Raw genomic sequence first — 72,089 nt, 5'->3', positions numbered from 1 at the left:
AGCCCTGGAAGATGGGTCCGAGACCGAAAGTTTGCCCCACTCGGGTCGACTTTGGTACAAGCCTTTGAAAGACTAACCAATCAAGGAAAGTTGAGACCTATAGGCCCCACCCGTGACCCTCCTGTCAAGGGAAAATATTGGGTCGAAGGTACTTACTGCAAATTCCATCAAGGAAATGGGCATGACACTGAAAACTGCTGGAATCTAAAACATACGATCCAGGACATGATAGAGGATGAAGTGATACCTCTCCCTAACGTTGGCAAACCCAACAACAACAAAAGCCCACTCGGCTCTTGTCACGTCTCTCTCGACCAACCAGAAAATGAGAACTTCGACCCTACGGTGTACATTACGCCTCAAGGTGCACCACTCGCTGTGGTCCCTATTGATCGAATCGAGAGAAAAGTGTGCGGTGTGTGGGATGATGATGCTGAAGATATTTACCTATCTCAAGTGTCGGGCCAGGACCTCTTTACTGAAACTTGGCCCGGGTATGCTCTCACTGACACCACCCCTCAAGAGCCCGAGGTCGACAACCTCACCCGATCTGGAAGGATATACCAACCGGATATTTTCCCACCTCCTATGGACGATATCCCAGTTAGGCAAACTCCCGAGAACGGACGGCGCACCACCGTCGCGGAAGTCATTGAAAATCCTCTCTTGAAACAACTAAAAAGAACCAAAGCCGAAATTACCATCTGGGATCTCATGTGTACTTCAAAGGAACATCGCGAAAAGCTTATTCGCTCACTTGATCTCATCTCGGTGCCTACAGATATCACACCTGACTCATTGGTTAACCACGTCACGAGAGATGCCGGAGAAAAAGCCATAGTTTTCACTGACAAAGACTTGCCCAAAGAGGGGGGTGCTCACAATAAAGCCCTCTATCTAGTAGTTGGATGCAAAGGACAAAACATCCCCCTAGCGCTCGTAGATAATGGTTCGGCGGTTAATGTCTGCCCATTGCGAACCGCCCATTGCATTGGGGCTAGGAAACGATGACTTCCAAACCTCCACGCAAGGGGTACGAGCTTATGATAACTCCCGAAGGCCTGTATTGGGAAAAATCAACCTTACCATACAAACCGGGCTTGTGGCACGCACCACGGAGTTTCAAATAATCGACATCAAGCCCACTTTCAACCTCCTCTTGGGGCGACCTTGGCTCCATGACTTAGGAGGTGTGGCTTCTACGTTGCACCAAATGGTTAAACTTAACCATAACGGGGTAATACTAGAAATCCGCGCCCCTCCTCTCGACGTCAGTTGTACCATGGTTGGAACGGCCGAAACTGCAGACGACCTTTACGGGTTTCAAATGGAAGAAACAATCCAGTTCATCGAAGATTATGATCCAGCATTCCTAGACCCGCACGCATCCCAAGTCATCCCTAGAATGCTGTTAGCTCAAGGTTATTTCCCTGGAACCCCATTGGGCATAAGGAAGAAGGAATGCACATTCCATCCTTTACCCTATAAATCTACTCCCTTTGGCTTAGGCTATGAACCAACGGAGGAAGATATTGCTGACCGCCTGTCTGGGCTACGCCTTAACAAGGCCAAACAAACCACCCTCCTTTCCCCGTATCAAAGAACCCTTAACGGGATGTTCGTTCGGGAAGGAGAAGGACACCCATGCTGTGATTTCCCTGAACCCTTCGTTCAGGATGGCTTGCTAAAACCAGGATTTGAAATCTTCCATGACTGCCACACCTTGGATGAGGCACCCCACCTCACCAAGACTAAAACAGCTGAAATATTGGACAACCAGGCTTTATGGACATTGTTTAACGAATCGAGGCCTATGGAGGACGAGACTGTGATGACTACCCTAGCTTTACAAGATGAAGGTTTCGATCCAACCCGGTTAATCGCTCCTGCATCAACACTAGAAGAGATCGAGAACGGATGGGTGAAGACATATCAGTGGGTCAATGCAAAAGGAATAGAATTCAAGATGTGTACCGGTGAAGGACCAAAGTTTTACGAGACTAAACCCAAGGCTTGAGCCACATAGAGCACCTTAACAAAAAGCTCCTAGTAGTTCTTTAGATTGGTAAAAAAAAAAAAAAAGACTTTAGATGGTCCTAAGTCCCCTTAGAATATAGGTCAATTTTATTTCAGTATGTTTTCCTTACTTTCCAAATTAATAAAGGCGTAATATTTCTCCTAAAATTTTTATTCTAACACTAAAGTAAAGCACCAAATGTACTTGCGAAATACGAAAATAAAGAGGCGGCCCACTCTAGGCCCAACAAACGAGGCCCACTCGGTCTTGAAATAGTGCCATGGGAACCAATTCTCGAAACCCACAAAATAAACCGCACCATCCCCTTCATATCCCCAAAACATAAAGGTCAACCAGTGTCATCAAAAAAGTCAATCCATGCAACCCAAAGAAATCGAAGGAAATCAAAATCCAAAACAAAAGCAAATGTTGCTTAAAAGGGAATTAATAAAATGTAACCCCGCCATATCCTTCAAAAACGACACGCACCTCCACCCACCTCAAAAGTCTACACAAAGATCTTCATATCTTCCACACCCTAACTCTTTTTTCAAAGCCGTTTCGAGTCACGGATAGAAAAACATAATCCGGACAAACATGCATCTCACGCTAACAGTCAAAAAAGCCTCCGAAATAGCCTCAAAATTGATTTTAAATACGAGAAAAAATCAAAGCACTAAAACGAAAAAAAAGAGAGAAAAAAAAATGCAAGAACACGTGAAGCAAAGCGTCAAAAACTACCGCCCAAATCATTTTTAGCGCCCAGGGCTGGGCGCCGAAATCCTTGACGCCCCAGCCTGGGCGTTGAAACTCTCTGCCTGCCTAATTTTTTAGAAGTGCTCGTCATTTTATCCGCACATAACGGAAAAATAACGAACACTTGGGGGGTACAACACGTATCCAAACAGGCTTACCAAAAAATATAGCCATACAAAAATAGTCGAATTTCATTTTTACATAATACTTACGGCAAAAACGGTAGACGAGGCAAAAATAATGATAATATTTCACTCATTTGACCGATTAAGTAATATGCTACCACCTCAGGGCATATCTATTAAAATCCTGCATCCTAGAACTTATTCTAGCTAGAACTACGCGCGACCTGATTCTGACAAGATACGTAGGCAATGCTTACCAAGGATTCGGTCCAATCAAAAAAACATATATAAATTGTGCAAAAAGTGTTAGACATATAAAAATGTAAAAGAAAAAGAGGAGAAACAAAAAATGAAAATGAAAAAAATAAAATACGCCTTTATTAAAAAAAATAAGAAGGAAAACAAAGTGCTAAGGAATGAAAAACAAACACAACTGAAATAAATAAAGGGCACCTACACCCTAGCAAGAACTACACTACTCTAGTTCTTCCGGATCATCAAATAAAGTCTTGTAGAGGGCAATGTTCGCAGGATCCACCCCCACAGTCTTCTGCGCTGCCCCTATATCAATCTCCACAAGAACCGGCTCCTGGACACTAACTTCCAAAGATGCCAAGGCTTCAGAAACATTCTCAGCTATAGCCCGCTCAGCCTCAAGGGCACAGACAATGGTGGGAGAAGGATTATTATCATCAACTAGAATAATCACTGTTTCTACAGGCGGCTGAGCCTTCCTAACCCATACATTGTTCCGGCGATGACCTCCGCGAGAGCTTGCATTTCTTTTAACAACAGCAGGCCCCTTCATGTTAGGCATCTTTTTAGGCCTGAAACTGGAACGGGGAGGAACTTCCTTTCGCTTTCGATTAGGACGAGCTTTCACAGTCTTAATACCATGGGTACGAGGTTTGGCAGAATCAGGACCCTCATACTTAACACGAATACGAGGTATCAAAAGCTCAGCCGGCTCCCCATTTCGAGCCTCGGTCCTCACAACTTTATCATCGGAGCTCATCCACAACTTGTAGTTTTTAGAAAGTCCCACAAAGCCATTTGTAGCTACGGCCCAACGCGGGAGACCATCATAATACTTAGCCCACGCTAGAACCCGTGCTTGTGAAAAGGCCGCTACTTTAGGTGGTACCGTATCAGAAAAGGGGATAGTCTGCCTTAAACCGTATTGACGCATGACTCGGTAAGGGAAAATATAAGTGGGCCGAGATAGCCCCAACAAAGAAACATAAACCGATACATCAGAACCCCCCGTCATAGTAGTCAAACCCCACCATGGTACCACCCACTTAATAGAATAGATGCCATGAGTAAAAAAGGAGGCCCATTCGGCCTCGTCCTGGCCTCGGTGCAAATATTTTCGGTTATCCAAGGCTATAGGGCGATAATGTTTAGGATCGACAGGAGCTTCCAAGAGCCTAAGCCGTTCCACGAGCCAAATCTCCAAAAAATGGGTACGAAAAAAAAAATAAAAAAATAATAATAAAAAGAAAACGGTTCCTGGGGCGCAGTTTCAACGCCCAGGACCAGGTGCCGAAAGTTCTAGCGCCCAGCCCTAGGCGTTGAAACTCAGCCCCAAGGCAGGACGAATAAAAATATATATGCAAAAAACGTATGCGTGCGCAAAGAAAAAAATCGATTACCTGCAGTAATAGGGGGCTTCCCTTAAAATATTCAGATTTGGCGTCCTTCTTCTGCTCATCCGCACTCAGTAAAGTCTCGGCAACAACCAACGGCATAATAGAATAGCAACTTTCCATCTGGCTAATCAAGGGGATCAACCTTATATCACCGAACTCACCATTGTTATTCGACAGCAAATAATGATTCAACAAGCAAAATACAAGGGCTCGAATATTCAATTTCTGTTCGGTCATATTCTTACTAGGCCTAAAGTGGTGTTTTACAAGTTTTGCCAAATTAACCTCATCACCTACAATAACTTCAGCAAGCATGTTAGCATCTAGTCCTAGGAAAGCCCCTATGGTTGTTTTACTCTCTTCAATAGTGCCAGGAGTGGCAAGGGTAGCATTAGTAGGATAACCAAGGATCGCAGCAAATTCATCTGGCAAAGGACATATTTCGTTGCCCCGAAAGACAAAAAGATGATGATCGGAATCCCAAAAGCTTAGGGCTGCGTGCAGAAAATTATAGTCAATGTTAATTTGTTGTAAGCCTAAAAGTGCCTCTAAGTGGTATTCTTTCAACAAAGCCTTTTTTGTAGGATTAAGGGCCCGTAGCCAACGCCTGACAGCCCGTTGGAGTGAGAAAGTAGGAATCGACATGACGAAAGCAAGGAGTAACTAAAACACAACAAAGAAAGAAGGAAATTGAGAGTGATGGAAAATAGGGACGTATCTAGCCCCTATATATAGCTGAACGCATCAAGTGACATCCTGATCCCATTCGGAAACGCGTTAAGAAATTCGAAAGTCGAAATTCGCCAGGAAAGGACTTTCAGCGCCCGAAGCTGGGCGCCGAAATAATTAACGCCCAGCCTTGGGCACCGAAAATGCAGCCCAAGGCCCAGATTTCACAAAACGCGGAACAGGAAAAGACTTAAAACCGTGTTGCTAGACACGAGGCCCTATGTACAATTAAGATCAAGCCCAAAAGCACCTTTAAGCTCCCAAATAGCAAAAATGGTAAAACTTGGTCGAAACTTAGACCTGTCTCAAGGAACATATATGTACACTTTTCAAAACAAATATGAAATATCAAGGTCATTCTTCGAAACACCAAAAAATGTTGTTAAGTCGTTGGTTTCTCAAATAAAAAATGTTAGTCTGTCAAAAGATTAATCCGGGCCAAGATAAACCGGATGATATTAAACCTTGTCGCCCAAAGACCGAAGTTGCACCCCACGACTTCGCCAAAATAGCACACCACTATGAAAGGTCGCTCGCACATACGAGCACGACCCCAAACATGATTAAAAGACGTTATGAAGTATGCGAAAAATGACTAACAAAGCCCAAGTGCTTGGGGGCTCGCGGAAAGTATACTCCAACAAAAAGCGCGCAATCGAAATCACATTCCCTGACTGCGCTATACGCCGTCCCATGTTTGGATGATCTCAAAAGAACAGGTTTGACCGCAGAAAAGGGTCGTCACGGACACTTGTACATGGTCCTCTGATCAAAGACCAAGTGGTGGCAAAAATCGAGCCGTAAAGACTAGCTCAAAACAACGAAAGCAGACGGTCGCAAGACAAAGGTCCGTCTAAACCCGTTGTCAACCCATGTTCAGGTTACAACTAAATCCGAGCATCCCTCGGAAGAATTCGCTCCTACGAAGAATGGATAAAAAGGAAATCTCAAAAGAAATCACGATGAACGAAAAATAGAGACTTGCCAACCTCAATCAGGCAAGATAGCGCCGCGAACCACGCAAGTTCCAAATCAAGAAAAAAACGAATTCAGGGATGTCCACCCTTAGCGGACAGGGCTCGCCCACCCTCAGCGGGCGGGGTCTGCGTCACTAGCCGCGCAGGTCCTCAGTTTTCGAAAAATAGAATCTTAAAAAAAACAAAAATTAAACAGGCTCGCCATCTTCAGCGGGCGGGGTCTACTGCGCAAACCACGTAGGTCCTTATTTTCAAAAAATGAACACAAAAAATTTCAAAATAGATTCGTCCACTTCTATCGGGCGGGGTGTCCACCCTTAGCGGACAGGTTCGCCATCTTTAGCCGGCGGGGTCTACGTCACAAGCCGCGTTGGTCCTTATTTTCAAATTTCAAAAATAGATTTGTCCACTTCTATCGGACGGGGTTTCCACCCTTAGCAGACAGGCTCGCCATCTTTAGTCGGCGGGGTCTGCGTCACTAACTGCGCAGGTCCTTAGTCGCTGCAGCGATAACTTTTTCTGGTTTTCCGTTTTTCCAAAAACGAACGATGTGAGTAGCTTTCCCTTTTCCCAAAGATTGGTTTTCCGTTTTTTCCAAAAAAGAACGATGTGTTGGATTTTCCTTCGTTTTACGTCCCATAAAAACAAGGGGGTTTTCTCGTTTAGCTAACCCTGAAAATAAAAATCTTAAAAAACATTTTTTACCTCGTGATTGGGCTTGGCCAGGCCCAATTACACTTTATAGCTTTGATTTCGAAAACATTTGTAGCTACTCCCAATGACAAAGTGAGGGAGTTTCTACGCACCTTTAGATCCTTCCAATGACAAAGTGAGGAAGTTTCTATACTATCCGTTGACAAATCCCAATGACACGCGAGGGGTATGTCGACACTTCAAGTGATGACCCTTAAGTCAAATGTTATCACTCGGGGGCTCGTGAGACCCTCGCCAAAACAAGTCACCACGGCTTGTGCGACGCACTCCGTCTAATACTTTGACCATCGTCTTACTCCAAGACTCAGTCAAAGTGGGGGCTAACTGTAGACACCTACTTTTGTCCCCATTCCCGAAAGGGAAGGTTCAATGATGAAAACATAAATCTCCACTTGACAACGCATCTCCTATAAAATAACGAATCTCAATTTCTGTTTTCATTTCACCCGAAACCTGCTATTTATAGAAACCTGCTATTTATAGAAACCTGCTATTTATGGAAACCTGCTAAAAATAGTAACTGCCATTATGAGTAGTTGTTAAAAGTGGCAAGTCCTAAAAGATAGAAACCTGTCAGAATTAGGTGTTGCACTCCAACATAAATCCTAAATGAGATAGAGATTATGAGAGAATCCTATTCCTAATATGATTCAAAAATAAGAGTCACGTATTAATTAAAATCTTAACGAGCCTAGAGTTCGTAACGGGCCCAGACGCATCCCGTCACAAGGTTAATACGCACTAAAAGACTCAATTAAATCTCAAATACTCCGGATTCTAGGAATCCGAATCTGACTAAGAAAAATAGCCCATATCCTATTTTCAACGCCTGGCTCTGGGCGCCGAAATCTTCGGCGCCCAGGCTTGGGCGCTGAAAATACCTGGTACGTGCTCTTTCCTAATTCTTCGTGGATTAGAGTTCTACAATTCTATCATTCCACGAACTCTTTTCTATAAATAAGGCCTTAAGTTCGACGTGAAACACAACACAACACACAATTATTAGTCTGAGTATTGACTCTGAACCCCTAAGCCTAAGCCTCACGCTGCAAAACTGATCACGCGTTCTGTCGCAATCGATCCATAAATCGAACAGAACGTATCCTGTCCCATAATTTGAGATTCGTTAAATAAAAGGAGAAATAGCAAAGTCAAAGTGGTTAGTTTTCTGAGAATCGTGACGCACCTCTCAAGGGTGCGTCGTAATGTGTCCCTTTTCTATGATTTAATTGCTTTCCTCGCCCTTTTATGAACTGTTAAACTAACTAAATCTGATTGTTCGATCACGCCTAATAAATACGATATTTTTGGGAAATTGGATTATCATGCTAGGTCCCTTAAAACAATCTAAATCAGATAATCGCGCTCGATCTAGTACTATATGTTGCATATTGTTAAAATCAACTCAGATTAGTTTAATAGTTAACGCATGTCCCTTCAATTATTTATGCTGAGCTAGTAAGGATATCCTGCCTCTGGAGTTATCGAAGAGCGAGTACTCCTCTCGGTAGTTACAGTCCCCCGAACCCTCAATCTCTACCCTGCGGGTGTACGTTTAGCGATCCCCACCACCAGGGATCACAAGGGAACCTACGGCCGTCGTGGTCAAACATAATTGCACTCCCTTTATGTCACGATAACCGGGTTTTGTCAGTTTTTCTCATTGTCGTTAAAAACTGGATGACGACTCCTATATTACTAGTCAATTGGGTGTAAACTCACAGGAAATCCAATTACACTTGATTTGACAAAAAGAAGCGTCACACCCACGAGGGACGAGGTCACGCATTAGCCTCGTGCTTTTTCGACCCCCTCACAGATTGCCGTAAAATTAATTGGAATTTTTCGTTCAGGGCAATACATAAGACAAGTTTCAAATAGACTTGCGATGTTTCTCTTTTGGGTGTGAGGAACTACACCTCTCCATACAATGTTAAACAGTAATTTTTGGAGTGGGGAAAAGGAGTTTTGTTTGTGGAGGTGGAAATTGTACTATCTACTCCGATTGAATCTACAATGTCATCTTCATTCACATTTTCAATTGTTACCTTAATCTGACCCTTTAACCACATAATGTATCCCCTATTGGGAGTGCCAAACATTTGTTCCAAATACGCAGCATCAAATTCAATTCGAGTTCCATTCACCATACTCGAACACACATTATCAACACATGTAAAATTTTTGCAAAATTCTTTCATGGCATCAGGGATTAGGGGTTATTTAGCATAAGTACTTAACAAGCTTACCCATTTTTGATGCTCAAGAATTTCCATTAAATTGTTGAATTTCGGGGCCCCAAACCAAGTCGAATTGATTGCAAACCCTTCTACTAGATTGTTCTCTTTTGCTGAGAGTTTCTTCGAACTCTTTCCTTCCCCCTGAGACCGTGGACTCACCATTGCCTCATCCGTTTCCTCGATCTGGTCGCCAGAACCTTCCACACAATGTTTCTTAGTTTTTCGTGATGAGGATCGAGGTTTAGGGGTAGGGGTTGTCATTTCGACATTGGGATCGATCGGTTCCCCTTGAGTGAGACCGAGAACAAGGGTGTGCATTTGGAGTGGCATTGGGGATTGCATGGGTGAGGTATCCAAGGGAACAGGTGATGATGGATTTCTTTTTCGTTTTAGATTGGAGAGATCGGTGTTATTGCTTGTGAGGACCATGGTTGAAGGTGATTTATAGGTGGGAGAGTGTTGTGGTGTCAGTGGAGGAGGCGTGTGAGGGTGGTGAAAAGTCTGGTGAAAGGGGGGTGAATGAGGGATATGGAGAGTTTATTTTATTTAATGCCAAATGGAACCGAAAAGATAAACTTTGAATTGGGTAACCTTTTTTGAATTTTGAAAATTAGTTTTAGTTTCTTAAATAAGTTTTAAAAATACTGAAGTAAAATAAAACAAATAATAAAGATTTGCTTAATTTTTGTATCGTACATTAACTAATTTTAGGAAAGCCGCTTACCGGGCATATTTGTTGAGTAAGTCGATCCTTTACGATGGTAAACTTCAACTATGTTTGCACACGTAAAATTATGTTTGTAATATCCTATATGTACCATAATTTTTCTCTTTAGCTTGGAGGAACTTCAATAGCACTTATCTTAGCTTGATCATCCCGAGTTCCATCCTCATTTTCTCATGTTTCTCCCTGTTTAAAGGCTTAGTCAAAATGTCAGAAATTTGGTTGTTAGTTTGACAAAAAATCTAATTTAATTAAGCCTTTCTCAACATTATCTTTAAGGAAATGATGCCTAATATGGATATGCTTGACCCGAGAATGATGAACCGGGTCCTTTGAAATGCAAATGGCACTTGTGTTATCACAATAGATAGGAACACAATCATAGATAATACCAAAATCCCTTAACTGTTGTTTTATCCATAGTATCTGTGAGCAACAGCCTGCAGCAGCTATGCACTCACCTTCAGCTGTGGATAGAGAAACAGTGTTCTGTTTCTTGGAACCCCGAGAAACCATGCATGGACCTAGAAATTGAACCATACCTAATGTGCTTTTTTTGATTTACTAAGTCACATGCATAATCTGCATCAACATATCCTTTCAATTCGAATGATCCACTCCTTGGATAAAACAAACATAGGTCGTCTGTTCGTTTGAGATATCTAAGTATCCTTTTGACAGCAGTCATGTGAGACTCCTTCGGATTGGACTTAAATCTTGCACATAGACCTACACTGAAATATATGTCAGGCCTACTGGCAATTAAATACAATAGTGATCCAATCATTCCTCTGTACTTCGTTTGATTCACACTTTTGCCATTTGGATCAACATCTAGTCTGGTGGCAGTTCCCATGGGAGTGTGATTTACTTTGGCAAATTCCAGCTCATATTTCTTTAGGAGTTCCTTCACATACTTTTGTTGGTGGAACATTTTTGTTTGATTTGCAAACCAAGAAAGAAGTTGAGTTCCCCCATCATACTCATTTCAAATTCACTGCTCATCAAGTTAGCAAATTCCTTGCACAAGATTTTGTTAGTTTCCCCAAAAAATATATCATCAATATAAATTTGAACAACTAATAAGTCAGTTCCTTTAGATTTTAGAAATAAGGTTTTATCTATTCTGCCTCGTTTAAAATCATTTTGTAAAAGGAACTTTGATAATCTTTCATACCATGATCTAGGAGCTTGCTTAATCCCATAGAGAGCTTTATCAAGCGTATAGATATGAGAAAAGAAATTAAGATTCTAATGACTTCTAGTCTATAAACAAGAGAAAAGTTTCTTCGAAGTAAATACCTTCCTATTGATTGTAGCCTTTGACGACTAACCTAGCCTTGTTCCTGATAATCGTTACATGTTCATCTTTCTTGTTTCGGAACACCCATTTTAGTCCTATCACATTCTGATGCTTTGGCTTGGGTTCCACTTCCACACTTTGTTCCTTTTGAATTCATTTAACTCTTCTTGCATAACAGTTATCCAATCAGCATCTTCCAAGGCCTCACTATGGTTCCTTGGCTCAATTATGGAGAGGAACACATGGAAGGCACATAAGTTCCTCAGTTGGGATCTTGTCCGAGTTCCTTTTTCACTGACAATGAGTTCCATTGGATGGGAACTTTGATGTTTCCATGGCCTAGGTTGAAACTGGGCCCAAGAGGTTTCCATTGTCTCCTCAGTTTCTTCTGTTTCTTGAGTTGAATTCCTGTTGAATTGTACGTTGTTCCACAGGTTCAGGAGTCTCCTCTAGTTCCTCTGGTTCCTCTAGTTCCTCTGGATCAGGAGTTCTGGGATCCGGTGTGAGTTCATCTAGGACATGAACTTCCTGATTCTCTTTCTGTTCCTCTTGAGCAGGAAATTCTTGATTTTCGGCTGGTTTTCTTACTTGAAGGAACTCTTCATCATTATCTGTAGCACGAGTCAAACCAATTTCGAAATCCTCTTGTTCCTGAACTTCATTAATTTTGTTAGTCTCATCAAAAATAATATGTACACTCTCCTCTACGCACATTGACCTTTTATTATAAACTCTGTAGGCTTTGCTATTTAAGGCATATCCTAGGAATAGAGCCTCATCACTTCTTTCATCAAATTTACCCAAGTTCCTTTTGCCATTATTGTGGACAAAACATTTGCACCCAAAAGCGCTAAAATATGAGATGTTGGGTTTAATTCCTTTTAACAATTCATAGGGTGTTTTATTTAATATGGCACGAATCATGACTCTATTTATAATATAACTGTAGACACCTACTTTTGTCCCCAATCCCGCAAGGGAAAGGTTCGATGATGAAAGCATAAAAACTCCACTTGACAACGCATCTCCTATAAAATAAACGAATCTCGATTCCCCATTTCATTTCACCCGAAACCTGCTATTTATGGAAACCTGCTAAAAATAGTGACTGCCGTAAAAGGTAGCTTCTAAAAGTGGCAAATCATAAAAGATAGAAACCTGTCAGAATTAGGTGTTGCATTCCAACATAAATCCTAAATGAGATAGAAAACTGCGAGAATCCTATTCCTAATATGATTCAAAAATAAGAGTTACGTATTAATTAAAATCCTAACGAGCCTAGAGTTCGTAACGGGCCCAGACGCATTCCGTCATAAAATTGATACGCGCTAAAAGACTCGATTAAATCTCAAACTCTACGGATTTCAGGAATCCGAATCTGACCAAAGAATTCTGCCAGACCCTATTTTCAACGCCCAGCCCTGGGCGCCGAAAATTCCAGCGCCCAGAGCTGGGCGCCGAAAATACCTGGGACGGATTCTTTTCCTAATCCGTTTCGTATTCAAATTCCTGAAAAACTATCTTTCTACGCCACTTTTTCCTATAAATAGACCCCTAAGTTCGACGTGAAAAGAACACACACACACACAACAACACACAATTATATTCTGAGTATTGACTCCAACCCTTAGCCTAAGCCTCTCGCTGCGAAACTGTTCACGCGTTCTAGCGCAGTCGATCCATAAATCGAACAGAACGTATCCCGTCCCATAATTGAGATTCGTTAAATAAAAAGGAGAAATAGCAAAGTCAAAGTGGTTAGTTTTCTGAGAACCGTGACGCACCTCTCAAGGGTGCGTCGTGATGTGTCCCTTTTCGATGATTTAATTGCTTTCCTCGCCCTTTTTATGAACTGTTAAACTAACCTAATATGATTGTTCTATCACGCCTAACAAATATAATATTTTTGGGAAATCAGATTATCATGCTAGGTCCCTTAATGCTATTTAAATCAGATAATCACGATCGAATTATTATTATATGTTGCATATTGCTAAAATCAATTCAGATTAGTTTAATAGTTAACGTATGTCCCTTCAATTATTTATGCTGAGCTAGTAAGGATATCCTGCCTCTGGAGTTATCGACGAGCAAAGTACTCTTCTCGGTAGTTACAGTCCCCCGAACCCTCAATCTCTACCTTGCGGGTGTATATTGAGAGATCCCCACAACAAGGATCACAAGGGAACCTACGGCCGTCGTGGTCAAACATAATTGCACTCCCTTTATGTCATGATAACCGGGTTTTGTCAGTTTTTCTCATTGTCGTTAAAAACTGAATGGCGACTCCTATATTACTAGTCAATTGGGTGTATACTCACAGGAAATCCAATTACACTTGATTGAATAAAAAGAATCACTAGTAGAAAGATATTAATTTGCTGCCATGACTTAGCGGCGTTAATTACAAAACGTCTCTGACCAAATGACAAAATGGAGAAATTACGTGAAATAATATTCTTTGACGGCGTTAATGGGAAGCTAACGCCTCAAAACTCTAAATTTTGCGGCGTCTCAGGATTAACGCCGCAAAGATGCTAGCCGTCTCACAGAAACATAAAACAAAAAAAACCCCGCACACCAGACTTCTTTCTTTTTCTTTTTCCTTGTCTTCGTTTCACAGAACAACTTCTTCTTCCTTCAAACGATTGGGACTGACTCTGACCTCCATAGTTTCTTCACCATCAAATTTCGCCGGGAAAGTGAAGCCCCACCGCTACCGCCGCCGTCACTGTCTGTCCGTGGAACTCATCTCCACCGCCGCCGTTCTTATTTAAGGTAAATTATGCTCCCTTCCACCGACTCCTCCTCATCCTTGCCGTATTTTCGTTCAATTACTTTATTCTCCTAGTTTTAGTCTCTCAAATTACTTTAATTGGGTTTGAATTATCGAATTATTTCTCTCTTGCTCTCTCCTCTTCTCTGTTCTCTCCCACTGTGCTGTAAACCCTAATTAAAATGCCTCAGAATTTGAGCTGGCATAATTTCGAATGTTCTTTACATAATTTCGAATGTTTTATGCATAATTTCGAATGCATAATTTCGGCTATTTTATGCATAATTTTATGCAAAATTGAACTGTAAACTCTAGTTTTATGCATAAATTCGGATGTATGCATAATTTCGAATTTGAGCTGCCATAATTTCGAATTTGAGCTGCCATAATTTCGAATGTCTAATTTATGTTGCAAATTTGATGTTTAGGTGAGGTGCTTCGAAGAAAGAAGAGCAAAAATTCGAGAGTTTTATTCCAGTAAGACCTATTTTTTCTTGCTGAAATTTTACTAAATTGTCTGAGTTTTATTTTAGGTTTTGAATTTTTATTTATATTTTGTGGGTTTGGTTTGAAAAGAGTGCAGAAATGAGTAGTAGTAAATAAACGGAAGGGGGGTGCGTATGTGGTGGAGTTAGGTGGTGATTTACTTGTAGTGTGCCGTTACAGACCTGGGATAGGATTATAGGAATGTAATGTTCCTTGAATGGCCTGGAGATGAATGATGATAGGCAAGCCTTTGTGACAGATTTACCACATGAAGTTTTTAAGTTTAGGTTGGATGCACATATATATACACAAGAACCTTTCAGTATATGGCATATATATTCAAAACTGGACTAGTGACAGCTGTGATATCCTGGACAGTCGTTGCAGCATAACAACTGTTAACTATCAACACCATCATTAACAGATACGTATTATTTCTTGGTTGCATTTCTCTTTTTAAAGTCATTAATAACGATTCCTATGACTTTTCTTTTATTGCTCATGTTTCCTTGTTTATCTCCCCTCTTCTTATTCTATACATCTCCTTCATTCCAAATCGCCTAATTTAAACCCTTGGATCATGTTATTTTACAACATAGAAATCTTGGAATGACCGCGATTTCGATGTGGTGTTCGAATTCAGGATATTGTTTGGCTATCAAATGCTAATTGATATGTTAAACATTTGAGTCTTGCGTTCCTAGAAATGCACGGAGTATAAATAAGGTATGGGTTTGACTTTAGACTTTAGAATGACTAAAACTCTTAACTTGTATTTGTTTTAGGAAATTAAAAAATTTAAACCCAAAAGATATATGGTTTATTTAAAATGGGATATGATCAGACAAACCAAAGCCTTATTCCCAAAATATAGTATCTGGAATATATCTGTTTTTTAAATGACATGATTAATTATCTTTAGCTAATGTGTTGGGACTTCTGTTGATGAATAATGATGTCGAATGGCTCAGATAACCAGCTGCAGGTTTCTTACTTGCCTGTGTTTTGTGACTTTTGTCAAAGGTTTGCATCTTTAAGTCTACCTGCAACTTCTTATGAATATGATATTGAAAAAATCTAACTTAAACTTATAGAGATGATTTTTTAAGATTCATATCCTTAAAACATTTGTAAATGAAACTTGGAACTTATTGAAACAATGAAACATTTTACATGTGCCTTTGAAGTGTTATTTTTTCTCTATACAATAGATTGCCTTCGGGTTTCTGCAATTTGATTTCTTTGGCTTGGTGATCCTGCTTGGCTCATTATCTTTTTGATGTTGGATATCCAGGAATGCATTTTGAGTTTTTTTTGTAATAGAGATTGTTGGTTTTCAGTAGAATCTGACGGCAAGATGTGTTTTTTTTCTAACTAAAGAAAGAGTAGAGAAATATATAGTAGGGTTCTGTCGTTTCAAGTCGTTTTACTATGACCAATACACTGTTTTCCAGCAGTATTTACACTGGTGGCAGTTTTGGTTGGAAATTATCATTTCCTGTAGGTCTAGTTCAAAGGTTGCATGTAATGTGAAGGCATTTTTCTAAGTTATGGTCAACCCAAATTGAAAACACTATTCCCTTTTCAGAGTGAATCTGTGAGGGGGAATTATAGCCGCCCCACTTTACTTTCTGTTTCTTCGTGCGTAGTGCCGTAAAAGCTTGAGAGACTCTACGAAGAAGTATTTTGTGTGTTATTAAATCTATGTGTTAGACTGTTAGTTGACTGATTATGAACACTATAGTTACAGGAGAAGTGGTGTTGGGCATTTTGCTGATGGATGTTGCAATGGTAAATTTCCTGAGGACTACCAGTGGCAACTCAAACAAAAAGGTATGCAAGGAAGATTGGATGGAAAGAATTGTATGGTTAGTGGAGCAAATACCGGCATTGGATTTTCAACTGCTCAGGACCTCGCTTCAAGGTATGCGACCTGTCATCTGTTAGTGACATCAAGTCGTTAAGTGCAAAATTTTCTTCCAAGGGTGCCCCTCTTCATCTTTTGGTAAACTTGATTTTCATGTGAACTATCATCTCTTGTACTGTAGAAGAATTTAAGACCCTTATATCATTATAACCCTTTCTTATGTAGTTCATATGACTTAACTGAATGTTACCTGTCTGATTTTCTTAAATGCTTTAGGTCAATAATGCTGCCATTCTTGAGGCTAACAGCGTCACAACTTCTGAAGGGTAAACTTATGTTTCTTCTGTATAGCAGAAATGTTTACATTGATATTTTATCCGTACAGAACCCCTCCACACCCCCACCCCCACCCCCACCCCCATTGTTCATTCATGTTGATGTACTTGTTCAAGTGTGTTGCTGTGCACAGATGCATGCATTCTTGGATGCATTACTAATAAATATGTCTTTTTCACTTGTTTCGTTCCAGTTTCGAGCATGCCTTGAGTTTAGGAAGCCCAAAGAAAAGGTCAGAGGTAATTTGTTTGAGTTCAGGTGGGGAATCATCGACCAGGAAGTCAGTAAGGGATCATTGTCGTTTGCGTCAGAGTGAATTAGGTTCCTCGTTAGTTGTTGGTGAAATTTCTCCGGAAGTGAAGTGAGAGAGAGTGTCACACAAACCGATAATGACTCTGAAACTAGGGCAGTACAACTCCAAGTAGATGAGATGTTGGCTCGTGAGTTGCGGGAGCAGTTATATAATGAAATATCTGAACCTTCTAGTCACGAGGTCTGTCTTCTTTTCTCCTCAATGCTCTCTCTTAACATTTTTTTATGTAGCCGTTGAGCTCTGGTGTTGTTTATTTTTATCTTATTTTTATCTTATGTTGGATATGAACTCCGAGTTATTTTTCTACTGATACTTTCATCACTAGGCTGGGTACAGCATCAGGAAGACATTGTGCAGCCTGCTTCTTCACGAGGAAGCCATCGCACACATGCTTTTGTAAGTAATATGAAGCATCATTGATATTAATTACTTGATGCTTCTTGGTTTAATGCCATGTATATTTTTCTCTTGATAATTCATGTTATAAGATAACCTCCCTTCACATGTCTCACCAGTGCCACACTGTCACCACCCTCCAAAACTTGTAACTAAACCATGCCTGAAGTCGGGTTTTCCAGTTTCCTACATCTATTTTGAGATCCACTCTTCTATTTGTTTCCTGGAAAATGTCAAGGATTAAGGTTCTTTTTTCCTTTATTTGAAAAATAAAAGCTTGTGAACAGCGTATCATTAGCATGTGGGTTCCATCACTGGTGATGCATGATTGTTGCCGCTTTTTGGTGCGTGCCCTTTCTTCTGCTATTAAACATTGCACTGTATTATTATTAAAAGATTTTCTTGGATTTTCTGTAGGGGGCTGCTCCACCATTAACTCAGCAAGCTTCTCAGTCTTTGCGCAATTGTTTGTTCTGTCGAGGAGCTCAAGCGCGGGTCCCCAGATCAAATGTACCAAGGCTAAGGGGTCATGTTCATCGCTATCCTAGGGGGAGGGGCAGATTATTCCCTTCAGATATGGATGTTGACATGGTATGACCAATTAAAATGCGTCTTAGTTGTCTGCTATTTGTTTTGGTTTTTCTTCTAAACTTTAATGAACAACGAGTCTTTGCTCTTGTTCTCTTTTCTTTGGAAGGGATTTGGTGAAAGAACATATTAGGCTGTGCAACTATTTAATTCTAAACCTTAGTCTATTAACCAATCGATTGACTCAAAGATACATCCTCAATTATTGGTCTTATTTTTGCTGTGCAACTTTCCATTACAATTCATAGTCTGTTGTGTTACTTTGTGTTTCATCATTTTTGTCATGGTTTGTGTCAAGCATGCTTGGGTAATTATTAAATATCGACTAACTTTTGTCTATCTGAAGATAGTGTGCATGTGTTTGGTGTCTTAGCATATTCTGTAGTTGCTTGTCTTCTACCATTCATTTGTATGATAAAAGTCTTTCAATGTTACGCAGAGAATGGATTAACCAAGTTAGAGGAGAATGAGTCTTATCATCCGAATATTAAGTATATTAAACATTTAAAGGGTTTAGAATACAAATTTAAGTTCACGGGTTAGAGTTGGGAGCAAAAACGACTATAATAGTCAAAATATAACCTATAACGATCAATAAAGCCTTAAAACGCGCATAACTTGACTAAATTAGATGAGAATGAGTCTTATCATCCTACTATTAAGTATATTAAACATTTAAAGGGTTTAGAATACCAATTTAAGTTCACGGGTTAGAGTTGGGAGCAAAAACGACTATAATAGTCAAAATATGACCTATAACGATCAATATAGCCTTAAATGTGCATAACTTGACCAAATTAGATGATAATGAGTCTTATCATCCTAATATTAAGTATATTAAACATTTAAAGGGTTTAGAATACCAATTTAAGTTCACGGGTTAGAGTTGGGAGCAAAAACGACTATAATAGTCAAAATTTGACCTATAACGATCAATAAAGCCTTAAACGCGCATAACTTGACCAAATTAGATGATAATGAGTCTTATAATCCTAATATTAAGTATATTAAACATTTAAAGGGTTTAGAATACAAATTTAAGTTCACGGGTTAGAGTTGGGAGCAAAAATGACTATAATAGTCAAAATATGACCTATAATGATCAATAAAGCCTTAAACGCGCATAACTTGACTAAAGTAGATGATAATGAGTCTAAGTAACCTAATATTAAGTATATTAAACATTTAAAGGGTTTAGAATACCAATTTAAGTTCACGGGTTAGAGTTGGGAGCAAAAACAACTATAATAGTCAAAATATGACCTATAACGATCAATAAAGCCTTAAATGTGCATAACTTGACCAAATTAGATGAGAATGAGTCGTATTACCCTAATATTGAGTACATTAAACATTTAAAGGGTTTAGAATACCAATTTAAGTTCATGGGTTAGAGTTGGGAGCAAAAACGACTATAATAGTCAAAATATGACCTATAACGATCAATAAAGCCTTAAATGTGCATAACTTGACCAAATTAGATGATAATGAGTCTTATAATCCTAATATTAAGTATATTAAACATTTAAAGGGTTTAGAATACAAATTTAAGTTCACGGGTTAGAGTTGGGAGCAAAAATGACTATAATAGTCAAAATATGACCTATAATGATCAATAAAGCCTTAAACGCGCATGACTTGACTAAAGTGGATGATAATGAGTCTAAGTAACCTAATATTAAGTATATTGAACATTTAAAGGGTTTAGAATACCAATTTAAGTTCACGGGTTAGAGTTGGGAGCAAAAACAACTATAATAGTCAAATATGACCTATAACGATCAATAAAGCCTTAAATGTGCATAACTTGACCAAATTACATGAGAATGAGTCTTATCACCCTAATATTAAGTATATTAAACGTTTAAAGGGTTTAGAATACCAATTTAAGTTCACGGGTTAGAGTTGGGAGCAAAAAGGACTATAATAATCAAAATATGACCTATAATGATCAATAAAGCCTTAAACGTGCATAACTTGACCAAAGTAGATGGGAGTGAGTCTAAGTAACCTAATACTAAGTATATTAAACATTTAAAGGGTTTAGAAAAGCAATTTAAGTTCATGGGTTAGAGTTGGGAGCAAAAACGACTATAATAGTCAAAATATGACCTATAATGATCAATAAAGTCAGCAGCTTCTTTATACACTAACTGCCATTCAATTTGTTCAGTAAAGCCTTTTGTTTCCTCAATGAAACCTATTGTTTCAGTGGACTAAGTTTTATTGATGGAAAGACAGTACGATTTTTTGTTCATTTATTGTCATGAATAATGTTGTTGTCATGTTGTCAAGGTTCTTGATTCTATGGGCTTTGCCCTTCCATGCTTATCTAGCCGAAGATAACTAATTTTATGATATATATATTTATATGATTTTGTTAGGTTTGCACATCTCTGAGTGGAGATCCTTTCACGGATGAGAAAATTGATGAAATACGAGAGAAATGGGGATCATACTTCACCGAACATTGTGTGTAAATAATTAACGCTTCATCGATCTCTTTTTGTGGATGTTTCCTGCTATTAAAATCATATATAATTGCCTTATTATATTTTTGGTGCAATTTTGTAACGTATGAAGTGTATAAGATATAGTTATTATAGACTTGAAACTATTTAGGTGGTTTATTTTTGTAAACATATGATGGTTAACTTATATGTAAAAATCAAAGTTTATTGGAAGTTATTGGTGGTTGATGATACTTTTGGACATTGTATAAATGTGGCTTGAGTACAGGTTCAATATTTTTGGGATTGTTGAGTATACAAAAAATATATTATTTATTAAAAAATAATTACACATTATTCGCGGCGTTTAACTCCGCAATTTTACCATAGTTTGAGGCGTTTAGGTAGAAACGCCGCAATATGATACTATTCATTTGAGACGTTTTTTCTACCTTACGCCGCAAATGAATGATTACTTTGAGGCGTTTTTTAACGCCGCAAATCAATACCATTCATTTGCTGCCACTCTATTTGCTGCTACGCCTAAAACGCCGCTAATGAATAAAAAAGTGACGCCTCAAATCAATGTTTTTCTACTAGTGAATCGTCACAACCACGAGGGACGAGGTCACGCATTAGCCTCGCGCTTTTTCGACCCCCTCACAGTGGCGACTCTGCTGGGGATAGTGAAGGAAATACTCGTGCTTGTAGGTAATCAAAATAGCCGAAGGGTGAAACGATCCTACCCCGCGTTTATTTCCCCATCAAGTTGGGACGACCTGAAAATCAGCATATTAATGTGAACGGGCAGAACATCATAACGAATCTCGGCTCCCTCGGGAGTTGGGGACTAAGAATACCTTTTTTCGCCAATAGGGGGGTGCATACGCCGCGCATGTTTCCCACTCGGTACTTGTGCAGGTAGTACACCTATCCCGAACCCAATCGCTCGCTCATTAGGTCCCTCTCGCCTGCATGCCCCCTTGGCTTGCACTTGCGGGTTGGCCTCTTGAGCGAAATTCGTCTGTTGAAGACACTACCTCGACCGGGGCATGTGTTGGATCTACGATAGAAGCGGTACCAAGCCAGGCACAAATAAACTACCCATAGAAGCCTATCATAAACTACGTGGCATATTTAATTTTCAAATCCATGTTTGTAATGTAGTTATATGTAGCGAACTATGTGACTATGTTATGATTGTGCATACGAATAATGCTAGATAAATAATGCTAGAAAACCAACGACCTTAAAAATTGCCCAAACATTCATAGACTAATTTTCCAAAGAGTTATACCGAAACACGTGTTCCGCAAGCCCGAACGATCGCCACAAAAATAAGCGACGCTCGGGATGGCCTGTAACGAATCCCACAAACGCTGCACAACGCGTAAAGGACGTTATAAGGCAAGCACGCAAAACTAAAGTCGCAAAAACAAAAGTATACGCCAACAGAAAACGAGAACCAGCCAGGGACGCATTTTCAACGCCCCTGGCTGGGCGCCAAAATTTCTCACGCCCACTGCGGGGCGCTGATGTTGCTGCCTGGCCTTTTGGTCAGGCACATCAGCCTAGGTGCCCGCGCATGAAAATTTATACGTAGCAAAAAAAAACTTTTCGTAAAAATTGTTGCAGGGACGTATGAAAAGGCACTCTACTCTAAAAGCGACTAAAAAATAAAAAAATAAATAACTCTTTGTGTCGTTGTTAGGCCTCCTACGACGACAATGCTCGGCACCAAAACCGAGCATGCTAATTAAACGACCTTGAATGTCACATGGGCAAAATATTCAAAAAGATAATGTTCGAATAAAGTCTTCAAGAAAAAAATAAATGTTCAAATAAATCCGAGTCTAGACTAGGCTATGCCAAAATACAATCCAAATCCTAAATCTTAGTTGTCTTATCCATAGAATCGGTCCTAATGCTTGGTGTCGTTCTGCAAGTTAAAAGGTTAAACCATATTGAGTCTCCCTTCCTAACATTTAAATCAATGAGCACCCATATGTAATTGTCATCCCTTGCTAAGAATCCACGGCCTCAATACTCTCTCTCACCAATAAAAATAATATATAGTGTTTGCAAAATGGAAACAGTCACATTCTGGAAATCATTCCCCCATGGTCGCACAGCCCCCAAAGTGAACCTAAGGTGTCAATACCATCAGCAAAAAATTAATGGCCTCAAGGCTTATAATCACATTGGGTCACGACTATCATAGTCCTCTCGAGCCACTCGCTCCTTGAAATACTAATAAGTACGGACTAAAAGATTTTCCACGAATGCAACATGACCAACCATTAAAATACCCAAATCGGCATACCATAAGGCTACCATTGTGGTAAAGTAATACACACTAAGAGAGAAGCCACACTAATGATTCTAGTCTTGCAAAAATAAAAATTCGATCTCCCCAATTAACTACCTTGCCAATATTAAGCAAAATGGCGCATGACAAATGAACACCCAAGGGTTAAAATCTAAAGTGTCAACCAACGAAAGTTATGGTCCAATTAGCCTAAGTCTGAGAGTCGCTTGGTCAAGTATTATAGGCTTACGCCATGTCATTATTTTGAGTCTAGGCCACCTCCTTGTATTCATACACGGGTTATAATCAGAAAGATTAATGAAAGTTTGAGTCTAAATCACAACTTCCAATTAAATCCCAGAAACTGGAATCTGAAAAGAAGAAAACAATTATTTTCGATGTAATTCTTTTGTTAAATTTCAATAAAAAACAACATTTTGAATCCACGCTATTTGCACATTTTAAGAAACGACTCAATACGCTTGCAAAGTAAGACAATTTGAAGGTCCACTATAGGCCTATCAAACGAGGCTCACTCAGTCTCGCCTCGTGACTCAAAGACCACGACCATCTACCTTTTAGCCTAAATAAAAAAAAGGGGGGGAAATCCCGAGCAAAAAAGAAAAAAATAGAAAGAGAAAATGGAGAGCGAAAAGAGCGAGCCACGAAATACTTAGCCCGTGCCTCCCAAAGTGCGGAGTTTACCCAAGTAAACAAAGGAAAAGAATTGAGTCAACCAATCCAAATCATATCACAAAAAATATACATAAAGTTCTACGATGTCTACCCTTTCCAATCCTTATGTTCTTAGACGCCTTCGCTCTGGGGCCCCTGTTCAGCTCATTTAACCCATCCATGTTCTCATTGCCATAACCCAAGAAACCCTTACCCCGACTCTTGTTCTTGAACTTATTGTCAACCGCAAACCACGCACGGCCATTGACTCATGCGTCATACCCGTTATTTCTAAAAGCCCAAACCCATTATTACACCACCGTTAGCATAATGACCATAGAACTTGTTTGAATGCGTCCTGTTGATATTCCCTTGAACCGTCCCCATGCTACTCATTGGCCTTGGTTGATGTAAACTCATGACACTAGTTCGAGGCTGCAAATTGTGAGTCCTAGCAGATATAATCCTCATGCTTGACCAATACCTATACAAATTATCCTATCTCATTCAACCCAATTTTCAAACCGTCTTGAGTCACGAGTAAAAAAAAAAAGAAAACAAATGAAAAGTACATTCTACGCTTAACATAAAAAAATATATAAAAAATGTGAATAATAAAAAAGGGAACTTTGCAAAGCGCCTCTAAAGTTAGTCTAAAAAGAAAAATAAAGAAGCATTTAGCGCACCAAAAAAATACCCGCCCAGAAACCTACTTTTGTCCCCATTCCCGCAAGGGAAAGATTCGATGATGAAAGCATAAAAACTCCACTTGACAACGCATCTCCTATAAAATAAACGAATCTCGATTCCCCATTTCATTTCACCCGAAACCTGCTATTTATGGAAACCTGCTAAAAATAGTGACTACCGTAAAAGGTAGCTTCTAAAAGTGGCAAATCATAAAAGATAGAAACCTGTCAGAATTAGGTGTTGCATTCCAACATAAATCCTAAATGAGATAGAAAACTGCGAGAATCCTATTCCTAATATGATTCAGAAATAAGAGTTACGTATTAATTAAAATCCTAACGAGCCTAGAGTTCGTAACGGGCCCAGACGCATTCCGTCATAAAATTGATACGCGCTAAAAGACTCGATTAAATCTCAAATTCTACGGATTTCAGGAATCCGAATCTGACCAAAGAATTCTGCCAGACCCTATTTTCAACGCCCAGCCCTGGGCGCCGAAAATTCCAGCGCCCAGAGCTGGGCGCCGAAAATACCTGGGACGGATTCTTTTCCTAATCCGTTTCGTATTCAAATTCCTGAAAAACTATCTTTCTACGCCACTTTTTCCTATAAATAGACCCCTAAGTTTGACGTGAAAAGAACACACACACACACAACAACACACAATTATATTCTGAGTATTGACTCCAACCCTTAGCCTAAGCCTCTCGCTGCGAAACTGTTCACGCGTTCTGTCGCAATCGATCCATAAATCGAACAGAACGTATCCCGTCCCATAATTGAGATTCGTTAAATAAAAAGGAGAAATAGCAAAGTCAAAGTGGTTAGTTTTCTGAGAACCGTGACGCACCTCTCAAGGGTGCGTCGTGATGTGTCCCTTTTCGATGATTTAACTGCTTTCCTCGCCCTTTTTATGAACTGTTAAACTAACCTAATATGATTGTTCTATCACGCCTAACAAATATAATATTTTTGGGAAATCGGATTATCATCCTAGGTCCCTTAATGCTATTTAAATCAGATAATCACGATCGAATTAGTATTATATGTTGCATATTGCTAAAATCAATTCAGATTAGTTTAATAGTTAACGCATTTCCCTTCAATTATTTATGCTGAGCTAGTAAGGATATCCTGCCTCTGGAGTTATCGACGAGCGAAGTACTCCTCTCGGTAGTTACAGTCCCCCGAACCCTCAATCTCTACCTTGCGGGTGTATATTGAGAGATCCCCACACCAGGGATCACAAGGGAACCTATGGCCGTCGTGGTCAAACATAATTGCACTCCCTTTATGTCACGATAACCGGGTTTTGTCAGTTTTTCTCATTGTCGTTAAAAACTTACCCTTAGAATACTTCAATCCCATGTGCATAAATTATGACCCTAGGCCCTTATTTATAGAGGCTTGGAAAGGGAATTGGAATCCTAGTAGGATACGATTTAATTAAACTTAGAATCCTACAAGGACTCTAATTAATTAAATAATCCTTTTAGGAATAGGAATTTAATCATACACCAAATCCTAATAGATTTAGGAATTGTGCATGGATACAAACACACACACGCACGGAGCCACGAGGGCGCCCGCACGCGTGCGCTCGGCCCACGCAGCCCACGCTACGCAGACACGCCTTGGCGCGCTGAGCCTGCCTTACGGTGGGCCTGGCGATGCCTTGGGCTGGGCGTTGGCGCGCGTCTTGCTTGCTGGGCGATGGCCTGGCTTCGTGCTGGGCCTTCGTCCGGCAGGCCTCGTCCGATGCTTATTCGTACGATACGCTTCCGATTAAATTCCCGGTTCTGGAATTCATTTCCGATACGAACAATATTTAATATTTCCGATTCCGGAATGAATTTCTGTTTCGAACAAATATTTAATATTTCCGTTTACGGAACTATTTTCCGATTCCGATAATATTTCCGATTCTGACAATATTTCCGTTTCCGGCAATATTTCCGATTCCGGCAATATTTCCATTTCCAATAATATTTTCCGATACGTACCATGTTTCCGTTTCCGGCAACATCTACGACTTTGATAATATTTATATTTCCGATACGATCCTTATTTCCGTTTCCGGCAATATCATCGTTTCCGGAGTATTCACTTGCTTGTGACGATCTCACCTCCCATTGAAACCAAGATCCGTCGATTGAATATCCATAGATAGAGTATTTAATGCCATTAAATACTTGATCCGTTTACGTACTATTTGTGTGACCCTACGGGTTCAGTCAAGAGTAAGCTGTGGATTAATATCATTAATTCCACTTGAACTGAAGCGGCCTCTATCTAGGCATTCAGCTCACTTGATCTCATTGAATTATTAACTTGTTAATTAATACTGAACCGCATTTATTAGACTTATCATTGAATGCATACTTGGACCAAGGGCATTATTTCCTTCAGTCTCCCACTCTCCCACTTGTCCTTAGGGACAAGTGTGCATTTCCTAATTCCTTTGTCGCTCGATGCTTGCTCTTGAGCATAAGGTAAGAGTTGTCATCCTTATTATCACTACAAGAAATTGATTAATTACCAACCGCTAAAATTGGTTGGTAAAACGCGAAAAACGGTTGGTAAAAGATTTTGCGACCGCCAGCGGTCGCAAAAAAGCGGTCAGTTTTCACCTGGACGGTAATTTAGGAAACTCCAACTGGAAGGCGGTCGCTAAAATTTACCGACAGAATTAGCGACCGCCACCTAAGCAGTCACTAAATTAGTGACCGCCAATGCAGTCACTAAATTAGTGACCGCTATTGCAGTCGCTAAATTAGCGACCGCCCTGACGGTCACTAAATTAGCGACCGCTTTGGCGGTCACTAAATTAGTGACTGCCTTTGTAGCGGTCACTAAATTAGTGACTGCTTTCGTGGCGGTCACTAATTTAGTGACTGCTTTGGCGGTCACTAAATTAGTGACTGCCTTGGGGGCGGTCACTAAATTAGTGACTGCTTTTGTGGCGGTCACTAAATTTGTGACTGCCTTTGCGGTCGGTAATTATGCAAATATCATTTGCAGCCAATTTTGTAAAATCGCATATATACCTGTATTATATGCCTGTATAAATATTATATATGTACCTGTAAATATTATATATGCCTGTATATATACGAATTTATATAAATTCTGTAAAATCGTATGAAACCTGCTCGATGTTATAATATTAAACATGTTCAAAGTCATACAACAAAGATTCATAATACACATAATGTTGTTCAAACATGTTAATACGAAAAGTTGTAACTAGTTCAAACTAATACAAGAATACTAACTACCTAACACAAAGGTGTCCCGCCTCCGGGTGGATCTCGAGGGTCCTGCGACTGCGAGAAAGGAAAACCAGTACACTGACTGAACATCCGCTCGTAAGACTCCATTGCCTTTTTCATCTGGGCGGCATGTTCTTCTCTTTCTTGTCTCTCCCTTTCTCTCTCTTGTCTCTCCCTTTCCATCTCCCTTTGGTGCTGTAGTCGCTCTGCTTCTCTTTCTTCTCTCTCCCTTTGCCTCAAAAGTAGATCGTCCTCCATAGCCTTTAACATCTGATTTTTTGTTGTTTCAAGCTCAATGGATTTTTGGGTCAACTGTTGTTGAGTCTCTTCCAATCGAGATGACATTTGAGAATAAATAGATGGGGTGTATGAGCTAGAAGAACTACCACCCCTTCTAGATGGTGCAAAGTATAGAGAGGCTCCACTACCCAGCCCGGGGACCTTTCCCTTCTTTCTCCCACCTACTGTCTCAAAGTAGATTTGGTTGGGATCTTTAGCAATGCCTTTTTCAACACATTCAGCAACATTTTTTTCATAGTTTTCCTACAAGAATTAAAATGATTATCACCCATGCATAAAAAATATATTAAATGGAGCACATTTAAACTTAAAACGTGTTTCATAAGCTTTGTTTGAACTTGCTAAGTCACATTCAAACGTAGTTTTCCTACAATAATTAAAATGATTATCACCCATGCATAACAAATATATTAAATTGAGCACATTTAAACTTAAAACATATATAGGCTAAATAAGGCATTTTCGCTCCCATTTTTCAAAAAAAAGAACTAAGGGCTGATTTTAAACTTAAAACATGTTTCATAAGCTTTGTTTTCACTTGCTAAGTCACATTCAAACGTAGTTACTCACATCTAAGGCCTATTTGGTCGTTATAGGTCATATATTGCCTAAAATGTCATTTTCTCGCCTAACTTTGAGCTAAGGAACCAAACTTGTCATTTCAAACCATTTACATGTTTTATGTGTCATATTCAAGGTTTCTAAAACCGATTCTAAGCAATTTAAGCACATTTAGGTCATATTTGGTCGATATAGGTCACATATAGGCTAAATAAGGCGTTTTCGGTCCCATTTTTCAACTTAATCACCTACGGGCTGATTTTAAACTTAAAACATGTTTCATAAGGTTAGTTTGAACTTGCTAAGTCACATTCAAAGGTATTTACTCACATCTAAGGCCTATATGGTCGTTATAGGTCATATATTGCCTAAAATGTCATTTTCTCGCCCAACTTTGAGCTAAGGAACCAAACTTGTCATTTCAAACCATTTACATGTTTTATGTGTCATATTCAAGGTTTCTAAAACCGATTCTAAGCAATTTAAGCACATTTAGGTCATATTTGGTCGATATAGGTTACATATAGGCTAAATAAGGCGTTTTCGGTCCCATTTTTCAACTTAATCACCTACGGGCTGATTTTAAACTTAAAAAGTGTTTCATAAGCTTTGTTTGAGCTTGCTAAGTCACATTCAAAGGTATTTACTCACATCTAAGGCCTATATGGTCGTTATAGGTCATATATTGCCTAAAATGTCATTTTCTCGCCTAACTTTGAGCTAAGGAACCAAACTTGTCATTTCAAACCATTTACATGTTTTATGTGGCATATTAAAGGTTTCTAAAACTGATTCTTAGCAATTTAAGCACATTAATTTAAGTCATATTTGGTCGATATAGGTCATATATAGGCTAAATAAGGCATTTTCGGTCCCAGTTTTCAACTAAATCACCTAGGGGCTGATTTTAAACTTAAAACATGTTTCATAAGCTTTGTTTTCACTTGCTAAGTCACATTCAAACGTAGTTACTCACATCTAAGGCCTATTTGGTCGTTATAGGTCATATATTGCCTAAAATGTCATTTTCTCGCCCAACTTTGAGCTAAGGAACCAAACTTGTCATTTCAAACCATTTATGTTGTGGGCAAAATTACCGTGCCTTCGTGTACCAATAAGGACGTGACACATGGCACGTATTGCGCCCCCTAAAGCAGAAATCATACGAAGTCTACTCCGAGGCATGGGTATTAATCTAGGTATCTACAGTGTATGTATTTAAGTGTGTATAAATGTATGTATAAAACCTATACCTGGAAAGGGGCTTAATTAGTATGTATCCCAAGTGAATGACTAAGCACAATAGGCCCAAACAGCCCACTATTGCCAAAAGAGGCCAGAGAATTGTAAGGAGAAAGGACACGTGTCCTCCTCCCATTCCCCAGCCAATCATGTAAGGGGAATATTAGGTCATTCCCCCAAAAACCTAGTACTATAAATATTCCCACTTCCCTAGAAAAAAGGGTCACAATCAATACATTCTAGAGCAATTACTGCTCTGCCTTCTCTCTACTTTCTCTCTCTATAAAAATACAATCTTGTTTAATCTGTAAAAGTTACCAAGAAACCTCCCAGGTATCTCACCGGAAAAACCCCACAACAATTTACATGTTTTATGTGTCATATTCAAGGTTTCTAAAACCGATTCTAAGCAATTTAAGCACATTTAGGTCATATTTGGTCGATATAGGTTACATATAGGCTAAATAAGGCGTTTTCGGTCCCATTTTTCAACTTAATCACCTACGGGCTGATTTTAAACTTAAAAAGTGTTTCATAAGCTTTGTTTGAGCTTGCTAAGTCACATTCAAAGGTATTTACTCACATCTAAGGCCTATATGGTCGTTATAGGTCATATATTGCCTAAAATGTCATTTTCTCGCCTAACTTTGAGCTAAGGAACCAAACTTGTCATTTCAAACCATTTACATGTTTTATGTGGCATATTAAAGGTTTCTAAAACTGATTCTTAGCAATTTAAGCACATTAATTTAAGTCATATTTGGTCGATATAGGTCATATATAGGCTAAATAAGGCATTTTCGGTCCCATTTTTCAACTAAATCACCTAGGGGCTGATTTTAAACTTAAAACATGTTTCATAAGCTTTGTTTTCACTTGCTAAGTCACATTCAAACGTAGTTACTCACATCTAAGGCCTATTTGGTCGTTATAGGTCATATATTGCCTAAAATGTCATTTTCTCGCCTAACTTTGAGCTAAGGAACCAAACTTGTCATTTCAAACCATTTACATGTTTTATGTGTCATATTCAAGGTTTCTAAAACCGATTCTAAGCAATTTAAGCACATTTAGGTCATATTTGGTCGATATAGGTCACATATAGGCTAAATAAGGCGTTTTCGGTCCCATTTTTCAACTTAATCACCTACGGGCTGATTTTAAACTTAAAACATGTTTCATAAGGTTAGTTTGAACTTGCTAAGTCACATTCAAAGGTATTTACTCACATCTAAGGCCTATATGGTCGTTATAGGTCATATATTGCCTAAAATGTCATTTTCTCGCCCAACTTTGAGCTAAGGAACCAAACTTGTCATTTCAAACCATTTACATGTTTTATGTGTCATATTCAAGGTTTCTAAAACCAATTCTAAGCAATTTAAGCACATTTAGGTCATATTTGGTCGATATAGGTTACATATAGGCTAAATAAGGCGTTTTCGGTCCCATTTTTCAACTTAATCACCTACGGGCTGATTTTAAACTTAAAAAGTGTTTCATAAGCTTTGTTTGAGCTTGCTAAGTCACATTCAAAGGTATTTACTCACATCTAAGGCCTATATGGTCGTTATAGGTCATATATTGCCTAAAATGTCATTTTCTCGCCTAACTTTGAGCTAAGGAACCAAACTTGTCATTTCAAACCATTTACATGTTTTATGTGGCATATTAAAGGTTTCTAAAACTGATTCTTAGCAATTTAAGCACATTAATTTAAGTCATATTTGGTCGATATAGGTCATATATAGGCTAAATAAGGCATTTTCGGTCCCATTTTTCAACTAAATCACCTAGGGGCTGATTTTAAACTTAAAACATGTTTCATAAGCTTTGTTTTCACTTGCTAAGTCACATTCAAACGTAGTTACTCACATCTAAGGCCTATTTGGTCGTTATAGGTCATATATTGCCTAAAATGTCATTTTCTCGCCTAACTTTGAGCTAAGGAACCAAACTTGTCATTTCAAACCATTTACATGTTTTATGTGTCATATTCAAGGTTTCTAAAACCGATTCTAAGCAATTTAAGCACATTTAGGTCATATTTGGTCGATATAGGTCACATATAGGCTAAATAAGGCGTTTTCGGTCCCATTTTTCAACTTAATCACCTACGGGCTGATTTTAAACTTAAAACATGTTTCATAAGGTTAGTTTGAACTTGCTAAGTCACATTCAAAGGTATTTACTCACATCTAAGGCCTATATGGTCGTTATAGGTCATATATTGCCTAAAATGTCATTTTCTCGCCCAACTTTGAGCTAAGGAACCAAACTTGTCATTTCAAACCATTTACATGTTTTATGTGTCATATTCAAGGTTTCTAAAACCGATTCTAAGCAATTTAAGCACATTTAGGTCATATTTGGTCGATATAGGTTACATATAGGCTAAATAAGGCGTTTTCGGTCCCATTTTTCAACTTAATCACCTACGGGCTGATTTTAAACTTAAAAAGTGTTTCATAAGCTTTGTTTGAGCTTGCTAAGTCACATTCAAAGGTATTTACTCACATCTAAGGCCTATATGGTCGTTATAGGTCATATATTGCCTAAAATGTCATTTTCTCGCCTAACTTTGAGCTAAGGAACCAAACTTGTCATTTCAAACCATTTACATGTTTTATGTGGCATATTAAAGGTTTCTAAAACTGATTCTTAGCAATTTAAGCACATTAATTTAAGTCATATTTGGTCGATATAGGTCATATATAGGCTAAATAAGGCATTTTCGGTCCCATTTTTCAACTAAATCACCTAGGGGCTGATTTTAAACTTAAAACATGTTTCATAAGCTTTGTTTTCACTTGCTAAGTCACATTCAAACGTAGTTACTCACATCTAAGGCCTATTTGGTCGTTATAGGTCATATATTGCCTAAAATGTCATTTTCTCGCCTAACTTTGAGCTAAGGAACCAAACTTGTCATTTCAAACCATTTACATGTTTTATGTGTCATATTCAAGGTTTCTAAAACCGATTCTAAGCAATTTAAGCACATTTAGGTCATATTTGGTCGATATAGGTCACATATAGGCTAAATAAGGCGTTTTCGGTCCCATTTTTCAACTTAATCACCTACGGGCTGATTTTAAACTTAAAACATGTTTCATAAGGTTAGTTTGAACTTGCTAAGTCACATTCAAAGGTATTTACTCACATCTAAGGCCTATATGGTCGTTATAGGTCATATATTGCCTAAAATGTCATTTTCTCGCCCAACTTTGAGCTAAGGAACCAAACTTGTCATTTCAAACCATTTACATGTTTTATGTGTCATATTCAAGGTTTCTAAAACCGATTCTAAGCAATTTAAGCACATTTAGGTCATATTTGGTCGATATAGGTTACATATAGGCTAAATAAGGCGTTTTCGGTCCCATTTTTCAACTTAATCACCTACGGGCTGATTTTAAACTTAAAACATGTTTCATAAGGTTAGTTTGAACTTGCTAAGTCACATTCAAAGGTATTTACTCACATCTAAGGCCTATATGGTCGTTATAGGTCATATATTGCCTAAAATGTCATTTTCTCGCCTAACTTTGAGCTAAGGAACCAAACTTGTCATTTCAAACCATTTACATGTTTTATGTGGCATATTAAAGGTTTCTAAAACTGATTCTTAGCAATTTAAGCACATTTAAGTCATATTTGGTCGATATAGGTCATATATAGGCTAAATAAGGCATTTTCGGTCCCATTTTTCAACTAAATCACCTAGGGGCTGATTTTAAACTTAAAACATGTTTCATAAGCTTTGTTTTCACTTGCTAAATCACATTCAAACGTAGTTACTCACATCTAAGGCCTATTTGGTCGTTATAGGTCATATATTGCCTAAAATGTCATTTTCTCGCCTAACTTTGAGCTAAGGAACCAAACTTGTCATTTCAAACCATTTACATGTTTTATGTGGCATATTAAAGGTTTCTAAAACTGATTCTTAGCAATTTAAGCACATTTAAGTCATATTTGGTCGATATAGGTCATATATAGGCTAAATAAGGCATTTTCGGTCCCATTTTTCAACTAAATCACCTAGGGGCTGATTTTAAACTTAAAACATGTTTCATAAGCTTTGTTTTCACTTGCTAAGTCACATTCAAACGTAGTTACTCACATCTAAGGCCTATTTGGTCGTTATAGGTCATATATTGCCTAAAATGTCATTTTCTCGCCTAACTTTGAGCTAAGGAACCAAACTTGTCATTTCAAACCATTTACATGTTTTATGTGTCATATTCAAGGTTTCTAAAACCGATTCTAAGCAATTTAAGCACATTTAGGTCATATTTGGTCGATATAGGTCACATATAGGCTAAATAAGGCGTTTTCGGTCCCATTTTTCAACTTAATCACCTACGGGCTGATTTTAAACTTAAAACATGTTTCATAAGGTTAGTTTGAACTTGATAAGTCACATTCAAAGGTATTTACTCACATCTAAGGCCTATATGGTCGTTATAGGTCATATATTGCCTAAAATGTCATTTTCTCGCCCAACTTTGAGCTAAGGAACCAAACTTGTCATTTCAAACCATTTACATGTTTTATGTGTCATATTCAAGGTTTCTAAAACCGATTCTAAGCAATTTAAGCACATTTAGGTCATATTTGGTCGATATAGGTCACATATAGGCTAAATAAGGCGTTTTCGGTCCCATTTTTCAACTTAATCACCTACGGGCTGATTTTAAACTTAAAACATGTTTCATAAGGTTAGTTTGAACTTGATAAGTCACATTCAAAGGTATTTAATCACATCTAAGGCCTATATGGTCGTTATAGGTCATATATTGCCTAAAATGTCATTTTCTCGCCCAACTTTGAGCTAAGGAACCAAACTTGTCATTTCAAACCATTTACATGTTTTATGTGTCATATTCAAGGTTTCTAAAACCGATTCTAAGCAATTTAAGCACATTTAGGTCATATTTGGTCGATATAGGTTACATATAGGCTAAATAAGGCGTTTTCGGTCCCATTTTTCAACTTAATCACCTACGGGCTGATTTTAAACTTAAAACATGTTTCATAAGGTTAGTTTGAACTTGCTAAGTCACATTCAAAGGTATTTACTCACATCTAAGGCCTATATGGTCGTTATAGGTCATATATTGCCTAAAATGTCATTTTCTCGCCTAACTTTGAGCTAAGGAACCAAACTTGTCATTTCAAACCATTTACATGTTTTATGTGGCATATTAAAGGTTTCTAAAACTGATTCTTAGCAATTTAAGCACATTTAAGTCATATTTGGTCGATATAGGTCATATATAGGCTAAATAAGGCATTTTCGGTCCCATTTTTCAACTAAATCACCTAGGGGCAGATTTTAAACTTAAAACATGTTTCATAAGCTTTGTTTGAACTTGATAAGTCACATTCAAAGGTATTTACTCACATCTAAGGCCTATATGGTCGTTATAGGTCATATATTGCCTAAAATGTCATTTTCTCGCCCAACTTTGAACTAAGGAACCAAACTTGTCATTTCAAACCATTTACATGTTTTATGTGGCATATTAAAGGTTTCTAAAACTGATTCTTAGCAATTTAAGCACATTTAAGTCATATTTGGTCGATATAGGTCATATATAGGCTAAATAAGGCATTTTCGGTCCCATTTTTCAACTAAATCACCTAGGGGCAGATTTTAAACTTAAAACATGTTTCATAAGCTTTGTTTGAACTTGATAAGTCACATTCAAAGGTATTTACTCACATCTAAGGCCTATATGGTCGTTATAGGTCATATATTGCCTAAAATGTCATTTTCTCGCCCAACTTTGAGCTAAGGAACCAAACTTGTCATTTCAAACCATTTACATGTTTTATGTGTCATATTCAAGGTTTCTAAAACCGATTCTAAGCAATTTAAGCACATTTAGGTCATATTTGGTCGATATAGGTCACATATAGGCTAAATAAGGCGTTTTCGGTCCCATTTTTCAACTTAATCACCTACGGGCGGATTTTAAACTTAAAAAGTGTTTCATAAGCTTTGTTTGAGCTTGCTAAGTCACATTCAAAGGTATTTACTCACATCTAAGGCCTATTTGGTCGTTATAGGTCATATATAGGCTAAATAAGGCATTTTCGGTCCCATTTTTCAACTAAATCACCTAGGGGCAGATTTTAAACTTAAAACATGTTTCATAGGTCATATTTTGTCGATATAGGACCTATATTGACCAAATAAGGCATTTTCGCTCCCATTTTTCAAATAAACGAACTAAGGGTTGATTTTAAACTTAAAACGTGTTTCATAAGCTTTGTTTGAATAATAGTAAGTTACCTTGATTTGCTTTGCTTTGCTACTACAAGGGACTTTCCCTTTACCCGGTACTTCCTTCGTGTGTGTCTTCAAATATAAGTCACCAGCTGTAGGCATCACACCTCCACTTTCCTTTGCCTAATAATACAAGTAATTTTTGTGAATAATCAAATTAGTAACAACGTTAAATGAAATTTAGTTACATTATTAAACTTACCATTTTCTTTGCAGCCTCAGTTGTGGAAATGGAACCTTGGAAATGTGATGGTTCAACATTGTTGGTTAATGAACCCCCTCTTCTATTTTTCTTAGCCTGCTCAGATCTTTTCTTGAATTCATCATCATCCACGTGCTTCATCATATCTGCATGCACTTTCTCAGACATCCAATCTGGCTTCCTTCCATTACTCTTTCTTGTTATTTGGTAGTGGATGTACTTAACCCGTTTATATGCATTTGCATGGTAATCACGCACAGCAAGGTGATCAAACTCAGGCAACCATTTATAGGTCCTCTACACAAAAGAAAAGAAAAGAAGGATATTTTGTTATGTTACAATTATAGCAAGTTGAAAAATAAAAAGTGATACATTACATGATATAAAATTGTGTAAACCTTGAACAGAGTGAACCAATGATCTTTTGTATCCTTGTCAACTTTGGTATAACACGTCCAAGGACTCTTGAAATATTTCTGGATGACGTTAGTAATATCCCGCGAAATGGAACTGTGATCAAACCTTACATAGTGGAATAGGAAATAACACAAGTAACGTTAGTTTACAACATCCATACATGAGATAAAATAATTAAAATGTAACTCTAAATCTTACCAAAGTTCACCCGGTGCCATCCAAACGACTCCAGAATCCTCAGCTTCTTCATTTACTTGTGAATCAGGTACCACCTCTTCAGAGTATTCACCTTGAGTTTCGTCATCATCAAAGTAGGTATCCAGTGAGGGTTGGGTCACCCGTGTAGTACCTCCACGGCCAGCTCCATGGTCAGCTCCATGGCCACCTCCACGACCAGCTCCATGGCCACCTCCACGACCACCTTCACGACCACCTTCACGACCACCTCCACGTGCACCTAAACGACTGCGGATGGCTGAATGTTCTCCTCGATTGGACATCTGTTTATTTAGTAGAACACAAACCAAGTTTAAATAACTCAAATTTCAATCATAAAAGACAATTCATCGATTGGACATCTGTTTATTTAATGGAACACAAACCAAGCATTAACATTAATAAACTTACGATACATATATAATTACCTAATAACAAGTAACAAACAACTTCAGATTGTCTAACAAACATAAATTTATACAACCAAAATAAAAAGTTCAATGATAAGTTCAATAAACAACAACATAATTCAAAGTTCAATCATAAAAGACAACACATGTCAAATTCCAATCATAAGTTTACCAAACAACTACATAATATTTCTTGAACCTAAAATTAAACAACCAAAAAGGACCAAAATCAGCAATATCAAGTTAATCGTCGTATCCATCAGAATCATCAGCATCATCATCATCACCATCGTCATCATCATCATCAATGTCATCATCACCATCATCCTCATCCTCATCATCCTCATCCTCATCTTCATCATCCTCATCCTCATCACTCATACTATCAGCATCACCATCATTAATATCGTCATCATCATCATCATCTTGATCTTCATAATCTGGGATCTCATCTGGAGCACAAAGAGCTGAAGAAACCTCATTTGCATCTTCTTGTAGAAAGTCTAAGTCAACCGGAGCATCAATCACAGACCTTGCCTTAGTTTTAAACACAGCCCACCATTGGGCTTTATCCCTCTTCAAACTGGGGTAGTGTGCAAAGTATACTTGACTAACTTGGTAAGACAATACAAACGGGTCATACTTTGGGTATCTCTTAGAATGATTGACCTCAACAAGTTTGTATTGTTCATGAATGTTCATACCCTTCACGGAATCCATCCAGCTGCACTTAAACAAGATTGTCTTGTACTCTTGAAGCTTACCACAATAAGAAAGTTCAACCACCTCCTCCAAAATGCCAAAGTAGTCAACTTCATCAGGACTTTGTACACACACTCCATAATTCATAGTTGACTTGTGTTTGCCGTAGTCATGAGTTTGAAAATTATATCCATTCGCATAGAACCGGCTCCATGTCCTTACTTGTCTAGAGGGGCCCATCGCAAGCGCCCGTGTCACATCATTAGGACTCAAAGACCGGAGAACCTAATTCGTAGAATTAGTTAGTAATTTTATTTTCCTTTCAATGACTAGTGTAAGTAATATTGTTTATGAATGAAAGCAAAATACAATTAATCTCACATGTGATTTAAACCATTCAGGGAACTGGGCTTCGCATTTACTCCAAATATCCTCCATTACTATGTGAGGTTGAGTTTGGATAATGTGCTCCTCAAATTTCCTATGGTAATTAAGGAAATAAAGGTTAAATACGTCGTTAGAAGAGTTTACAATAATTAAATTATAGTTTTTTACCTTTCATATTCACCTAAGATGCCACTGTTTGCAAGCACATAAAGATGTGCTCGATCATACTCCATGTCTTGCAAGAAGCGCAAACGGCCATTAGTAGGTGCACGACCACAATCCACCCTGAACATCTCGGGGATATTAACGTCATGTTGGTTCTCAACAACCGAATGGACATTTCTTCCTAGATCCCTTGCTTTGGTGTCAACCTCAGGTTGAAAATAGTGGGAACAAAAGTTCGTAATCTCCTCCATTAGGTAAGCATTGCATATGGAGCCTTCTACACGTGCCTTATTTCCAACCTTACGCTTCAAATGGTTAAGAAACCTATAAATTATGTAAGTTTGATTAATAGTTACTAGTGAACATATAAGATATTTAAAGTAATAATTTATTTACGCTAATTTGTATTATTTTGATTACCTTTCAAATGGGTACATCCACCTGTACTGGACGGGACCACCAACCTTTGCCTCATGTGGAAGATGAACTGGCAAGTGTTCCATTGAGTTGAAAAATGCAGGTGGAAAAATCTTCTCTAGCTTGCACAAGATCTCAGCTATATTCTTATCCAAGCGATCTATGTCACTCGCTTTGATAGTGGGGGCGCATAAGTCTCGGAAGAATTGACTAATCTCTGTAATTGCCTTCCAAACATGCAAGGGAAGCAACTCCTTCAAAGCAACCGGAAGTAACCTCTCCATGAAGACATGACAATCGTGGCTCTTCATTCCATACAGCTTGCATGATTGAAGATTAACACACCTGCTCAAGTTTGAAGCATAAGCATCCGGGAATTTCAAGTCTCGAACCCATTCACATAACACCTTCTTTTGAGCCTTGTCAAGTGCAAAGGGTGCTTTTGGCATGGTTTGATTTCCATTTCCAAGCTCTAACTGCCGACGTTTACAATACTTAGCCATATCTTTCCTTGCACTAGTGGTGTCCGAGGTGCTACCTTTCACATCCATCACAGTGTTTATGAGTTGGTCAAAAAAGTTCTTTTCAATGTGCATGACATCCAAGTTGTGACGAAGAAGCAAATCCTTCCAATATGGGAGTTCCCATAGAATACTTTGTTTGAACCAACCCATTTTGGCACTCTTCAACTTCTTAAGAGCTTCAGGACCATCAGTTGCTTTAGGCAAGTCCTTCACGCATTGCCACAATTCTTCTCCACACATTATATGCGGACCCATGCCATTTTCAACTTTGTTTTTGCAGAAAGCTGTTTTATTCTTTCGAAAAGGGTGATCATGTGGAAGGAATTGTCGATGACAATCAAACCATGAAACTTTACCTCCATGTTCAAGCCAAAATGCCTTGCTTTTATCCATACAATAAGGGCAAGCCTTCTTTCCGGCCGTGGACCATCCAGATAGCATTCCATATGCAGGAAAATCACTAATAGTCCACAAAAGGGCTGCGCGGAGGTTGAAATTCTGCTTGCTTGAGATGTCATAAGTCATAGCCCCAACCTCCCATAACTGTTTCAACTCTTCAATGAGTGGTTGCATGTACACATCCAAGTTTCCTTTAGGATTTTTAGGACCGGGAACGAGCAAAGAAAGGAACATGAATGGTCTTTTCATACACATCGATGGAGGCAAGTTGTATGGTGTAAGAATAACCGGCCAACATGAATATTGGGATCCAAATTTACCATGGGGGGCAAATCCATCTGTGCACAAACCAAGCCTGACATTTCGTGGCTCTGATGCGAAATTAGGAAAGGTTGTATCCAAGTGCTTCCACGCTTGACTATCACTAGGATGTGCGAAGGTGTTTTGAACTCGGGGATTCTTGGCATGCCAAGTCATATCCTCCGAAATGTTCTTGGTAGCATACAACCTTTGCAACCTCGGTGTGATTGGAAAATAGATTAGAACTTTTGCTGGAATAAGCTTACCCTTTGCAGTCTTCTTATACCGATCACTTCCGCATACTCTACATTTATCTAACTGTGCATCGCCTTTCCAGAAGAGCAAACAACCTTTAGGGCATGTGTGGATCCTCTCATGAGGAAGTTCCAAGCCCTCAAGAACCTTCTTTGTGCTATTGAAAGTTCTACCCATTTGGTTGTTATTTGGAATCGCATCATTCATCAAAGATGCAAACCCATCCACACACCTGTGTTGTAAGTTGAATTCACATTTCAAACTTGCAATTCTTGATGCCATCTCCAACACAGAGAGTTTGCTCCCTTCATATAATGGATCTCCAGCTGCCTTTAGAAGGTCTATAAACTTCTTAGCTTCATCATTTGGTTCTTCTTCAACTGAATTACCCTCTTCATTCACCAAATGCTCTTGATTATTTCCAAGAGCATCAATAACCATATCCCGATATTGATTTGGCTGAACACGCGAGGACTCTACTAAGCTTTCCCCTTGACATATCCATTGATAGTAATTACGAACAAACCCCTTCTTGTACAAATGTACTCTAACTGTTTCAGTATCATGAAAACGCCTGTTATCACACAAGGGGCATGGGCATCTTATTTTGTCACCATCATTGCATGTTGGATGCTCTTTGCAAAACTCAATGAACTCTCCAACCCCCTTGAGAAAGTCGGGCTTAAGATTGCGCCCGTCGAGTCTATCATACATCCAACTACGCTCTCTTCTTTTCATGATACCAAATTCTACATATCTCACAAAAAACATGTTACTAACCAATCTCTACACATCTCACACTAATCATGTTACTAAACCTACTATATAGTCTAACTACCGCTCGAAGTTTTCTAAATAAACAATCAAATAATTGATTTTATTAATTATATAAAAATCAATACTTATTAATGATATAAAGTTAAATAATTTATTAATGATATAAAGATCAATAATTTATTCAAACGCACTTATAAATTATATAAAGTTCAATAATTTACTTATAATTTATATAAAGATCAATAATTACTTAAACACAAGCCAATAAGGATAAAAATCAAATATAAATAATAAAATGCATTTACAATAAACACCTAAACATGCACAAATTTATTCAATACACTTACTTACTACTCAAATTCATTCTCTAAATTATTCGTTGTTTCTCATATGACATTCCTTGAAACTTTGGCATAAAATTAAATTTCATAAAATCTTACACCTACACCTACATCAAAATTCTTACACCTACACCTACATCAAAATTAAATTCCTTGAAATTTTGGCATAAAATTAAATTTCATAAAATCTTACACCTACATCAAATTAAGTACGGCATTCCTTGAAAATTTCATAAAATTTCCATAATTTCCATAATTTTCCATAATTTTCTAACAAGTCATTCCATAAATTCATTGAAAAAAATACCCATTAATTATCTAACAAGTCATTCCATAGTTATGGGTCAAAAAATTAGAAGAGAAAAAAAAGATTACCTTCAAAGATCGAAGAGTTCACATACAAGATCTACAATTGATATAAACAACAAAGTTAGGGTTTGAAAAATTAAAGCATTATATTATGAAAAAACTAAGAATAAAGGTTACCTGGAGTGGAAAACATCGACGATTGAGTAGTCCGGTCCGGTGGGTGGTCCGCCTGGGCTGCTGGCTGGGGGGCGCCGTGCGCGGCTCTGGGGGGGTTGGGCGTGGGCTGGGCTGCTGGCTGGGGGGAACCGTGCGCGGCTGGGCTGGGTGGGTCGTGCACTCTGGCCGAGTCGGGGGGTTAGGGTGGCGCCGTCGGGGGAGGGGGGTGGTTCACCGGCTGCGTCGAAGGTCGAAGGAGGGAAGGCTCTTCAAGTTTTTTTTGGTCGAAGGAGGGAAGGCTCTAAATTGGTCGAAGGAGGAGGAAGGCCGACAAGATTTTTTTTTTCTTTTTTTAATTTAGTGACCGTTTTTGGTCATTGATTATTTATTTATTTTTTATTTTTTTTTTTTAATTTTAGCGACCGCTTTTTTGGTCGGGTATATTATATAGGCGGTTGGTAAAATTTTAAATTTATTTTGAAAATAGTCGGAATTTACCGACTGCTAAATAGTCGGAATGAAAGTTTATGCAGTCGATAAATTTACGACCGTTATGAAAGCGGTTGGTAAATTTTAAATTTACCAACCGCTCTACATTCGGTCGGTAAATTTAGCGACCGTTTCTATTTCGGTTGGTAAATTTATTTTTACTGACTACTTTCACGGCGGTCGGTAAAATCAGTTGGTAATCAAGCGCTTTCTTGTAGTGTATGTCCAGAGGTGTTTCTCGGTTTCAGAGTTCAACTGTCAATTAAACAGATAATCATAGCCTATGATTCATCCGAGCACGGCCATGCATTTCACAGTTTCTAGCTCTCCGAGTGGCCTTGTACAACTTTTAATCATCTCATCCCGATTTATGGGAGGACAATTCCAATCTTGCGATCTTGAGATTAGACTTCGTTTGATAGGTGATTACCTGAGCGTTGCCTTTATAGCCTCCTTTTACGGTGCGACGGTTGGTCAACGTCAAAGTAACCAGTTCTCAAACAAGTAAGTCTCAAATCACTCAGGTATTGAGGATTTAGTGTCTAATAATTTTAATGAAATTTACTTATGACAGATGTTCATCTCTTACAGTAAAGTTTCATAGGTCTGTCCGATACTAGTCTTCTCAAAGTAAGTATCTATGCAAATGATTATGACTTTGTTATGTCCACATAGTTCAAGAAACAGAACTACTAGTCATCTTGCATTCTAGTCGTCTAACGTTTTCTATGCGTCCAATTTTATAGAAAACTCCGACCAGGGACCATTCTCAACCTTTGACATTCAAGTTCACTTGATAGACATTTCTTAGTCACAGGACTGGTTCTGACAGTCTATCTTGAATATATCGTCAAATTGAAGGGACTCATCATTAATAAACAACAAATTAAATGGAAAAATGAATTCTATTCATTTATTGTGAATGATTAACCAATAATGTTTTACAAAGATTTAAACTCTAAAACTTTAAAACATTAAATAAGGACATCAAAGCCATTCTCCAATATGCTTGATTCCCATAGCTGCAGTGTGCGAGTTGTGCTTCGCCTGCGGCAGAGGTTTAGTCAATGGATCTGATATGTTATCATCAGTTCCAATCTTGCTTATCTCGACTTCTTTTCTTTCAACGAACTCTCGTAGAAGGTGAAATCTACGAAGTACATGCTTGACTCTTTGGTGGTGTCTAGGCTCCTTTGCCTGTGCAATAGCTCCGTTATTATCGCAATACAGGGCTATTGGTCCTTTAATGGAGGGGACTACACCAAGTTCACCTATGAACTTCCTTAGCCATATTGCTTCCTTTGCTGCTTCATGTGCAGCAATGTACTCCGCTTCAGTTGTAGAATCCGCAATGGTGCTTTGCTTAGCACTTTTCCAGCTTACTGCACCTCCGTTGAGGCAGAAGACAAACCTAGACTGTGATCTGAAATCATCTTTGTCGGTTTGGAAACTTGCGTCCGTATAGCCTTTAACAATTAATTCATCATCTCCACCATAGACCAGGAAGTCATCTTTGTGCCTTTTCAGGTACTTCAGAATATTCTTGGCAGCAGTCCAATGTGCCTCTCCTGGGTCTGACTGGTATCTGCTCGTAGCACTGAGTGCGTACGCAACATCCGGGCGTGTACATATCATAACATACATAATTAAACCAATCAATGATGCATACGGAATCCCATTCATTCTTCTACGCTCATCAAGTGTTTTTGGGCACTGAGTCTTGCTTTAGAGTTATTCCATGAGACATGGGTAGGTAGCCTCGCTTGGAGTCTACCATCTTGAACCTATCAAGCACCTTATTGATATAAGTGCTTTGACTAAGTCCAATCATCTTTTTAGATCTATCTCTGTAAATCTTGATGCCCAATATGTACTGTGCTTCTCCTAGATCCTTCATCGAAAAACATTTCCCAAGCCAAATCTTGACAGAGTTCAACATAGGAATGTCATTTCCGATAAGTAATATGTCGTCGACATATAATACTAGGAAAGCAATTTTGCTCCCACTGACCTTCTTGTATACACAAGATTCGTCAGCGTTCTTGATGAAACCAAAGTCACTGACTGCTTCATCAAAACGTATATTCCAGCTCCTGGATGCCTGCTTCAATCCGTAGATCCTCAAAACCTTTTTAGCATTCTTTGGATCCTCAAAACCTTCAGGCTGTGTCATAAACACAGTTTCTGTTAAAACGCCGTTTAAGAAAGCGGTTTTGACATCCATCTACCATATTTCGTAGTCGTAATATGCAGCGATTGCTAACATTATCCGAATAGACTTTAGCATTGCAACTGGTGAAAAGGTTTCATCGTAATCCACACCGTGGACTTGCCTGTAACCTTTTGCAACCAATCTAGCTTTGAAAACTTCAAGTTTCCCATCCTTGTCCTTTTTCAGTTTGAAAACCCATTTGCTTCCAATGGATTGGTAGCCATCTGGCAAATCGACCAAATCCCATACTTGGTTTTCTGACATGGAGTCTAATTCAGATTGCATGGCTTCTTGCCATTGCTTGGATCTAGGGCTCGTCATAGCTTGTTTGTAAGTCGCAGGTTCATCACTTTCAAGTAATAGAAAGTCATAGCTCTCGTTCGTCAAAATACCTAAGTACCTTTCCGGTTGAGATCTATATCTCTGCGATCTACGCGGGGTTACATCTCTAGATTGACCATGATCCTCACCAGATACTTCGAAAGATCTCTGAGTTTCATCTTGAATGTCATCTTGAGCATTCTCTAGAGTTTGTTGTTCGGCTCGAATTTCTTCGAGGTCTACTTTTCTCCCACTTGTCATTTTGGAAATGTGATCTTTCTCCAAAAAGACACCATCTCGAGCAACAAACACCTTGTTCTCAGATGTATTGTAGAAGTAATACCCCTTTGTTTCCTTTGGATAGCCCAAAAGGATACATTTGTCAGAATTTGGATAAAGTTTGTCTGAAATTAATCGTTTGACGTATACTTCACATCCCCAAATATTAAGAAAAAACACTTTTGGAGGCTTTCCAAACCATAACTCATATGGAGTCTTTTCGACAGCTTTAGACGAAGCTCTATTTATAGTGAGTGCAGCTGTATTTAGTGCATGTCCCCAAAATTCTAATGGAAGTTAGGCCTGACCCATCATTGACCTAACCATGTCTATCAAGGTTCTGTTCCTCCGTTTCGACACACCGTTCCATTGTGGTGTTCCAGGAGGGGTCAATTCTGATAGAATTCCACATTCTTTCAGATGGTCATCAAATTCTTAGCTCAGATATTCACCGCCTCTATCAGACCGCAGTGCCTTAATCTTCTTGCCTAATTGATTCTCTACTTCATTCTGAAATTCTTTGAATTTATCAAAGGATTCAGACTTATGCTTCATTAGGTAGACATAACCATATCTACTGAAGTCATCAGTGAAAGTAATAAAGTAGCTGAAACCACCCCTAGCATTTGTACTCGTTGGTCCACATACATCTGTATGGATTAAACCCAATAGTTCAGTTGCTCTTTCTCCAACTTTAGAGAAAGGTTGCTTTGTCATTTTTCCAAGTAAACATGATTCGCACTTACCATAATCCTCTAAGTCAAATGGTTCTAGAATTCCTTCCTTTTGAAGTCTTTCCATGCGTTTCAAGTTAATATGGCCTAATCGACAATGCCACAGATAGGTGAGATCTGAATCATCCTTTTTGGCCTTTTTGGTATTTATGTTATAAACTTGTTTGTCGTGATCTAATAAATAAAGTCCATTGACTAATCTAGCAGATCCATAAAACATCTCTTTAAAATAAAACGAACAACTATTGTCTTTTATTAAAAAGGAAAATCCCTTAGCATCTAAGCAAGAAACTGAAATGATGTTTTTAGTAAGGCTTGGAACATGGAAACACTCTTCCAGTTCCAAAACTAGCCCAGAGGGCAACGACAAATAATAAGTTCCTACAGCTAATGCAGCAATCCGTGCTCCATTTCCCACTCGTAGGTCGACTTCACCCTTGCTTAACTTTCTACTTCTTATTAGTCCCTGTGAATTGGAACATAAGTGTGAGCCACAACCTGTATCTAATACCCAAGAAGTTGAATTAGCAAGTATACAGTCTATAACGAAAATACCTGAAGATGGAACGACTGTTCCGTTCTTCTGATCTTCCTTTAGCTTTGGACATTCTCTTTTGTAATGGCCTATACCATCACAATAAAGACAGCTTGATGTGGACTTTTCCTTCTTTGATTTAGCATTGCCCTTGGACTTTCCACTTTTCTTGAACGGTCTCCCTTTAGCCTTGAGTAAATCTTTGGCTTCACAGTCCAGTATTATCTCAGCCTTTCTGACAAGGTGAACAAATTCTGCAATTGTTTCTTCTCTTGGTTCACTTAGGTATAGTTGCTTGAAGCGACCAAACCCACTGTGCAGTGAATTGAGCAAGATAAAGACTGCCATCCTTTCGCTTATTGGTGTTCCTAGCAGACTTAGGCGATCGAAATATGAAAGCATAAGATCCACATGGAACCTCAGTGGGACGCCTACCCTCTGTTTAGTGCGAAGGAGCTGAACATGTGTTTCTTGGACTTCCATCCTATAACACCTGTTGGGAAAACTAACCTTTAGACCAGACATTGATTCAATCAACTCATGGACGTTCAGGTCCCTGTCCTCCGTGCTTCCACGACAGATGTCCCTCAGATTCTTGATGAGCGTAAAAGGTTCATAAGCTACAAACCTTCTAGCCCATTCATCAGGGATATTGTTCAGCATGAGACTCATAACCTTTTTGAGATCCGCATCCCAGGCGGAAAATCTTTCAGGGGTCATGTCTCTGGCATAGTAGCTTGGCATGGGATGTAATAGTACATACTCAAGTCCATTGAGTCTGACTATTTCAACTAGCTTAGCTTCCCATTCAATAAAATTTGTTAGGTTCAGCTTGACCATAAGCTCAGAACCCATGATGATGTTTTGATTGTTGTTTGCCATAGTTAAAACTACAATTGAAAAGAATAAACAAATAAATAACCATTCACAATTTCTCTTAATAAACTTAAATTCTAGCATACATGCATAATTCAATGTTCATTAAGCATTTTATTCAAATTATGTGTTCCGGCAGGTGTGAATAAAATGATTCCAAGATCCTAAAATCCATTGAAGAATTAAGCACATTATGTATTTAGACTCAATTCTGAAATCTTTTAGGTAAGCAAAAGCCATTTGCTAATAGTCTAGAAACTATTCTTGGTTGATAGGCACGTCTAAGAACTTATTAGGTAAACCTATCGATTTTGCCACGACATAAAAGGACTCCTTACTTATATCGTTGAGTTTCACCAAAACTAACATGTACTCACAATTATTTGTGTACCTTACCCCTTTAGTATCGACAAGTAACACCTCGCTATGGCGGAAAACTATTACTAAGATCGATGTAAATGATATCCAAGTAAGTGTTATTTTGGCATGGCACCTTTTAACTCAATTTTTAAGTTTTGAACTTAAGGCTCTTACTATGTTGGTTAGATTTTAAGTGAACTAAAATCCTTAATCATGCAACATAATCAAGCTTTGATCTCATGCATATTTAAGACATATTTAAAGCAATAAATAACTTAAAGCATGCATAAGATAAATGTGATCTAGTATGGCCCGACTTCATCTTGAAGCTTCAACTTCAAAGTCCGTCTTGAAAATCTCCGTGGGAGGCGCCATTTTCTTCAAATAGGATAAGCTATAATTAAACTAATTACAACTATTTGATGGTACGCATACCATATTTGAATTGAAAAACAATTTTGGTACTTTAGACCAATTACATTCAAATTAATGGTACGCAGACCATATTTTCTATCCTATTTGGGCCATACTAGTCACTTCATAACCTGCAAAACAGTACATATACAATATATATCATTCACCCATTCATTATCATGAATGGCCCACATAGCTGGTTAGTAAAACACGTTATGCATCACATAAATATTTGCAGCAATTAATCAAGGGCACCAATAATCTACAAATTATTCAGTCCTTATTAATTCTAATCAAGTTGTTTTAACCTTAAGGATTTGTAGACCTAATCAAGAGTTTATGACTAAAAGGGCTCCCACTTAAACCAATAAATTCATATGCTTTACTAATTTTAAACATAAAAATGTATTTCTAGTCTAACCGGAAACATACAAATTTAATTAAAATTTAAAGCTCATATAAATTTATAATTGAATTCACATATTTAATTTACTTTCAATCGTATTTAAATTAATTCATGATTTTAATTTTAGTAAAATAATTAGAATAAATGAAATTAATTATAATTATAATATTCAAAATTAAAATCCAAGAAAACAATTTAAATTATTAATTTTAAAATTAATTAAAATTACAGAAACTGAAAATTTCAAATTAAAATTTTAAAACGATCTAATCGTAACACAAGGTACGCAACATCACCACGCAACGCACATCCATAGGCCACACGCACGCAGCCATCGCTGGCCATGTGCGCGCAGCCTATGTGCTGCGTCGCATCCATCGTTGCACACCATCGCAAGGCGCCTCGAGGCACGCTTGGCCTCTGGCTCGCTGCGCGCGCGAGCGTTCGTCGCTGGGCGTAGCGCTCGTCGCACGCGAGCTTGCGCTCGCTGCGTGCGAGGCTTCGCACGTTGCGCACGTCAGTTGCGTCGTGGCGCAGCTCGCCTGCTCCCCACACGCGACTGTCGCTGCCTTGCTCTCGCCCTTACCCACTCGCCCATCCCACATAGCACACGACACAAGGCAGGGCTGTTGCCTTGTGCTCGTGCACCATAGCCTTGCTCGCTGCATTCGTACCGCATGGGCGATGAGCTCCCTTGCTCGTCGTCGCATGCCCGCACTATACAACACCCCTTAAGGGTTACACGTAGCGTCCATTGCTTTGTGCGTGCAAGTTATATGAGCGAATCGCATAAAAATTTAAAAAATTTATTTTCAAAATTAATGACAAATTAATAAATCATATTAATTTCATAATTTTAGGGCGAAAAATCAAAAATTTATTAATTAATTGATTTCCGATTCCATCGATTCAAGTCTAGGTCATAAAAATTTAAAATTTAACATAAATTTACAATTTTTATGGTGGTTTTTAATCATAGGTATCTAATTAAATTATTAATTAATTATGAAAATCAAATTAATTCTAAATTATTCCAATTTTCAACAAATTAATCATAATTACAAATTAGATTGCATAATTAACAAGGCTAGGCATTCAAACTTGTTAAACATATACAGTAGGTCAATCAAAAATTCAAGATTTATCAACAAGAATCGCAAATATTTAATTTAACATCTTAAATTTACAAACTTTTGCGTTCGAAAAACTAAAACCTCCGAAAAGTCATAGTTAGGCTTCGATTTTGAGAATTCTGGGTTCGGCCGAAAATTACTATTTTTGTCAAAATTTTAGAATGCCTTTTACATGCGGAATTGACACAAAAATTACTCGATTTGGATGAGTAACGAAGAAACTGCCGAAAAACTGCGTACATATAATTAAATAAACGCAATTTGCAATTAATTAACAATTACGAAAATTAATCACCCCTTTTAATTCTTGCAAATTTGTAATATTTAACCATGTTTATGCAATTTAGATTATGAAAATAATAAGAGGCTCGTGATACCACTGATAGGTTATGATACATATGACAAAACATAAATCCCATGAAGGCTGCAAAAGAAATTAAGATTCTAATGACTTCTAGTCCATAAACAAGAGAAAAGTTTCTTCGAAGTAAATATCTTCCTGTTGATTGTAGCCTTTGACGACTAACCTAGCCTTGTTCCTGATAATCGTTACATGTTCATCTTTCTTGTTTCGGAACACCCATTTTAGTCCTATCACATTCTGATGCTTTGGCTTGGGTTCCACTTCCACACTTTGTTACTTTTGAATTCATTCAACTCTTCTTGCATAACAGTTATCCAATCAGCATCTTCCAAGGCCTCACTATGGTTCCTTGGCTCAATTATGGAGAGGAACACATGGAAGGCAGATAAGTTCCTCAGTTGGGATCTTGTCTGAGTTCCTTTTTCACTGACAATGAGTTCCATTGGATGGGAACTTTGATGTTTCCATGGCCTAGGTTGAAACTGGGCCCAAGAGGTTGCCATTGTCTCCTCAGTTTCTTCTGTTTCTTGAGTTGAATTCCTGTTGAATTGTACGTTGTTCCACAGGTTCAGGAGTCTCCTCTAGTTCCTCTGGTTCCTCTGGTTCCTCTGGTTCCTCTGGATCAGGAGTTCTGGGATCCGGTGTGAGTTCCTCTAGGACATGAACTTCCTGATTCTCTTTCTATTCCTCTTGAGCAGGAAATTCTTGATTTTGTTGTGTTCTTGGCTCGGCTGGTTTTCTTACTTGAAGGAACTCTTCATCATTATCTGTAGCACGAGTCAAACCAATTTCGAAATCCTCTTGTTCCTGAACTTCATCAATTTTGTTAGTCTCATCAAAAATAATATGTACACTCTCCTCTACGCACATTGACCTTTTATTATAAACTCTGTAGGCTTTGCTATTTAAGGCATATCCTAGGAATAGAGCCTCATCACTTCTTTCATCAAATTTACCCAAGTTCCTTTTGCCATTATTGTGGACAAAACATTTGCACCCAAAAGCTCTAAAATATGAGATGTTGGGTTTAATTCCTTTTAACAATTCATAGGGTGTTTTATTTAATATGGCACGAATCATGACTCTATTTATAATATAACAAGTTGTGTTTACTGCTTCTGCCCAGAAGTTCCTTGGTAAGGAACTGTCAATTACCATGGTTCTTGATAGGTTATGATACATATGACAAAACATAAATCATGCGGAAAAACCTTAATGCCAGGAAACATATTATTTACACATAATCATTTAGCATAATTTGGGAGCATACACTTTGTAGCGTGCCCTCCCTAGCTGCGCCCGAACCGAACAAGAACAAGTCTTTAGGACTCCAAATGTCGTCCCTCCGTAGATAGTCCACAGTACGTCCGGATCCGCCTCAAGTTAGACCAACTAGAATCGCCCTTAAGGTTACTAGGAAATTCGGTTAAGTGTTTGCAAGTGTTTGGCTTATTTTTCTTTCAAAACTTACCCTTAGAATACTTCAATCCCATGTGCATAAATTATGACCCTAGGCCCTTATTTATAGAGGCTTGGAAAGGGAATTAGAATTCTAGTAGGATACGATTTAATTAAACTTAGAATCCTACAAGGACTCTAATTAATTAAATAATCCTTTTAGGAATAGGAATTTAATCATACACCAAATCCTAATAGATTTAGGAATTGTGCATGGATACAAACACACACACGCACGGAGCCACGAGGGCGCCCGCACGCGTGCGCTCGGCCCACGCAGCCCACGCTACGTAGCCACGCCTTGGCGCGCTGGGCCTGCCTTGCGGTGGGCCTGGCGCTGCCTTGGGCAGGGCGTTGGCGCGCGTCTTGCTTGCTGGGCGATGGCCTGGCTTCTTGTTGGGCCTTCGTCTGGCAGGCCTCGTCCGATGCTTATTCGTACGATACGCTTCCGATTAAATTCTCGATTCCGGAATTCATTTCCGATACGAACAATATTTAATATTTCCGATTCCGGATTTAATTTCCGTTTCGAACAAATATTTAATATTTCCGTTTCCGGAATTATTTTCCGATTTCGATAATATTTCCGTTTCCGATAATATTTCCGTTTCCGGCAATATTTCCGATTCCGGCAATATTTCCATTTCCAATAATATTTTCCTGGATTTTTTGGTATTTACTACCTTAAAAATACACCACTTTTGTATTTACTACCTTATGAAAATTTTATTTTAAATTACTACCTTTAAGTTCCATTTTTTTTGTATTCACTACCATTTTACAATTTTCTCATTTTAAAATTGAGATATCTCTTTCGTTTCTTAATCATTTTAAGTGATTCAAAGCCCATTCTTCTCATTTATATGTAAGGATTCCATAGGGATCTTACCTTTTAACATTTCGTAAAAGTTTAAACAAATTAAATATTATTTTTAAAATTTTAAAATATTTATGAATTATCAAACGAATTTTTTTGAAATGACATTCTCAATGAAATCCCTATAGAAAAAGGAAAATAATGAACTTCGAATCACTTTAAACGATTAAGAAACGAAAGAGATATCTTAATTTTAAAATGAAAAAACTGTAAAGTGGTAGTAAATAAAAAAAATCTGGAAGTTTAAGGTAGTAATTTAAAATAAAAATTTCATAAGGTAGTAAATACAAAAGTGGTGTATTTTAAAGGTAGTAAATACCAAAATTTCCTATTTTCCTATACGTACCATGTTTCCGTTTCCGGCAACATCTACGAGTTGAATAATATTTATATTTCCGATACGATCCATATTTCCGTTTCCGGCAATATCATCGTTTCCGGAGTATTCATTTCTTGCCTTTGACGATCTCAGCTCCCACTGAAACCAAGATCCGTCGATTCCGAATATCCATAGATGGAGTATTTAATTCCATTAAATACTTGATCCGTTTACGTACTATTTGTGTGGCCCTACGGGTTCAGTCAAGAGTAAGCTGTGGATTAATATCATTAATTCCACTTGAACTGAAGCGGCCTCTAGCTAGGCATTCAGCTCACTTGATCTCACTGAATTATTAACTTGTTAATTAATACTGAACCGCATTTATTAGACTTATCATTGAATGCATACTTGGACCAAGGGCATTATTTCCTTCAGTTCTTGCCATGTCTTCCAAGGTCCTGATTTTTCTCTCAACAACTCCATTTTGTTGTGGAGTCTTGGGAGCAGAGAAATTGTGTTCCATACCTTGTTTCTTGCAGTAGTCATCGGACTTGTGATTTTCAAACTCTGTTCCATGATTCGATCTGTTGTGAATCAGTTCATGTCCTGTAGTTCTTTGTATTTTCTTAGAGAAAGCAATAAACTCATCAAAATTTCATCTTTACTGGCTAAGAAAATAACCCATGTAAAACGAGAATAATCATCAAAAATAACTAAGACATATATTTTTCCACTTCTACTTTGAATCATCATTGGTCCACACAAGTCCATATGGATGAGTTCCAATGGTTTCGTTGTGCTAACCATTTTCTTGGACTTGAAAGAGCTTCTGACATGTTTGCCTCTGGCATAGGCATCACAAACTTTATCATTTAGCACTAGTAGAAAAAACCCCTGTTGCACCCCCCTTGTTGCAGCGTACATGTATTAATACGCTTCAACAACCAGTCGGTCAACGCGGGTCAAACCATTTAAAGGGTTGTTGCAGCGTACAATTTAATTGTTCCCTGCAAAAAAGTTTGTTGCAGCGTACATTTTAAAAGCCCCCTGCAATAACCCTTTTTGTTGCAGCGTACAATTTAAAAGCCCCCTGCAATAACCGGATAAAAAAATTTCAAAACAATTTAAGCCGCATCTCAAATTTTTTTCTCGCGGTCCTTTCTTCTTCCCTTGCCTTTCCCTGCGTCGTCCCCTAAAGACAAACCCTAAGCCGCGTCCCTCAAAATTTCGAACACTCTTTCTCTTCGTTCCTCTGCATCGCCGGCCACCACCTCCTTCATGCCGACGCTGCTGGGTGGTTGCGATGGTTATTGCGTTGTTGTGGTTGATGGTGTTGTCCTGCCTCCGTGCTCGGCTTTCCTCTGCTTGTCGCCGCCAATAATGGTGGCCTACCAACACAACATCATTTGTAACTAATTGGTAAATTGATTTCAATTTTTCCCTCAATTGTTTTAATAAGTTCTTGATTTAAAATCCCAAAACCCTAACTAATCGATTCAATGTTCTTTTCCCCCTTGCTTGCGCCGCCCGTTCTGGTTGTTGGGTGACTACTAGCTAGCGCCGTCCAATTAGGGTGGGGGATTAGATCTTGCAAGAAAGGCTTCGTCGGAGATTCCAATTTTATGCCCGCCAGGGAACTCGGGGTCGCCTCTCTCTTCGTTTGAGCCGCCGCTACCGCCTTCTTTGCCGCCCTTAACGCCTCCGGCATCCACAGTGTGAGTTTGTTTATCTCGTTTCTTTCTTTTTGGAGTAAAATGTTGGATTTGTAGGTCAAATTTCATCAATTTGGGAATTCTGAAATTTGTTTTTAGTGAAAAATTGATAGTTTGCCAATTGGGTTTTTGATTTACATTGAGAATGATGATTTGGGTTGATTAATTGAAGGGTTTTAGTTTATTGTTTCAGCTATTTTTAATTTATTCTTATTAATTTTGTATTCAGGTTTAGTATGCTTGTTGATTGTTGTTTTTGGAAGAATTTGAATGCAAAGTTGTGAGATTTTTGTATTAAGTTTGTTGCATTGTCAACTTAGTTCTCATAGCTCAAGTGATCTTAGAAGAACATGGGTTGAATGTAGTCTAGGGGATGACAAGTGACAACCACAATTTAGTATTTGAATAATCAACTAGTCTCTATATCGTGATTTGGTGACTCTTGAATCTGATTTTAGTCAACTCACAATTGAAGTACTATCCAACCTGAAAAATTGATGTACTGATAGAATGATAGATATATGTGTTCCTTATAGTTCTATGAATAACAAGAATTATATGGGTCAAGTTCAACGCAAAGTACATTTTTTTCTTCAATTTCTATACAGAAAATGCCTTATTTTTTTTAATGAAGGCTTGTCAATGTATAGCTTTGCTTCTGATTTGTGGTTTGCTTCAATGTATAACTGAACATAAAGGAAGGGGTTTAAATATAATCATACTACTATGGTGCTTTATGTTCAGTTGTATACTATCTGTAGTTCTGTACGGTTTACAGTTCTTTCATTGAGTTAATCTAGTAGCTCGATCATAATAATTGGCAGAGACTATAGTATAATGCTAGGGATATTTGTATTTTGGTATTGATGTTTTATACATTTGCAACATGAGAGGTGACATGAATTCAATAATGATTTTACATGCTGTAAGACATCTAACCCGGTTTTCCCCAAATCATATGTGCTTTCACATATTGACGAGAAGATGAGGGGTAAAAAATAGACAATGTATACAAAAGCTATGACGATTACAAGAAAGCTATTCACGGTTTGCTCTTGTTTGGTGGAGAAACTGTAAATATTTGTTCTCCTCTCCTGTTATGTTTGTATTGATGTGTTTCCTTATTGCGGCTCAAGTCACTTGTAACAACTATATTTCTGGAGCAGAATCAATTGATAGTTTATGTTTCTGTTGACCTTTTCTCAGACAATTGAACATGAAATCCATCTGGAAACTGTAAGCCAGGGGTCCGAACTATGTTCCCTCCTTTTACTGGATTCCACCTGAGGTTGAAGAAAATAAGTTAAATCTTCCCTTTTTATTTAATATGCATGTTAATTTTTGAAAGTGAGCTTCTACCTGTACTTTGTAACCAAGCAGTGTAGAAATACAGCCATTTGCACCTTGGTAAAATCTGTCCCAACACAAAATCTCATGCCTCCACCGAAAGCCATGAAATGTTTGGATGCACCATTTATTTCTCCTCCCTATACACAAATAAATTTCATGTTTATTTTTTTGTATTTTAATAAAGTAATCTAACCAAAGTTTTTTCCTCCCATCTTTTTTCCTCTCGTGAATGACAGAAATAAGAAAGTTTGATACATACCTCCCATCTCGATGGATTAAAGTCAAGGGGATTTTCATATATAGCAGGGTTTAAGTGTACAGCTGGAGGACAGACCATGACACCCCAACCAGCTGGAATGGTGTAACCTACATCAATCAAAATTCTATGTTAAGGTATGCATTTGAGTATAAACATAACATTGACATAAAACACTTTAAGTCCATAAGTTTTGTAATGATGGTAGATGCATACCCTTGTAGCTGACATCTTTCAATGCTTTTCTAAATATTCCTGGAACTATATTTGCCAGCCTAACTGTTTCATTGATAAACTGTAATTCAAACTGGTTAGTTAATCAACACTATTTTAAGAAGGATCATCAATGAATTTGTTTTGTGTGGAGGCATTCTTAACGAACCTGAAAAGTGAATGTCATTGATTTGTATTCACTCCATGTAAGGTGAGAATCAGGATTTTCACGCTTCTTTAAAATCGCCTCATGCTCTTCCTGTCAATTTGGTACGGTGTCAGTATGATTTCGATCAAATAGAAGATGCAATAGTGAATATGGATAATTTAAACATTTTTTTTGCCTCAAAGGTTATTTACCGTTAGTTTTTGTAGCACCAGAGGATAATCTGAGAGATATTTTAAGGCTACGGTTAAAGCCAAGGAGGTTGTCTCAAAGCTAGCAAAGAGAAGCACAAACATCAAGTCCAAAGCAATTCCCTCTGTTAGTAGTGTTTCCTCCTTTGCCAGTTCCACTAAGACATAATCATAAAAGTCGGTGTTCTGTTTTCTGGGCATCATTCTTCTCTCTTGTAGCATATTTTTCAGCATCTTCATTGCCTTCTTTCTTCCCTGTGGCCACAAATTTTGCATTTTGTCACTATACATTCATGTATGAAAAAACTAAGACATGTTTGGATAAGGGATCATTTATAATTTACCTGTAAACATTCGTGGTATGTTGTACCAGGAATGTCCAAAGGGAAGGAGATTAATCCCTTAATGAAAGCAACAAAATTCTCCCTTAGATTTTCTGAAGAGGTTTCAGCATCATGACTAATTAGCTTTTTGGCTGTCAGATTGAAAATCATCTGCACAGAAATTGTTATGAAAACTAACACGTAACCCAAATCTACAATTACTACCTTATAAGTAGATTAGGCTGTTTTTAAGATAGCCTCAAAAGTCAAGAACTATAATAACCCCCTATGTTATAAGTAGATTAGGCTGTTTTTAATGAGAATTTACATCTTTTTATCTTGACTTTTGTCCACAAAAATAGTCCATTACAACTTTATAATCACCTTAGCTATTTAACCTGTAATGCAGCTGTTTATGCTGCAACCAGACTAGGTAACCCTTGAAGTTTCTGAAGTGTTTTTTGGTTGAAGTTTCTTGGTTTTTAATAATTTTCTGAAAGCGTTTTTTGGTTGTATAATTATTGATTTATGCTGTAAGGTGCTTAATAATAATGTATGCTTTTACAATATATAGATTCGACTTGATAGACAAACTTTATACTGGAGTGCTACATGGTCACGTGAGGTAGAAACCTTACGTTATAGGTCATATTAGGCTAAAATGAGGCTTTTTTGCTCCCAAATATGAAATAAAGAACCTTAGGACTCATTTTAAATATATTAAATGTTTTATATGATTAGTTTTAACTTTCCAAGACTCAATCCAATCTATTTATGCACATTCGAGACTTCTTTGGCCGTTATAGGTCATATTTAGGCTAAAATAACATTTTCGCTCACAACTTTGATCTAACGAACTTAAAAACTAATTTCAAACTTATTACATGATTCATATGATTATTTTTAACTTTTCAAGACTCAATCCGATCTATTATGCACATTTGAGACTTGTTTGGTCGTTATAGGTCATATCTAGGCTAAAATAAGGCATTTTCGCTCCCAACTTTAAAATAAAGAACCTAAGGACTCATTTAAAACTTATTACATGTTTAATATGCATAATTATAACGATCTAAGACTCGTTCCAATCTATTTATGCACCTATAGGCTCATTGGGTCGTTATAGGTCATATTTAGGCTAAAATGACATTTTCGCTCCCAACTTTGAACTAAAGAACCTAAGGACTCATTTTAGACTATTAGGACATTGTCATTAGTTTCTTGAATGTTAAAATGTGATATTTAATTTGTATTTAATCTAATGTTTAATTTAAATTTCTGTTTTTGTAAAGGTCTACACTCCGAGGATTGCGCCTTATGCGAGGAATTTGATGTGGTTCGTGAGCAATGGGCTAAGTTTTTTACCAGCAAGTATTTATTATTGGCTTTAGCGCGCTTGATCGAGTTGGTTTAGTTGTTATAGAATAAATTTTATATTAAAATGTATGTTTATGTTGAAATTGGAACATATATTTAAATGTAATATGTACACTTTGGTTTTGGGATATATAGTATACAAAACTCCAGTTGTTGTTTTTATATTTGTTATACAGGTTGCGTTATTCTATTATTGTTTTGACAGGTTTCTATATTTGGTGCAAGGCACTCTAGGTATCCCTAAACAAAATTAGAATTTTCCCGCCAAAAGTGCTTTGTTGCAGCGTACATATATATTGTACGCTGCAACAAGGGAAAAAAATTTCGCAAAATTCCAGACTTGTTGCAGCGTACAAATAAATGTACGCTGCAAAAAGTTGAGTCTTTTGCAGCGTACATATATATGTACGCTGCAACAAGTCCAAATTTTTGCCAATTTTTTGGCACTTATTGCAGCGTACATACATATGTACGCTGCAAAAAACCCCTTTTAGCAGCGAACATTGTACGCTGCAACAAGTTCAGACTTGTTGCAGGCCCCCCAGTTGCAGCATACGATGTACGCTGCAACAGGGGTCTAAAAGCCCGCTGCAATAAGGGTTTTTTCTACTAGTGTAGGAACTTGATTGAAGGCAGGCCTCGAACCAGTTCCTTTGATCTTAGTTTGTCAAGAAGTGAGAAGCTAGCATGTCCAAATCTCTTATGCCATAATAGTGGATCATCTTCAATGGCACTGAAGCAGGTTAAGTTTTTCTTTGGAACTGTATTGAGATCCACAGTATATGTGTTCCCTTTACGAGTTCCTTCCAAAATAACTTTCCTAGTGTCATTGCTAATAATTTGACATTTTTCAGAAGTAAAACTTACAGAGTTTCCATTGTCACAAAATTGGAAAATACTTAGCAGACTGTGCATGAGGCCCTCGACCAAAAATACATTATCAATGGCATGGGAACTTGACCTTCCAACTTTTCCAATTGCAATAATTTCTCCTTTCATGTTGTCTCCAAATGTCACAGTTCCTCCATTGTAGGCTTCTAGTGAGAGAAATTTTGAATTGTCTCTTCTCCCTCACTAGAACCTGTAAAAGAATCAGTGATTAGTTACAGGAACTCGGTTTTCTCGAGTTCCTTCTCCACTACAATTACTGACTTCTTAATCCATTTTTGTTTCACATAATTTGAATTTTTTTTCATCTTGTTCCTTTTTCTTGGAACACTCATTACTGACATGATTACCATTTTTGCAAAAGAAACCGACTTTCACACTAGGCAATTCCACATACTTTTTGGCTTTACTGTGACTCTTTTTGTGTGAGAAACCCATACCTTATGTTCGCTTGGATTGAGCATTCTCAATCCATTTAGGAGGATCCTTATGTGGTTGTTTCTGAGCTCTAGCAATGGCTAGTTCCTTTTCTAGTTTTTCTTTCTGTTCCTTTACTGTAATCAAGTCATTGTTTAATTTTTCTAAGTCGACATTAAAGAATCCCATATTGATTTCCATGGACCTTGTTGATTAAACATTTTGTATTGACTAAGTTCTACCTTGAGTAGGATATTTTCATTTTTAACCTTTTCAAAGGACTCAATGATGGAGGTGTTCCTGTCTAGTAATTCAAAGAACCTACCTTGTACATCAGATCTAACATTGTTTAGGTAGTTCATGTGTTCCTTGCTAAGTTCCAAGGCCTTATCACTTCGACCTTTTAATATACTAAGCTTTTTGTAATCTTCTAGTGTGTCTAGCAACAATTTAATTAACTTAGTGTTTGAAAGACAATGAAGAGAGGAGGAACTTACCTCATTTGATGGAACTTGTTCAGTTCCGTCTATCTTAGCCATAAGACATAGATTTGCAGTTTCTTCACTTAGTTGTTCCTCATCATCTTTAGAATCAGTTGCTTCACCCCACACAGCTATCATGGCTTTCTTGAAGTTAGGTTTGGCAAAGGTGGATTTATTGTAACGTTCCTTGATTATTCCTTGCCTTTCCTTTTCCTTTGTCATTATCCACTGAGGGCAGTCTCGAATTTGGTGACCAGTTTCACCACATTTGAAGCAGCCTTGTTCGGTTTTGGAACTGTCTATTTTTCTTGCAAAGTTCCTTCCCTTTTGGTTCCCTGGCTTGAAGTTCCTGTAGAGTATTTTCATCCTCCTTACCAGCATGGCAGCTTCCTCTTCATCTGGTTCTGACTCTTCGAGTTCCTCAGCTTTTAGAGCTAATCCTCGGTTTCTGGAACTCTCAGGAACAACATCATCAAGATGTAGTTCGTGGGTCATCAAGGAACCTGCTAGCTGTTCGATGTTGAACTTGGTAAAGTCCTTAGTTTCGAACAGTGCAGTAACCTTGGTTCTCCAACGATCGTCTTGTGGCATGCTTCTTAGGATTTTTCTTACCTGCTCATCAGTAGGTATACTTCTTCCAAGAGAAACCAATTTGTTAGTTATGTTAGTAAATCGAGTAAACATTTCCTGAATAGTTTCTTTGGGAAGCATTCCAAACCGTTCATATTTGGACATTAAAAGATCAATTTTTGAACGCTTAACTTCATTAGTTCCCTCGTGGGTAATTTGAAGGAGATCCCAAATTTTCTTTGCGCTCTTGCACCCCATGACCCTATTGTGTTCATGTGGTCCAAGGCCGTAATGCAGGATTTTAACAGCCATGGCATTAGTTTCATATTTTTCAAAATCTTCTTTTGCAAATTCAGACATTGGTTTAGGAACTACCTCATTTTTATCATTGGTTTTTGTTACCTCGAAGTATCCAACTTCAATGACACGCCAGACCTAGTAGTTTTCTGCTTTGATGAATATCTCCATCCTATTCTTCCAGTAAGTGTAGAATTTGCCGTTGAACATTGGTGGCCTTTCCGTGGAGTAACCTTCCTCTAGTTTCTCGTGTGTGTTCATACTTCCAGGAACTTGACTCAAACAGGGTTTCCTGTATTTTTCGTGAGTATTGGCTCTGATACCAACTGTTATTCCAGTAGGAACACGTACAAGAGAGGGGGGGGTAAATTGATATTGGAACTTTAGTGAAGTTTCTTGTGGAACTTAGAAATGATAAAGGAACTGAGAAACACAGATACAAAAGATAAACAATTGAGGAAAATTCTTGACACTAACCACGAAGGGAAAACCTCAAAACCTCTTTATATTAAAGTAATGCCTAGATTACAATAACACTACAACTCGAGTTCCTTTCTGACTCGAGTTCCTAACAACAATCAACTCTGATTACAGTTTTCTTCTTACTCTCAGACTTAACTCTAAGTCTTTACAAGGATCACTCAATCCTCTCACACTCGAAATACAATTCAGTTTTTATGAGAAACCTAGATATTAATAATGCTTGGATATATAAGGAACTTAGTAACTTGAATTATACTAGGACACAAACTGTTTAGAAAAACTTCTTTAAATCGTTTTTAGGATAGCAAATACTCAGAGAATTTTGTGTATCTTTTCCAGAAAAATGTTTAGCCTTTTATAGAGATTTTTCATTAGGGTTTGTTCCCTTCAAATCTCAACTGCTAACTTACAATAACCTTGGTCTCCACATCCCTTGTCTTGAGGAACAAGGGAGGACCACTTCCCACGTAGCTTCCACAAACAATGGACGTGGTTTAGACCAAATCAACTACCAAAATTTTTTTCTAAAACAATTTTATTTTATTTATAAAATCCAAGGAGATATTTGAGGAAATCCAAAACTGCTTTTACTTGGGAAACAAGATTTGAGGGAAAATCTGATTTCTATTTAAAGCCGTAAAAGCTTTTATTTATATAAATAATTTCCATAAAATTAGCTACCAGAGATTTAATAATTATCTTAATTAATCTAAGTTCCTCGAGTTCCCAATATACCATATTTAGCAATATTAATATTTTACACAAACTCTAAGTACAGTAAGCTACCTAGACTTTATGTCTTCCCTTTCCTGGAGCTTGCAACTCAGAAGCTTCAATTGTTCCAGCTTTGAAACAGATGAGTTCCTCGTTTAGGATAGAGGAACTTAAGACTAGTCACTTCATCTTCCTTTGCATATATGAAAACCATCTGATTGTAGAATTTGTTGCTTTGATCTTTATTGGCTTTGATGACCTAGCTTTTACTGCTTCCAACTCAGGAACTCCAGCAGCTATCCCTAGTTCCTCTCAGGAACTCAAGCACTTAACTGAAACCATCAATCAACAATATTAGGAAGTTTGCTTTGTGTCATCAACCAAAATTAGGAACAACATCATCATTATTATTATTATTATTATTATTATTATTATTATTATTATTATTATTATTATTATTATTATTATTATTATTATTATGGGAAAACACCAAAACGTTACAAGCTTAACAAGCTACAAAGATCAGGTGAACTACAAGAAGTTGGAGGGGAGCCGAGATACAATCTGGGCCCCCACTCCTCTAGCTATGGCGAACCCGATCCTGCTGAAAATGTGGGCAGCTGCCCGCGCCCAATGTCTTGAGCCCTGGAGTACGCCTGGACCCGTTTCAGCAAAGAAACAGCCCCTTTCTCTAATTCCCCAAAAGAAGAGAAGGAAAAAGGTAAGAAACTGCAACCCAAAGCCCTACAACGTGCCGCATACTTATCCTGCTTCCGCTGCGCTGCGACCGCCACAACCCGACCCGGAACGAAGCCTGACAACCCAGATTGCGTCATAGGAGAAGACCCAGTCAAGTCAACACACACATCTAGACCGCCATCCCATGAGTAAAGCAATATATCTGCAGGACGAAGAGCACCATCACTCTCACTAGTCAGCCCAACATCAACCTCCTTGCGAGCAGAAATCCCCGACTGGTAGCAAATATCCAAAAGGGTATCACGAACAACATTATGACGATGTTTGATACCCACAATCCCAGCACAAGACACGGCATGATCCCCATAAATGTCCTCGTCGAAAACCCGAGAGCAAGCAGAACACGGCGTCGAATCAGAGAACAACGGAATACCCAACCGATAGCAAAGAACCGAACGATAAGTCTTACCGTTCATAGTCTGGCCTAAACCTGAGATGGGGACTGCCCGCAACCAAGCTGAGGAGTGATCCCCCTGCTGTGATTTCCATAGGGAAACAAGACGCGAAGATAAGGAGTAGGCGGATTCCGCATCAGCAGTAACCTTCGTGAAATATATGTCTGCCAATTTCTTCATGAGTGTGGGGGCAGCGATCTCACTAGGGCTACTGATAAGGTCGGTCTCCGCGGTCCTATTGAAAAGGCCAAGAGCATCATCAAAGGCCGGTCCCGGACCATCAACACCTGAAAGCCGAAGAAGCGAATCCTGCAAACCAGAAGACTGCAAACGGGATGCAAGAAAAGCATAATGCCGAACATCACCAGCTGAATAAACACCCAATCCTCCATAAGAATAAGGCAAGGTGGCAAGATGCCATTGCCAGTCACCGAACCCAGGTCCCGAAGCAGTCACGATGCGCTCTAAAGAAGCCCGCAGAGCCACATCAAAAGATAATTGGGCCGCTTCGAACAGATGAGGCGGACAAGTGCGCATAGCAAAGTAGAGTTTAGAAACTCCAGTACACGCACGAAGAAGCAACAACTCACACTGGGGATCATTAAGCGTAGCTACAGCATCCATCAACATAACAATCTTCGACACACGCTGCGAAACCAACTCCTTACAAAAAGAGGAATCCGTACTGACTGGACCACCAAGCAACTTAACACCAAGCGCAGGACGAGAAATATCCGAAGGAAAGACACCCTCTAGACGACTGCGTGGGTCTTCCGAAGGCCAGAAAACCTCTGTCTTCTCAACATTAACATGGAGACCTAAATGAGGACCCTCCTCCAAAATCAACTCCAAGACCTTTCCAACCACCAAAGTGTCACCAACGATAGTGCCATCGTCCAAGTACCAAGCCTGAAGAGATAGATCAAAAGAGTCTCTGATTCGACATACCAATGGATGTAGAACTAGAGAAAAAAGCAATGGACCGAGAGGATCCCCTTGCTGCACACCTTGACAAGACCACAAGGTATGCTCCCCATAATACAGCCGCGCTGGAGAAGAGTAACAGAATTCAACCCAATGCGAAAGAGCAGGACAATGTAGCCGAACCTCACGCAACAAAGCCGATCGATCAACTAAATTGAACGCATTCCGGAAATCCACCAATAACATAGAGAGGCCAACATCAGCCCCACGAGCCTCAACCAAACGATTAACAGCATGAAGAATGGCCTCACCACCTGCTGGAACCCCAACACCAAACTGAAGCCCTCCTAAGTAGGTTCCTAAACGCGGACCAATCAAAGCAGCCCCGACCTTAGAAACAAGGCACCTCCAAATAGTGCCCACAGCAATAGGCCGAATACCACCACCAGGCTTAACAAGTGGCGTAAGAGGGGCACTAGCAATATATCCTCCAAGCTCAGCAGGACACTTTCCAGCAAGAAAGAGATTAACTACCTGCGTAATAGCATCCACCAACTCATCAGAAACAGCTATAGCAGCACCACCCAAGCAATCCAAAAGGTGTTGAGCACGCAAGCCATCTCTACCGCACGAAGTACCACGCGGAAAGCCCCTAATCTGCTCCAACACAACAGCGGAGGAAGCAGTAAGGTGATGATCAACAGGGGTATCCGGTAAGGTAGGGACCGGAAAGGAAGGGTGTTTTGCTTGCAAATCTGCAAGAGTAGCATCACTGTAAGGGGAAAGACCTGAGGACGAAAGAACCCTAACAGCAGCAGTGTAGTGACCGTCAGAAATCTTTCTCTTATATTGCTTAATATTACGCTCCGCCAAACAATGGTCTTCGTCAACGTCCAATGGAGACACGCTAGCCAATGTGTCTATGACAAGTCGCTCAGAACCGCCAAGCTCACCCCAAGAACGAATAGCAGAGGTGATACTCTCTTCCTGTCGACGCCGCCTAACACCAGAGGAACACTCACGATTACTACGCGGAGAAAAAGTACTGAGGACACAAAGAGGTAACACGAGCAACTGAACCCAACAAGCAATGTCATCTGGTCTGCAAATCACCTTATCTAGCGCCCCTTTTAGAACTCGCGAAAAACCCAAACGGCATTTGGGAGGGATGGATTTCACAGAACGCAACCGCTTAGACAATAAAGTGTCTAGAAGAGTAACATCAAAAGAAAAATGATGTTCTCGAGACGCATCAGAAGAAGATATCTCGGAAGTAGGAGCTTGCGTCTTTTGAATACCGTAGAGAATAAAACGAATAATACCATCCCCAGAATTAGGTGGGTCCACAAAAACAGGACTAGAACCACTGCCATGTCGACACCTAGTACGATGAGTATGTGTCTTGAAACAATCTCCACATAGCCAAATTCCCATACGACGAAAGGTCACCTCAGCCGTAGAAAAAACCTGCAAATTGGTAGAAAGGCAATGACGGGTTACATCCCGCACACCAGGGCAACAATGACGATCCCGTAAGTGAGTGATCAGAGAACTCCTCACCAGACCACGCCCACCTCCATCCTGGCACCCGCTAAGACCCACAAAAGGGCAATGAAACTTCTCCACCGAAGCCGCCATATCAAAGCACTCCAAAACCACAAAACCCCTGCCACTTCAAAACCACAACAAGACAACACCAGAAAATATCCTTCAAGCCACGCAAGGAAACGCAGCGCACGAGCCCCCAAAAAACAAGCTGTAGATCACACCAAAATGCCAAATAACCCCTGCAAATAACCCCTGCAAATAACCCCACGCAAAAACCCACGCAACAACCCCTGCAAACCGTCAAACCAACAGTGTTCAACCAAATTGCCTAGCCACTACAAGACAGTGGTTATGGCTGGTAGCGCACAACACCACCACACAAACACCGCAACGCTACGCACCGGCCAACCGCAACAACCAACGCGACAACAACCAACGCGAAACCTAACACAAACCGCAACAACCAACGCAACACAACAACAACCCCACGTTGAAACACCTATCAACTACCGCAGCCGAACACCCAAGACAACACTACACCACGCTGAACCAGGCCACCAGACCGCCGTCGAACCAACACCACAGAACCAACGGAATACCAGAAGCAAGCTGCCGAATCAACACCAGCGGAATACACGACCCTTGCACACCACACAACCAGCGTGAACAAAACGGACCACCAGCGCGAACCTGACCCACGTTCCTGACGATGTTCCGGTGTACCCTCGTTGCCGGAGAAACCCTTCACCACTAGCCGGGAAACACCAGCACCCCGTTACCGTTGGATGGCCACCTGCCCTAATCGCCCAAATCGAGAGGATTTGGGTATTTTTGTTATTATTATTATTATTATTATTATTATTATTATTATTATTATTATTATTTAGTGTTAATATTATTAGCACTCTCAACCCCCTGCCTCATCCCACCACCACTATGTTAGGTTATGATACATATGACATTACATAAATCATGCGGAAACAACCATTAACCCAGGACAACATATTATTTACACATAATCATATAGCATAATTAGATGCATACTCTTTGTTGCGTGCCCTCCCTAGCTGCGCCCGAACCGAACAAGAACAAGTCTTTTAGGACTCCAAGTGTCGTCCCTCCGTAGATAGTCCACAGCACGTCCGGATCCGCCTTAAGATTGACCAACTAGAATCGCCCTTAAGGTACTAGAAAATTTCGGCACTTTTGAGCAAGATGTGTGTTTGATTTTCTCTCAAAAAACTCACTTTTGAATACTTTGAAACTTGTGTATAAATTATGACCCCTAGGCCTTTATTTATAGAGTTATGGAAAAGGAATCGTAATCCTAGTAGGATGCGAATTAATTGGAATTAGAATCCTACATGAATTCTATTTAATTAATTTATCCAATTAGGAATAGACATTTAATCATACACTGACTCTTGCAGATTCAGGAATCACGCATGAGCACAAACTCACACACACACGGCAGCCACAAGGGCTGCCCATGCGCGTGCGAGCAGCAGCCCGCGCAGCACGGCCCACGCAGCCGTGGCCCTTGGCGCGCGCTGGGCCTGCCTTGCGGTAGGCCTGGGCGCTGCCTTGGTTGGGCTTGTGGCGCGCATGCTTGCTGGGCGATGGCCCCGGCTTCGTGCTGGGCCTTCGTCCGGCAAGCCTCGTCCGATGCTAATTCGTACGATACGCTTCCGATTAAATTTCCATTTCCGGAATCTATTTCCGATACGAACAATATTTAATATTTCCGATTCCGGAATTAATTTCCGTTTCGAACAAATATTTAATATTTCCGTTTCCGGAATTATTTTCCGATTCCGGCAATATTTCCGATTCTGACAATATTTCCGTTTCCGGCAATATTTCCGATTCTGGTAATATTTCCATTTCCAATAATATTTTCCGATACGTACCATGTTTCCGTTTCCGGCAACATCTACGACTTGGATAATATTCATATTTCCGATACGATCCATATTTCCGTTTCCGGCAATATCATCGTTTCCGGAGTATTCATTTCTTGCCTGTGACGATCTTAGCTCCCACTGAAACCAAGATCCGTCGGTTCCGAATATTCATAGATGGAGTATTTAATGCCATTAAATACTTGATCCGTTTACGTACTATTTGTGTGACCCTACGGGTTCAGTCAAGAGTAAGCTGTGGATTAATATCATTAATTCCACTTGAACTGAAGCGGCCTCTAGCTAGGCATTCAGCTCACTTGATCTCACTGAATTATTAACTTGTTAATTAATACTGAACCGCATTTATTAGACTTAACATAGAATGCATACTTGGACCAAGGGCATTATTTCCTTCAGTCTCCCACTTGTCCTTAGGGACAAGTGTGCATTTCCTAATTCCTTTGTCGCTCGATGCTTGCTCTTGAACATAAGGTAAGAGTTGTCATCCTTATTATGTCCAGAGGTGTTTCTCGGTTTCAGAGTTCAACTGATCAAATAAACAGATAATCATAGCCTATGATTCATCCGAGCACGGCCATGCATTTCACAGTTTCTAGCTCTCCGAGTGGCCTTGTACAACTTTTAAGCATCTCATCCCGATTTATGGGAGGACAATCCCAATCTTGCGATCTTGAGATTAGACTTCGTTTGATAGGTGATTACCTGAGCGTTGCCTTTATAGCCTCCTTTTACGGTGCGACGGTTGGTCAACGTCAAAGCAACCAGTTCTCAAACAAGTAATCTCAAATCACTCAGGTATTGAGGATTTAGTGTCTAATAATTTAATGAAATTTACTTATGACAGACTTTCATCTCTTACAGTAAAGTTTCATAGGTCTTGTCCGATACTAGTCTTCCCAAAGTAAGTATCTATGCAAATGATTATGACATTGCCATGTCCACATAGTTCAAGAAACAGAACTACTAGTCATCTTGCATTCTAATCGTCTAACGTTTTCTATGCGTCCAATTTTATAGAAAACTCCGATTAGGGACCATTTTCAACCTTTGACATTCAAGTTCACTTGATAGACATTTCTTAGTCACAGGACTGGTCCTGACAGTCTATCTTGAATATATCGTCAAGTTGAAGGGACTCATCATTTAATAAACCACAAATTAAATGGAAAAATGAATTTCTTTCATTTAATGTGAATGATTAACCAATAATGTTTTACAAATATTTAAACTCTAAAACTTTAAAACATTAAACAGAGACATCAAAGCCATTCTCCAATATGCTTGATTCCCATAGCTGCAGTGTGCGAGTTGTGCTTCGCTTGCGGCAGAGGTTTAGTTAATGGATCTGATATGTTGTCATCAGTTCCAATTTTGCTTATCTCGACTTCTTTTCTTTCAACGAACTCTCGTAGAAGGTGAAATCTACGAAGTACATGCTTGACTCTCTGGTGGTGTCTAGGCTCTTTTGCCTGTGCAATAGCTCCGTTATTATCACAATACAGGGTATTGGTCCTTTAATGGAGGGGACTACACCAAGTTCTCCTATGAACTTCCTTAGCCATATAGCTTCCTTTGCTGCTTCATGTGCAGCAATGTACTCCGCTTCAGTTGTAGAATCCGCAATGGTGCTTTGCTTAGCACTTTTCCAGCTTACTGCTCCTCCGTTGAGGCAGAAGACAAACCCAGACTGTGATCTGAAATCATCTTTGTCGGTTTGGAAACTTGCGTCCGTATAGCCTTTAACAATTAATTCATCATCTCCACCATAGACCAGGAAGTCATCTTTGTGCCTTTTCAGGTACTTCAGAATGTTCTTGGCAGCAGTCCAATGCGCCTCTCCTGGGTCTGACTGGTATCTGCTCGTAGCACTGAGTGCGTACGCAACATCCGGGCGTGTACATATCATAGCATACATTATTGAACCAATCAATGATGCATATGGAATCCCACTCATTCGTCTACGCTCATCAAGTGTTTTTGGGCACTGAGTCTTGCTTAGAGTCATTCCATGAGACATGGGTAGGTAGCCTCGCTCGGAGTCCGCCATCTTGAACCTATCAAGCACCTTATTGATATAAGTGCTTTGACTAAGTCCAATCATCTTTTTAGATCTATCTCTGTAAATCTTGATGCCCAATATGTACTGTGCTTCTCCTAGATCCTTCATCGAAAAACATTTCCCAAGCCAAATCTTGACGGAGTTCAACATAGGAATGTCATTTCCGATAAGCAATATGTCGTCGACATATAATACTAGGAAAGCAATTTTGCTCCCACTGACCTTCTTGTATACACAAGATTCGTCTGCGTTCTTGATGAAACCAAAGTCACTGACTGCTTCATCAAAACGTATATTCCAGCTCCTGGATGCCTGCTTCAATCCGTAGATTGACTTCTTTAGCTTGCATACCTTTTTAGCATTCTTTGGATCCTCAAAACCTTCAGGCTGTGTCATAAACATAGTTTCTGTTAAAACGCCGTTTAAGAAAGCAGTTTTGACATCCATCTGCCATATTTCGTAATCGTAATATGCAGCGATTGCTAACATTATTCGAATAGACTTTAGCATTGCAACTGGTGAAAAGGTTTCATCGTAATCCACACCGTGGACTTGCCTGTAACCTTTTGCAACCAATCTAGCTTTGAAAACTTCAAGTTTCCCATCCTTGTCCTTTTTCAGTTTGAAAACCCATTTGCTTCCAATGGCTTGGTAGCCATCTGGCAAATCGACCAAATCCCATACTTGGTTTTCAGACATGGAGTCTAATTCAGATTGCATGGCTTCTTGCCACTGCTTGGAGCTAGGGCTCGTCATAGCTTGCTTGTAAGTCGCAGGTTCATCACTTTCAAGTAATAGAACGTCATAGCTCTCGTTCGTCAAAATACCTAAGTACCTTTCCGGTTGAGATCTATATCTTTGCGATCTACGCGGGGTAACATTTCTAGATTGACCATGATTCTCACCAGATTCTTCTAAAGATCTCTGAGTTTCATCCTGAATGTCATCTTGAGCATTCTCTAGAGTTTGTTGTTCGACTCGAATTTCTTCGAGGTCTACTTTTCTCCCACTTGTCATTTTGGAAATGTGATCCTTCTCCAAAAAGACACCATCTCGAGCAACAAACACTTTGTTCTCAGATGTATTGTAGAAGTAATACCCCTTTGTTTCCTTTGGATAGCCCACAAGGATACATTTGTCAGATTTTGGATGAAGTTTGTCTGAAATTAATCGTTTGACGTATACTTCACATCCCCAAATCTTAAGAAAAGACACATTTGGAGGTTTTCCAAACCATAATTCGTATGGAGTCTTTTCGACAGCTTTAGACGGAGCTCTATTTATAGTGAGTGCAGCTGTATTTAGTGCATGTCCCCAAAATTCTAATGGAAGTTCGGCCTGACCCATCATTGACCTGACCATGTCTAGCAAGGTTCTGTTCCTCCGTTCTGACACACCGTTCCATTGTGGTGTTCCAGGAGGAGTCAATTCTGATAGAATTCCACATTCTTTCAGATGGTCATCAAATTCATAGCTCAGATATTCACCGCCTCTATCAGACCGCAGTGCCTTAATCTTCTTGCCTAATTGATTCTCTACTTCACTCTGAAATTCCTTGAATTTGTCAAAGGATTCAGACTTATGCTTCATTAGGTAGACATAACCATACCTACTGAAGTCATCAGTGAAAGTGATAAAGTAGCTGAAACCACCTCTAGCATTTGTACTCATTGGTCCACATACATCTGTATGGATTAAACCCAATAGTTCATTTGCTCTTTCTCCAACTTTAGAGAAAGGTTGCTTTGTCATTTTGCCAAGTAAACATGATTCGCATTTACCATAATCCTCTAAGTCAAATGGTTCTAGAATTCCTTCCCTTTGAAGTCTTTCTAAGCGTTTCAAGTTTATATGGCCTAATCGACAATGCCACAGATAGGTGAGATCTGAATCATCCTTTTTGGCCTTTTTGGTATTTATGTTATATACTTGTTTGTCGTGATCTAATAAATAAAGTCCATTGACTAATCTAGCAGATCCATAAAACATCTCTTTAAAATAAAACGAACAACTATTGTCTTTTATTATAAAGGAAAATCCCTTAGCATCTAAGCAAGAAACTGAAATGATGTTTTTAGTAAGACTTGGAACATGGAAACATTCTTCCAGTTCCAAAACTAGCCCGGAGGGCAACGACAAATAGTAAGTTCCTACGGCTAATGCAGCAATCCGTGCTCCATTTCCCACTCGTAGGTCGACTTCTCCCTTGCTTAACTTTCTACTTCTTCTTAGTCCCTGTGGATTGGAACATAAGTGTGAGCCACAACCAGTATCTAATACCCAAGAAGTTGAATTAGCAAGTATACAGTCTATAACGAAAATACCTGAAGATGGAACGACTGTTCCGTTCTTCTGATCTTCCTTTAGCTTTGGACATTCTCTTTTGTAATGGCCTATTCCATCACAATAAAGACAGCTTGATGTGGACTTGTCCTGCTTTGATTTAGCATTGCCCTTGGACTTTCCACCTTTCTTGAATGGTCTCTTT

General features: G+C 38.8%; 3 protein-coding genes across 3 annotated transcripts; all 3 read right to left on the bottom strand.

Moving 5' to 3' along the window:
* Positions 1-35,723: 35,723 nt before the first annotated feature.
* LOC110781044 (uncharacterized) lies at positions 35,724-36,914 on the bottom strand. The gene is made up of 5 exons (XM_056832032.1): positions 36,848-36,914; positions 36,613-36,811; positions 36,396-36,519; positions 35,998-36,294; positions 35,724-35,918 (listed from the first exon to the last, which is right to left on the bottom strand). The coding sequence occupies exons 1-5, from the start codon at positions 36,912-36,914 to the stop codon at positions 35,739-35,741; spliced, it is 867 nt and encodes a 288-aa protein (XP_056688010.1). The 3' UTR covers positions 35,724-35,738.
* Positions 36,915-36,940: 26 nt separating this feature from the next.
* Positions 36,941-41,880, bottom strand: LOC130463018 (uncharacterized). Its single transcript, XM_056832031.1, has 6 exons — positions 41,794-41,880; positions 41,683-41,713; positions 38,715-40,938; positions 38,298-38,618; positions 38,124-38,223; positions 36,941-38,027 (listed from the first exon to the last, which is right to left on the bottom strand). The coding sequence occupies exons 3-6, from the start codon at positions 40,925-40,927 to the stop codon at positions 37,284-37,286; spliced, it is 3,378 nt and encodes a 1,125-aa protein (XP_056688009.1). The 5' UTR covers positions 40,928-40,938; positions 41,683-41,713; positions 41,794-41,880; the 3' UTR covers positions 36,941-37,283.
* Positions 41,881-54,958: 13,078 nt separating this feature from the next.
* Positions 54,959-60,662, bottom strand: LOC130463443 (cytochrome P450 87A3-like). The gene is made up of 8 exons (XM_056832577.1): positions 59,943-60,662; positions 56,785-56,934; positions 56,444-56,695; positions 56,253-56,342; positions 56,087-56,165; positions 55,874-55,980; positions 55,624-55,751; positions 54,959-55,547 (listed from the first exon to the last, which is right to left on the bottom strand). Exons 1-8 carry the CDS (start codon positions 60,660-60,662, stop codon positions 55,445-55,447), a joined length of 1,629 nt encoding a protein of 542 aa, XP_056688555.1. The 3' UTR covers positions 54,959-55,444.
* Positions 60,663-72,089: the final 11,427 nt, after the last annotated feature.

This window comes from Spinacia oleracea, chromosome 6, assembly GCF_020520425.1.
Source record: "Spinacia oleracea cultivar Varoflay chromosome 6, BTI_SOV_V1, whole genome shotgun sequence".
Taxonomy (NCBI): Eukaryota; Viridiplantae; Streptophyta; class Magnoliopsida; order Caryophyllales; family Amaranthaceae; genus Spinacia; species Spinacia oleracea.
Note: the sequence above shows the minus strand (reverse complement) of the source record. Positions and strands in the feature narration are given on the sequence as shown.

Bases quoted from the DNA above. Each gene is read 5' to 3' on its own strand.
- LOC110781044 (XM_056832032.1), bottom strand. From the start codon at position 36,914: ATGTCCAATCGAGGAGAACATTCAGCCATCCGCAGTCGTTTAGGTGCA. The intron at 36,812-36,847 runs GTGGTCGTGAAG...GTGGCCATGGAG, and splicing joins ACGTGGAGGTGGTCGTGAAG to CTGGTCGTGGAGGTGGCCAT. The intron at 36,295-36,395 runs GTTTACACAATT...TCTTTTGTGTAG, and splicing joins ATTGGTTCACTCTGTTCAAG to AGGACCTATAAATGGTTGCC.
- LOC130463018 (XM_056832031.1), bottom strand. From the start codon at position 40,927: ATGAAAAGAAGAGAGCGTAGTTGGATGTATGATAGACTCGACGGGCGC. The intron at 38,619-38,714 runs GTAATCAAAATA...CATAATTTATAG, and splicing joins TGGATGTACCCATTTGAAAG to GTTTCTTAACCATTTGAAGC. The intron at 38,224-38,297 runs GTAAAAAACTAT...TAATTACCATAG, and splicing joins ATCTTAGGTGAATATGAAAG to GAAATTTGAGGAGCACATTA.
- LOC130463443 (XM_056832577.1), bottom strand. From the start codon at position 60,662: ATGTCCAAATATGAACGGTTTGGAATGCTTCCCAAAGAAACTATTCAG. The intron at 56,696-56,784 runs GTAAATTATAAA...TTGTGGCCACAG, and splicing joins CATACCACGAATGTTTACAG to GGAAGAAAGAAGGCAATGAA. The intron at 55,752-55,873 runs GTATGTATCAAA...ATTTGTGTATAG, and splicing joins TTAATCCATCGAGATGGGAG to GGAGGAGAAATAAATGGTGC.